The 67331-nt window shown below is 42.3% G+C and overlaps 1 protein-coding gene across 1 annotated transcript; it reads left to right on the forward strand.

The window, feature by feature from the left end:
• Nucleotides 1-4033: 4033 nt before the first annotated feature.
• On the forward strand, nt 4034-48781 carry LOC134202173 (serine/arginine repetitive matrix protein 2-like). The gene is given in 14 exon segments (XM_062677220.1): nt 4034-4611; nt 19399-19545; nt 22548-22636; nt 31676-31870; nt 31941-32110; nt 32292-32564; nt 32623-32853; nt 34042-34112; nt 34115-34168; nt 34171-34843; nt 40519-40656; nt 40712-40739; nt 40741-40837; nt 40899-48781. Coding segments are annotated over 13 exon segments (9201 nt in total). The 5' UTR covers nt 4034-4611; nt 19399-19517; the 3' UTR covers nt 48053-48781.
• Nucleotides 48782-67331: the final 18550 nt, after the last annotated feature.

Consider the following 67331-nt stretch of genomic DNA (forward strand, 5'->3'; position numbering starts at 1 on the left):
TTGCGCCATTTAGCTCCGCCTCGGTCGCGATCTCGAAAGACTTGGATAGTCCCCGACGGCGAATCTAAATTACTCCGACGAGAAGTTCCCCGAAAGCGGGAGCTCCTCTGGTGCTGGCGTTCCTATTAATTATCGACATCTATATTTACGACTTCCGCGGCGGAGTACTCATGGTCCGCTATCCATAAAGGTTGCCTGCTGCTGCTCTATTCGCCAATGTCGGCTATCATGGACGTATACGGTTCGAGGCCGCATCTCTCCGTCCTCGAATGCGCCCCACGCCGGCCAGGTCGTTTTGCACCTGGTCTGCCGACCTTGCTCGCTGTGCACCACGCCGTCTCGTACCTTCCGGATCGGAAACTCTCTTTGCAGGGTTGCTGTCGGGCATTCTTGCAACATGTCCTGCGCATCGTACCCATCTGGCTTTAGCTACCTTCTGGATACTGGGTTCGCCGTAGATCTGGGCGAGCTCGTGGTTCATTTTTCGACGCCATACACTGTTTTCTTGCACGCATCCAAAGATGGTCCTAAGATCCCGTCTCTCGAATACTCCAAGTGCTTGCAAATCCTCCTCGAGCATTGTCCATGTTTCGTGTTCGTAGAGAGCTACCGGTGTTATCAGCGTCTTGCACATGACACATTTGGTGCAGTGGCGAATCTTTTGATCGCAGTTTCTTCTGGAGCCCGTAGTAGGACCCTTCCACAGATGATGCGCCTTCGTATTTCACAACTAACATTGTTATCAGCCGTTAGCAAGGATCCAAGGTAGTCGAATTCCTCGACCACCTCGAAGGTATCCCCGTCTATCGTAACACGTGGTAACACTGCTTCCCATGCGGGCTCTGTCGCACTCGGTTCCGCCCACAAGCATATACTTTGTTTTCGATGCATTCACCACCAGTCCAACTTTTGTTGCTTCACGTTTCAGGCGGGTGTACAGTTCTGCCACCTTTGTAAATGTTCGGCCGACAATGTCCATATGTAATCCTCGAAACAAATAAATTGACTGGATCGAATCGAACCCCGGCTGTTACACCCGGCTCTCCGCAGGCACCTCCTAGCGCAATGTTGACCAACAGGCATGAAAGTCCATCACCTTGTCTTAGTCCCCGGCGCGATTCGAACGAACTGGATTGTTCGCCCGAAATCTTCACACAGTTTTGCTTTAATCAGTCTGGTAAGCTTCCCAGGGAAGCTGTTCTCGTCCATAATTTTCATAGCTCTACGCGGTCTATACTGTCGTATACCACCTTGAAATCAATGAACAGATGGTGCGTTGGGACGGCATTTGCCGTACAGTAAAGATCTGATCTGTTGTCGAGCGGCCGTCAACGAAGCCTCGGCTTGATAACTTCCCACGAGCTCATTCACTAACGGTGACAGACGTCGGACGATGATCTGGGATATCACTTTGTAGGCGGCATTAAGGATGGTGATCGCTGGAAAGTTCTCACACTCCAGCTTGTAGAATGGGCATATAACCCCATTCCTTCCACTCCTCTGGTAGCTGTTCGGTTTCCCAGATTCTAACTATCAGCTTGTGCAGGCAAGTGGCCAGCTTTTCCAGGCCCATCTTGATGAGCTCAGCTCCGATACCATCCTTACCAGCTGCTTTATTGGATGTAGAATCACATCCTTAACTTAAAATAAATTACCGAACAGTTCTGCTGTTGAGATTTCGGTAAAGCAGACCCCACACGACGGAAAAGTTTGACAAACTCTTGATTATTGAAGGAAAAGATTGATGATGTGAGTGCGAACTCAAAATATTGAAGTAAATATTGAAGGAAATCTAAAAAGTTTGATATTCTTTTTCCCTCATCTCCCCCCGCAGTTTGCCCACAGGAGTCGATGACGGTTGAGTGTGTGCGTTATACCGCTATTTGATTCGTTTAGTTCAAGAAAAAATTTAGTTTTTCTTCAGCTACGGCCATGCCGGCTAATCATTGAAAATATTGAAGAAAAGTTTGATAAAAAGTTTGACGAAAAAAGTATTGTCAATATATGCCTCGCGTGGGTTCTGCTTATGAGTTAAGTGTGCACGAATAAAAATATAAAAGTTAAATAGATTAAAATTTAAGCTATAACCATATTCGGTCTATCCACTCATTGCTAGGATTATTTTTGATTCAATCATTTGAGGATTAAAGTTGATTTAATCATTGCAAGGCTTTCCTAGCTATAATTGTTAGGCAACGGCATGTTGTTTACAACAAAATCAAATATGAAAAAATAACAAACAATGATAACGTCACGACGTTGAAATGGAATTTTGAAAAAAGACGGGATTTAAGCTACGACTAGAATGTAAAAGTCCAAGGGCAAAAAGTAAGTTCCTTTGAATGGAATTGTGATCAAGAGCGGGAGTAATTACGGTTCGTTTTTAGTAGCCTTTTTGCGAACGTGTTGAAACTTGAGTACTACTAGCTTGGGTTCCATATGGGGAAACAGGGGAAAACCGATTGAATTTGTTGGATTGCTAAGGGAAACGACACAAGTTTTTATGGGCTGAAGTTCCGAAAACGATGGTGATTCCTCCGAAAAAGACACCCCTGCATGCCGTCTTTGTGAGGGATATAGAGATGAGTGACGTTTAGCGCTCGCACACTAATGTGCAATTCGTGATGTGTAAAAACATGTTTGTTTTCCTTCTGCTCATAACCTCAAAAATGATAGGGTCATCACAATGATTTCAAAAGAGTAAAAAAATATATGGAAATATACTCATTTTTACCCAATCTTTGCTGAGTTGCACCATCTAGGAGTGTTTGTTTTCCTTTTATCGCCACTCACACATTTGGACGTGAGTATCTCAATGCCGTCTTTTTCGGCATAGGAAAATCTCGTTGAAAACTTGTGTCTTTCCCCTTGGGGAATTCGTCGGTTCGGCGCAACTCCGGAACAAGTGCGAAAAATATTCTTTTTTTCTGACGCGCGGCTCAATTTCTCATAGTCTTTTTGTTGACTTCACAAATCCGGACTTGAGTCGGGCAAGATGGCGTAGGTGATTCGTCCAATAAGCTGGAACAACCTGAAAAAAATGAAATGTTGCTGCGATTCGACCTACCTTGCTGAATGACAAAAGTGTAATGAATGTTTTTCTCAAGTCTCAAGAGTAATAATGCGAGCTTGTTAAGCATTTAAACATTTATTTTTCAGAAAATCATTACAATGCTTAAAAAGCAAGCGAAGCTAAATTTATTAATAATCCTTGTAACAATTAAATTTTGAAAAAGCTTCAGAAGGATTAAATAATGCTAGGTAATTAGCTTTTTCATTTTATCCGTGGTCTAGAAACGCTATAGTGGCGCTGTAGTCATTTAAATTATTTTGCCAAGTTATGCTTCAGCAAGCTTCAATTGGCCATATACATCATGTTGTAATGCATGTTTGGTTCGATCACCAACATCGATTGAGTGATTCAAATCGTTCCGAACTGTCAGTTTGAACATGAATCTGAAACAGTAGTTTTCCCAGCAGCTGTTCTAGATTTGTTTTTGTTCCAGATTATTTTGTTCCAGATTCAAACAAGAATAGTGGTCGAAATAGATATTAGAGGGGCGATTCAAATATGACGTCCACTACTTTTTGGATTTCATGACCCCACCTCCCTCTGTTACGCTTTTTTGTATACTTAGTACATGTACTATGTCTACATCTTGGACCCCCTCCCCTATAACCTGTGACATCATTGTTGAACGACCCCAGAATGAAACTGAATCACTACTGATTTCACTCTTAGGACCCAATTTTTAAAAAATGAAGGGATATAAGCTAAGCGTGTATTTCCTGTATTTCATGCCCCTCGTTAAAGCGTCGCTTCAGCATAAACTCATTTTGCAAGTCGACGCGTACGCTTACGTCAAGCATTTTGCCGCATGACAGCCAAAATAGTTTCAAAATAGTCAACATGCCACACACCACTAGGGATTTTCGTTCTTGTTTTTCTGGTGCCAGCACTCGCACTCGCATCCGAAGCGCTTCGCAAAGTAGTGTCCGTTCGAACGCGCCGAGGAGTAGTGTGAACAAACGAGAGCGACAACACAAGGAACCTCTTCGAGTAAGCAAGCTGCGAAAAAGAGGCAACCATTTTTCTCCATCGTCGTATCGGAAACGAGATTGTGCAGATTTTTCGTTTTCGATTATTATCGTCGCGGCGCGGTTCGGAATCTATAAAGTAGTGTCTATTTGTGGTAATTACGGTTCTGCGTAGAAATCATTAAAAACTAGCAGTGGAGAACGGTGGCGCGTGCGGTTTTTCACCATCCCAAAAGAAATATTTTCCCCGAGCTCTGGCCGGACGCAAGGCAGCTAAACGCGTTCCACTGGTCAACCAGCACCAACAGCAAGACAGGAGCACCCAACATAGCAGTAGCCCCACTTGGTGGAAGTAAAAAAACGGCAGTCGAAGTGGGCTTAGTGTTATTTTTTTCTTCTCTTGTACCAAATGTGGAAGTGTCTTCGGTGTGAAATCCAATCAGCGAAAAAGATAATTTAGTTCGAATTTCCCGCGCAGGATTACGAAAAGAATATTGACGCTGGAGGAACTCGAAAATACTGGCCACTTCCTAAGTGGGCCCGTTGTGGAGTTGTCTGGATCCAAATCATAAGGTGAATTTGATTTTTCTCATTCGTATAGGAAAGGAAATTGTTAGGTATTACGCTTTGGATTTCACTATGGTAATTGATGCCACAGTCCGGAAGTGAAGGAATTTTCCACTTCAGTTGAGTGGATCGATGTTGTTCCCGAGAAGAAATGCTCAAAATATTTCGGTGTTGTGCTTCCATTTTGACGTTTTATGCTGCTGACGATGTACGATGTTGATTGTATATCTAGTTGATCAAATCAAACGGGCAGCGCGAAGAGAAATCTTTCATGCATATGCATAAGCAGTTCCAGAGTTTGGAAGTATGGGGGCGAGTCTGTATGGATATCTATAAAGTGTGGGTCAGGCGTTTGATCGTTCAACACTTTCGTAGCTTAAAAACACTATTCTTAAGCAATCCATCGCTTATTACGCTATTTTTTATAAATATTTTGTAAAAAAAAAACGCTTGGAATATTTTTAAATGTCGATAGGAGTATTTAATATGTCTTTTTTATAGAATATGTGTATCTTTCGTAATTCGTAACAATTGCCCTTTCCTATTTTTTTTTATATTATGCCATTTGTAGAATGTATGAGACCAGGGGTTTGACACCTAGAAGCTGTCATTGACCATAGCCAAGGGACGAAGCAAAGATCGCAATATCTATGTGTGGAGCGAAACACACAGCGAGATATTTGTTTTCTTCCATTCGCGATTTCCTGACTGATAGAAATTGTTTGGAGAGAAGACGTTTTTTGTTCTTTTGCTTGATACGGTTCAACAGGATAAATCCCACCGAAAATAATTACCACACCATCGCTTTACTTAGTGCACCCTCTTTTCTTTTGAAAATATAACTTACAAGTCAGAAAGCCACTGCCGATGGAGGTGTAATTAAAACCCGAAAAACTGAGCAAAAGCGAGAGAGTTACAACTCCAGCGCTCTCAGCGCTCCAACATTACAGCGACATTATTGGTTGCATACACATCGATTCCGATAGAAAGAAAACAAGAAAAACATCACTTTAGAAACAACCCCACCTCTACTATAGCTTCAACTACTCGTCAGCAACGTGGAGCGATCATCGAAGAATTGGCGCTAATGTGTTTATGCTCGCACTTTGCTTATCGAGTTCTACGGGTTTCCTCTTCACAATGTTTAGGTTACTGAATACGTTGCATTCTCCTACAGTGGATCCATATTTTAGAACGTTATATAAACATTTTTCTTTGCAAATCCACCGTGAGATTTTGATTCTCATAATAACGTTGAACATTATGGTTTTGTTACGTTCTTGAAGAGAATAGAAACGTCCTTGATTTTCTAACTGTAATATATTTTAAACTATTTTTTCAGCGTTATGGAACAAATTTTAATAATCTACACTTACACATTTGGAAGTCATCATCATCGACTTCAGTTTATATTTTCATATACATCTTCCTTTAAAAAAAATGCGATGGAAACTAAGCAGGGGCCTACATAATACAGTGTTGATTCAATTTTGTCTACCCCTGATTTTATTACGTTTTCGACCAGATCGTTCTTTTATTTTCGTAAATAATACTGCAAACAACAATGATATTTTCCATGAAATAACTTTTACCACCTGTGATTTATTATGAATCATTTCTGAGTTCCTACTTTTACGAGTCATAAGCTTATTAAAATTTGTGAAATGAATTTGAAAATTGAAATTTAAAAAAAATCCTATTTTTTCACATTTCCGATTCTTATTCTTCAATGGCTCTACATTGCAACCGTCTTCTATTAGAATTTCCTCAGTTATTAATTAAAAGCTTTTCTATGCAAGCCTTTGCATGAGTATGTATCTTGTGTGGCAAGTACAATGGATACACTATGCCCAGGGTGTCGAGAAAGTTTCCCACGCAAAAACATCATAGACCAGACCGAGAATCGAACGTGTCATCTCCGGATTGGCAATCCTACGCCTTTGCTCGAAAGTCTACTGGAGACCCCTATATTTCATATTTTATCATCTCAAATTTCATCAGGGTTTGATAAAATCGGGATACTACTGTATTCCTTTATTACATTTATTTTGCTTACATCTAAACAGATAACACTAAATCAATCACAATATTTAAAAAATCGTATTTCACTACTCACATTGTTATCAGCCGTTAGCAAGGATCCAAGGTAGACGAATTCATCGACCACGTCAAAAGTATCCCCGTCTTACGTAATGTTTGGCCGACAATGTCCATGTCATCAGCGAAACAAACAAATTGACTGGATCTGTTGAAAATCGATCCCGACTGTTACACCCCGCTCTCCGCAAGATACGTTCAAGTACAACATTGAACAACATGTCTTATCACCTTGTCGTTGTCCGGCGAGATTCGAACGAACCTGAGTGTTCGCCAGAAATCTTCACACAATTTTGCACACCATCCATCGTTGCTTTGATCAGTCTCGTAAGCTTCCCGGGAAACCTGTTCTCGTCCAAATTGTCCATGTTTTATAGCTCTACGCGGTCTATTATGTACATATATCGTAAACCTCCTTGAAATCGATAAACAGATGGTGCGGCTTGATATTCACAATGTTTATGAAGGATTTGCCGTACAGTATAGATCTCAGATCTGGTACGCCATCAAGCGGCCGTTAACGAAGCCGGCTTGATAACTTCCCACGGACCTATTTAGTAATGGGAATATACGACGGAAGATTATCTGCGATATAACTTTGTAGGCAGAATTTAGGATGGTAATCGTTCTCGCCTTATCGATGGGGCATTTGACCTCTTCCTGCAACTCCTCCGGTAGCTGCTCTGTTTCCCTGGGTTCATTTTCGTGAGTTCAACTCCGACACCATCCATCCTTACCAGCTGCTTTATTGTTGGCATTTTTATTTTCTCTCAATGTGAGGGCTGGTTGGTTTTCATTGTCCGCTGAACTGATGCAGTCTTCTCCTCCGCTGCACAGCGGGACACATCGAGCAAAAAAACTGATGTCCGCCGTTTTAAGTCCACCGAAAATGTATTTCTGGATAGGAAACGTTTGAAAGGGTTTTCGTAGGCTGAAAAAACTGGAAGCGGTCTGTTCGGACTGACGGATATTAAACGAAACTGTTTTGGGAATATCAACATTTATAAGGATTATCAAAAGAGTGATACAAATTTTGACTTTTTGCCGCCCCCAATATCTCACATCACGCTGGCTATTTCCTCGGACCGCTAGAAAGCGTCGCGAAGAGCCACTGCCGGATGGAGTGGAGGTAGTGTACCGCTCGACTGATTCGATGCCCCACCCCTCAAGAAGTGGTTTTGTGTAAGTGCTTCTGCCTCGTTGTTCTGTGGCGACACGTTAGTGAGGGGAAGATAGTTGACGATATCTCAGTCTCTACGATTGCCTACGATTGTCTGCAAAATCTCGTCGCTCAGTCGCCTTTCATTGTTCACCGCTGTAAGCGCCTCTTTCAAGGAATGCACCAACCGTTCCCAGACGCCCCCCCAAATGAGGCGCAGCTGGAGGATTGAACGTCCACCTCGTCCTTGCATTCGTCTTCACAGTCATCTCTGATGCACTATACAGCCTCTACCACGTTCTTGTTAGCTCCTCACCAGGGACAGAAAAGTCATTTCAACTACACTCAAACAGCTAATATCCAACACACAACCAAGTTGCTAGTCCTTCCCGAATTTGAATGAGCGAATGAATAGGACGGCATGTGCACAAACAGCAGCAAGCGTCGACTCTCGGTGTCAGCGTTGTTTTGTGCGGTGTCAAAATGAATCTTCAGCTTGGCACATTGATATTCAATTTGAAATCCCAAAATATGAATATCATTTCATACTGCGGTGCATGGATTCAACATTTTGTAGTCAGATTCCTAAAATATATGCATCTGTTTAGTATATGAAGTAAAATAATCATAATTTATCGGTGCAAATCCACCGCAATTCAAAATATTCATTTTAGCCCCGGCAGATATTCATTTTTTACGCTCGATTATCAATCGGCTATTGAGGATCGAGCGGTAAATTTGGTATGGAAGTTTGACAGCATGCTGCGAGATGTTCGTGCCTGCAATGCCGAGCGTCTGATCAAAACAAACACGAATCAATGACGAAGCTGCCTACTGAGCATCGATGCAACTGATAGTAAAACGAAGATTTCCGTCCCTGCTCCTCACAGATTCGTCCCATTGTCGGAGAAGAACTCAATCGGCCAGCCTCGGTGATCGGTGTATCGCCATCAAACAGGACTGAGTATCACCATGCAGGTGAACCTATCCATCGTTTCTCTGTACGACGCCCTATAGTTACGTCAAATGGTCCCAGATAATCGACACCTACGTAGCTAAAATGGCCGAAGATTCGGCGTTTTTTTCTAGTAGGTTCGGAATCTGCAGCCAGACACCGACGGGCACACCGGCGAACAGGGCTTGCTACTGCCGACCCGCTAAAACCACCATGTTCACAGACCCTGAGTCTCCCCGCATTACTTCTGGGAGGGGTCCGTGCGACTACGCACGAAATTTCACATTTTCAAAACCCTCCCTCCCCCCTGGTAGACTTTCGTAGACTTTTCCGAAACCCCTCCCCCATCCCCTTGAAGTCTACGTAGACTTTTCTAAATTTTACAAAATATCATATGTAATTGGACAATCAAAATCGAAATCAAATTTAATCCTCTGTCCACAGCTCCTGAAACCAAATCTCAAAGTCAATTAATTCAATTTCTGTTGAATTCGACACCTCCTAGAGGTGTGCACCAACGCTGCCGACACTTTTGCATCGGCGCGCCACTGCTTAAATTCCGTCACGCATCTGATCTATAATTCTCTACGCCGGTTCAAATTTGTAGAAAACCGAGGAATTTTCAGAATTTCTAAAAATTTCGAGTTGAAATTCCGAGATAAGTTTTTCGTGGAATTTTTCGAAGAAGATTCCGATAATAATCTTTAAAGCTTCCCGGTAATATTTCAAAGAACTCTCCGTGCTTTTCCGATGATTTTCTTGAAAATTACATGCAATATCCCATTGAATAATCATTCATTGTAATCGCTAGAATTCCAAAACTATTCCCGTTAATATTCCGAGTAGTTCCGTGAAAATTTAAATGGACATTCCGAAATATTTCCCGTGGAATTTTAAAATGCTTTCCTACATTCCTGAGGAAATTGAAAAAAAAAATCATATAGACATTCCAAAGACTTTACGAATAATTTGCGGTGGAAATTATAGAGAATTTTCAGTTGTAATTTTGGTGAATTTCTCGTAAAAATTTCGAATAATTTGTCATGAAAATACAAAAGCTTTCTTACCAAAATTTTAAAACTTTTTGCGGAAACTCAAAGAGTTTTGGTGGAAAACTTAAATAATTTCTGGTGGAAATTTTCAATAGTTTCTTTACAAATTCCGAAGATTTTCTATTGATTATTCTAAAGAATTCGCATTAGCACTTCCTAAGAAATTGCCGTGAAATATACGAAGAATTTCCCATGGATATTTCGAAGAATTTCGCTTATCTATCCAAAGAATTCCTCGCGAAAATTCCGAAGAATTTCCGAAATTAAGAAAAAATTCGCAGGAACTTCCCAAAAAATCTCCAATGAAGGATTTCTCGCGGTAATTTCGGGGAATTCCCCGTTGAAGTGCGACATAATTTTTCGTGAAAATTCCAAAGAATCACTTGTAGTTTCTAAGGGAAGTTCCCGACGAAAATCAAAAGATATTCTAGTAGAATCTGTAATAAAATCCAAGTGGAAATCTCGAATTTTTTTTGAAATTTTTTATACAATACTTCGGAGAATTTTCCTGCTCAACACAGAAGAATTTCCTGGGGAAATCCATATAGCTTAGAGCCATAGTTCAGACTATTACATCAGTGAAATTCATTAGATTATTTCGATAAAATCTTGCAAAAAAAAATCTGGTAAAACCTTTAAAAAAATCAAACAATAGGAACCTTGCACATAGCTTCTTTATAAATTGTTTCCAAAAAAAAGTCTACGTAGACTTTTTGTATACCCCCCGTCCCCCTTCGTAGACTAACGTAGACTTTTTCGAAACCCCTCCCTCCCCCCTCAAGAGTCTACGTGGTTTATGGACAGCCCCATACTAGCTACCCACTAGCTTCAAATCACAACTAGCTACCCACTAGTTCCTCTAGCTCATAACTAGCTACCCACTAGTTCCTCTACTACTTAACTAACTATCCGCACCTCACCCTCGAGACTAGCTACCCACTAGTCGGCGCTATCCGACTGTTGCTCGGCGCGCCAATTGCGCTGCAAGATGCTGGCAATCTGAGTGGTAGCGGTCGAGACCCCGTTCCACTTTTCAAGCTCTTGACACATCCTCTGGATAAGATTATCAGGAGTAGTGTCCCTCCCGCACACCTCAAGCATTCCGTTCTAACATCGACGAAACGAGGACATACGAATAGTACGTGCTCGGCAGTTTCTGTCGACCCTGGCAGTCCGGGCAGACGGGAGAGTCCGTATGCCCAAACCTATGTAGATACCACCTAAAGCAGCCATGGCCTGACAGGAACTGTGTCAGATGGAAGTGGACTTCCCCTCCTATTAACCCATTTGATACGCTAGGTATCAGCCGATGGGTCCACCTACCCTTAGAAGAGTTATCCCAGTCCCGTTGCCACTTGATAGTCGAGCCCAAGTAACATTTTAAGTTTTATAACGCTCTTGAAGACCATAATTTACTCTTCAAGAGTGTTATAAAACCAGTATAGAACCAAAATGTTACTAGGGAGGTGACTCTAATGGCTTTATGGGCTCCTCTGGTTCCGCGCATATCGAAACTCTCCTCGTCTTCCCGTATGACTAGTCCAATGGGTAACATACACGCAATCACACGCTAGCCTGTGTACACTCTCCAGCTTCTGCAGGTTACGTTCGACGCTAAGCGCCGAGGCCCAAACTGGAGCGTCGTATCTAAGGATAGATACTGCAACCCCAGCTAATAACCTGCGTCTACTGGAGCGCAGCCCCGAGCTTTTGGACATCATCCTGGATAATGCCGCAATAGCTGTCGAAGCTCTCCTGCAGGCGTAATCTACGTGACTGCCGAAGTTCAGTCTATCGTCGATCAGCACCCCGAGGAGCTTCACCTCCCGCTTGGAAATGATCTCACAGTCGCCCACGCGAACCAGTGCCTCCTGTACCGACTTACGGTTGTTAACAACAACCCACTCCGTTTTGTGATGAGCTAGCCCCAGCTGCCTTGAGCTCATCCATTCCTCTACTATAGCGATCGCGTGGGCCGCCGTAAGTTCCACCTCCTCAATCGACTCTCCGTAAACCTCCAGCGTTATGTCGTCGGCGAAGCCAACGATCTTAACACCTGGGGGGAACTTCAGTCTTAAAACACTGTCGTACATAGTATTCCATAGCACCGGGCCCAGGATAGATCCCTGAGGGAGTCCTGCGGTGATAGAAGCACTACCCTCCCCTGCATCGGTCTCGTATAGAAGTACGCGATTCTGGAAATAGCTTTCTAAAATGTTGTACAGGCCCACCGGAATTCCCAACCGGAGTAACGAGAGCGCGATGGCGTCCCAGCTTGGGCTGTTGAATGCGTTCTTGACGTCGAGCGTCACAATCGCACAGAATCGAGTTCCCCTCCGCTTGCGTTGTATCGCTACTTCCGCAGTTTTCACAACCGAGTTGATAGCATCCACCGTGGACCTACCCTTACGAAACCCAAACTGATTGCTTGACAGGCCGTTCGTACCTTCGGTGTACGGGGTCAGCCTGTTGAGGATAATCCTCTCAAGCAACTTCCCTGTGGTGTCCAGTAGGCAGATTGGTCTGTACGCCGATGGATCACCTGGTGGTTTCGGGCTTCGGCAACAGCACCAGCTTCTGTCTTTTCCACCTATCGGGGAAACTGCGCTCGTCCAGGCATCTCTGCATGGCTGTCCTGAACACGTCCGGGTTAGCCATGATCGCTGCCTTCAGAGCGAGGTTTGGAACTCCGTCGGGCCCCGGAGCTTTGTTCGTATCAAGGGTTCGGGCCACCGCAAGCAACTCTTCGTTCGTCACCGCTGCCACTTCAGCCACTTTAGCACTCGCGTTCTGCGGTGCTGGGAGTGGCCAAGGGCTTGTGGCATGAGACGTAAAGAGAACCTCGATAATGCGATTCAACCTTTCCGGCGATCGTTCGGGAGGCGCCAGCCCCCCTCTGGTCTTCGCCATTACTATCCTGTAGGCATCGCCCATTGGCGTTCAGGCATAGGTTGTCGAAACACTTACTCTTACTGCTACTGATGGCCTTGTGATGATGATGATGATGATGATGATGGTCCCGCCACATACCCCTACAAAGGTTTGAGCTAGACGATTTATCTTTAAGATAATTGATTGAATGATATAATAACAATTTAATCAGATTTGCAAAAAACAAAACGATCTGATTACCATCACAGATATGAATTACATACCTCTCGCACAGGTTTCAAAAGTTCCACCAAGAATCGCGTTTCATGTTTATACAAGACCACTTAACGTTTATCACTCGTAAGCATCAATAAAATTAATAATCTAAGTCATCAACAAAACTAAAACTTGTGTTACCGCTACGTCGATACCAAAAGTTTCGTTATCAACCACGGGAACAAAACTCTACCAGATAGCCCATTACTAATCCGATGAATCATTCAAACAGTTGAAAATGCGCAAGTCTGTACATAAATTTTAAAATCATCCATATCTGCTTTGCGTGCGCGAGACTCAAACTTTGTAGACTACACAAAAAGGTCAAATTACAATTACGTCAATATATATAAAATCCATCATCATCATCGAGGCGAACAAAACAGTTTATCAGTGCCTCAATAAATAAAAAATACAATTGTCCAAACAAACAATCCGTAGGTCAAACTTCGTCAAGATACAAAATTTATTGAATTATAAAAGTCAACTGAGTAGCTGCTTAAAAGGCAGCTTTTACGTGTGAAACACAAAAGTCTCTTAAACTGTGATAATGTCGTTGCACGTTTGATATGTGTAGGCATCGAATTGAAATCATTGATACCTTTAAAAATCAAAGAATTTTGTGAAGCTCCATGCAAAAAGTAAGGTGTTCTTATATCTTCCGCGTTCCTAGTGGTATCACTTCCTCTTTCAATTCGATCACACAAATATCGAGGCAGCAACCCGTTTATTACTTTGAAAATAAACACCATTGTCAAATACACAATTCTTTGCTTCACCGAGAGCCACTGTAAAGCATCCAACAAAAAAGTTGAGGAAGTGAATCTGTTACATCTTAAAATCAAACGCATAATCTTATTCTGCAAACGCTGCAATCTCGATATTTGTGTCTGATTTGCTAAAAACAAAATGGAAGGACAAAAGTCCAAGTGAGGAGAGATGATTGATTTGTACAGCTGTATTTTTACTAGCAATATTTAATTCGTTTTTCAGTCGACAGAGGATTCCATACTTCTTGGCTATTTTCTTGATGACATTGTCAATATGTTGGTCAAATTTCAATTTATCATCAATAATCACGCCAAGATATTTAATTTCCCGTACGAGATCAAGTGTCTCGTCATCAATTTTCACAGAGACATTATCAATTGAACGATTTCGCGAAATAATCATGTACTTTATTTTACTAATATTCAATTTTAACTTAAAGAATGCAAATCTTCATTCAAGCGTTCAATCGCATCTTCTAAGTCTCTAGCTGCAATGAATAACACAGTATCGTCTGCAAATAAGATTATATCACAAAACGTAAAACCTGTCGCATGTCATTTATATACATAATAAACAAAAGGGCCCCAATACACTTCCCTGTGGCACTTAGGGTGTTCTCCACGGGACGAGATACAGAATCATTACAGCAGTCCGTTGAGTTCTGTCAGACAAATCTCTTTTAAACCAATTGTATGTAGAACCTGAAATTCCAAAGCGCTCCAAAGTTTTCAACAATAAGGGCCTAGAAATTGTCTCAAAAGCGCGTTTAAGATCCAAGAACACAGCAACAATCGTATCTTGGCGTCGAGTCAAGTACGAGACACTGAAGACGGCCTTACTTTTGAGGTCGAAATACGTATCTGTCAAGATACAATAAAGTGGTGGAATTCAATGGGATTGTATAAACTCGTCTTATGACAGGTGAAAACATTCCACTAAAAAGCTCAAAATAATTTTCTTATCAAGTTATTACTATTTAAATACATAAGTAGCTGGCCTTTCACAACAAGTTCTAAAATTTTCTCTACTGTGTGCAACATGTTGATGGGACGAAACTCTTCGGCTTTAATTGTTCCAGCAACTTTTTGAATTTGAATCACTAACGATTGCTTCCAAACTTGCGGCACGTGCCCAGTTTGCAATGATACATTTATCAGGTCCAGCAGGTTGTGTCCGATGACATGAAAGCAATCTTGTATAATTTTAACATTAACATTATCAATACCAGCCGTTTTTCCTAGATTAAAACAAATCGTTTCAAGTTCTTGAAATGTTATGGGGTGAAAACCTTCGAATCTCAATTTACTGTTAACTGGAAGGGCCAACTTCGCAGCTTTGAACGTCAAGCGGCGTTCATTCTTCAGTTGCTCAGAGCGAGCTCTCTGCGTCTTTCGACTAGCCTAGCCCTAAGGCAGGTTGACCGAAGGTCTGCGATTGCTGCACTCCACCAGTATGCTGGAGGTCTACCGTTTCTCGGTGGTGCCCTCCTCTGCATGCTGGCATCGCATGCACGTGGCAGGACAGCTTTCAGTGCGTCCCCTGTAAGACTGTTGGTGTTACCCTCCAGTCCCAGCGCCGCGGTGAAAACTGCGCTGTCGAAGCTTTGGGCCTTCCACCCACGGACCTGACGGGGATTCCCGTTGATCTTAGCTATGGCGACACCTTCAACAGGTGTGTGTACGACCTCTTGGACCGGAAACCGCCCTGTTGGCCAGATCGCCGTCATCTTGAAGTCGTCCGCGACCCAGTTTCCTTTATTGGCAGGAACACGGTATGGATCTGCAAGAATAGCGACGTCGGTATCTGACTCAGAGACCGACTGCTACAGCAGCTGCTGGGCAGTAGCACAGTGGTTAAGATTCAGCTGTGCTACCCACACGGCGATTTCTTATTGCAACCACCGAAGGGACAAGTAGGTCCACCCATAACATGATTACGGGCTTTGCTTCCTACTAGCGCAGATAAGGCACATTGGTGCTTTATCGCATGCCTGCGCAAAATGTCCTCCCTCTCCACAACGACGACACAGGTTACTTCAGTCCGGCCCCTTGTGACCAGATTCGAAGCACCTAAAACACTTTGCTACTGAAGGTGATTGGAACATGTTTACTGGACATACGGACCATTCAACCTTCAGTTTCCTGACCGCAAGGACCTTCTTGGCGTCCGCCATCGGCAACTTGAACTGCTACCTGCGTGCCAAAAGGCCCACCTCTAAGACGAATAGAAGACCACTCGACTTCTATATCGCACTTCAACTTTAACGACGAAATGAGGACCTCTGCCTCTGTCCCCAAGATTCCTTGCGGGGTGAGGACCCTCTTCCCTCCTCTTAGCTCTGCTAACGAGCTGCCAGGGATTTTCGGTCCGCTGAGCAGTCGTCGCAGATTGGCTATCATCACCCTTGGGTTTCGTAGCCTGGGCCGCACCGTTGCCCTTCCCTCGTGGTTTCGCCTGATTGGGTGCCCTCTCTCGATGATCGGGCGCTCTATCGGACTCGACCGTACCGCTGCACTGTCCGTAACAGTAAGGCGCCGCTTAACGTTACCATTCCGACCCTCTGACTGCTGCCGGGCGCGTTTGGAGCGCGCCGCAGTCCCTCCCTCGCCGACACTCGGGGTGGTGCCAATCACCTCTTGCGTCGAGACCTTCCCTCCAAGAAAGGAGAAGGGTTCTGCCGGAGTACGTGTCTCCGGTCTCCCCCTTCTCGCTTCCGACCTCCCTCATGATGAGCGTACCATGTTCGCGTTCTACCGCTTGAACCGACTGTCGAAGTTACCAGAAGTTTCTGTTTCAGATCCTTGCTGATACTGTTTCGACCGCTCGTGAACTCGATGATCTCATCGAGCTGCTTGGCGACTAACCGGATACCGGTTAGAGGCTCGCCTGGTGTGTTGACTGCCTGAGCATCGCCTACGGCACCCCTACCTCTAGAAACTGGAGTACTTGACATAGCTCATGGGTCCCCCTTGCAGCTGCCATCGAATCCTACTGAAGTAGTCGCCTCTGTGATCTCATGGTTGTCTATGCTTGCGAGCAAGCAGGGAGGCCATGCGTGGGTTGACACTCTCGTGTTCAGAGCCAGATCGGCGTTAGTCAGGGAGTTCATCTGAGCCTACTTCTGTCTGGTCACCAACCAGACAGCAGAATTGGACAGCGTGTCACAAGGCCCGCCACGGTTTTATGGGACGGAAGGCAGCCTTGCCATTAGCCCATCCGCCGTTTCGAGTCGGTTTTACCCGGCAGTGGCGGCAGAGGCAGTGGCGTTTCCCTAACCTCAATCTACCTGTGCACTGGACTTAAATTTAAGGAATTGGTGTGCGGAAATGCATAGAATAACTAGATGTTGATTAGTTTAAACGACTCTAATAATTTTATTTCCCATTTGGGCTGTCAAAATATCAGAATTTTCATTTTTTGGGTTAGTGCACAGGTAAAAAGTGAGGTTACGCGACGCCACTGACTAAGGGAGTAGAATGACTCGGCTGTCAGCCCTCGCAATACACAATATAACAATATACCAAAACACACAACCTTTAACGCGCCTCCCAGAACCGTAATTGAGACTCAACTGGCAGTCTAAGTCTCAATGCGCTAACCAGCGCTCCCTTCGGTGTAGTCCATTTAGCCGTCTAGCCCTTCAACTGCCGTTTATACGCTTCGTTTCCAGCAAGCACCGCGCGGAGGCGAACTACGCTGCCCGCCAAGATTCGGCATAATGCGTTGCACTGGTAGTGCAACATGCACTCAGTACCACCACAAGAAGCTCCACACATATGTACTCCGTCTCGCCCACATCCGCAAAATATGCAGCTGCACGTCACGGATTTCATCAGACCTCGCGGTGCCGAAGTAGCTGCGCGGTAGCTTAAACACTTGAACGTTCGCCAACATGCTTGACCATCGCGTCCACTTTTTGATAGATAGGTCATCCAGCGCATCATTCCACTGGAACATTGTTCTCCATAGATCTTGCACCAGCATTTTACCCAGGATGGTAACTGGAGCAAGGACTCCGGCTGGATTAAACTGTGTCATGACTATGATGAGTACCATTCGGTTGGTGGGACGTTTTTCTCCTCTGAAAACTTTGGAACATTCGAGCTTCGAAGCGGTCTCAAAACAGAAGATGTCTTCGATTGTATACACCGATACACCGAGCGTTGAACAGAAGAAACTTCTCCTTTGAGCATTTTGCTGACATCAGCATCTCTACACAGTGGGCCTCGTTGGTGTTGGGAAGCGGTTGATGTTCCCGGTTCACGTTATTATCAACGGCTGTCAATCGTTTGACAACCACATCATCGACCAAAGTCGCTGACGACCCTTCGCCCAGGAACGCGACGGTGTCGTATTGACGCTTGCCAAACTGGAGCGTTACCGGAATCATCCGGAAAACTAACGTGCAGTCAGATATCGCTTTGCACAATTGCAAAAATCTTTCCACGCGATGTAACAGAGGATGATGGTTTCCTTGACTACCTCGCATCACGCACCGGATCTTCGACGTGCAGCGACTACTAGGTACTATGTTTGTTTAGGCAGATTCCGCACAGTTTCTGCCTCTCCACTTCTCTAAGCCTCTCGGCGATATTCATTCGCCGGAACTAATCGCAACTAATCGCAAAAACTATTCGACTCCTGACTGCCTCCTTTGTAGACAGTCATGTAACCGCTTCAAGTTGTCCAAATTGGAAAATCCGCACGCCGCTGTCGTGTGCTCGAAGCTATTGATAAACAGCGGCAAGGTGCTAAGACACTGTTTTTCGAGCGGCTGCAGTTTCAAGATATTGCCAATATGACGCCCCGGCCCGTCATGATCATGACTGTTCCGCACGCTGACATACCGGCTCTGACTGACTGACGGTGGAAATTGAGTGTTTCAACTATCTGCAGGGTAAAGTTATTTATTACTGCTGTTGGTAGCGAGAACTAAATACGATGAATCCTTAACTAATTACCACAATTTATTGCCCCAGCTAAAACAATGGATTAAGCTAGGACTTTGTTTGGTAGATATTACACCGTAACACACTATGTCAAAGTCATCTACCGTATTACGGGAATACATCGAGGATAGTGGTGAGTAGAGTCAACAACACACCTCCTGAGAAATTCCCGGAGATATTAACCAGGATCTTCGAATGATTGTTTCCGAAACATGACTCATGTGAGCTCATCAAACGTTTAAAACAGACGAGAATTTAAAATAATTTAAAATTTTGAAAACCACCACATATATGATAACGATTACAACACTAGTAATAAAATGTGAATTTGAATTTTTATTATAAAACCAGTCATCAATAATTCTAGCAGTTATACATTGCTAATAGAGGAAATAGCCAAACGTCTAAAATGTAGAACATGTGTGCCTCACAATAGACGGGAATTTGAGTCGTTCAATATTTGGCAAATTACCCCTTAATTGTTTATCATGATTTCCATTTTTACATTTACCCTGAATGTGCCTGAATAATCTTTCCGATTCTACTAATAGCAATTTTCTATCTGGGAATGATTTTTTTCCAAGCCTTGATTCAGAATAGCTTGCTGTGCGCCAACCGGTCTCATGTGTGTTTGTTTTGGCCTTTCTTTTCTCGCCCAAGCAGCCGTTATCAACAATAACAAATCATATTCAACAACGCAGGAGGAAGAGAACACGTCACCGGGTGCTCTCTCAACCAACACGGGAAGTAGCATTATCTACCTCCGTTAGCGACTCGAGGGCATGTTTTCCACTTTCATCGGACTAATAGGTAAGTTGGACAATCTTTTCGATAATTTCAACTGTTTTTATGATCAGGTTCCAATCATTCTAAAGACATACTCGACCAACTACAGGTACCACATTTGTTTCTTTTTCGTGAAATCATTTATAATTATTGAACACAAAGGTTGAATTAGTTTCTACGGTCGTCTTTGAGCTTGCATAGGTTCCAAACCATTTTACAAATTCGTTCAACTTTTAGTTATCTTTTAACAGTTTCATGATTATTTTCTCTGTGGTTTAAAATAACCTTGCTTCGGAGTATGATAAGTTTTGACAGTTGGATAGTTCTCGCTTGTCGGGCGACGATCACCGTGTCCAGATTTCAGCACTATTGTGATATACCATTCAGTAACATGTTTGTCACTGAGATAACCTTGATAACAACTGATCTCAGCTATTACTAAAAAGGGCTTGTCAAGAACTTTTGATAAGTAAGTGTTTCTCTATCCCCGTCACAGGAAGCGACCAGTTGTGGATTAGATTGCTCCGATCTTTTGAAAAAGGTATCTACAGAGGCAGTGTCCAGTTATTGGACATCTGTAGGAGTTGTGATCCCTTTTGTCTAGACCTTGATAACTTTTTCACTGAGCGCAACCTTCAATTCTCATTTATTTCTACTCACCAGTTGGAATCTAAACTTTTTTCAGATGTAGGTATTTCTTCAGAATCTTTGCAATTTTGTTCTGGCCTTGAAGCAGTTCTTCTCTGGCTGGAAAAGAGATTTCCCTATAGCGTTTGTCCACGGCATGTGATTCAGTTGCAGCCATGAAACTGCTTTCAACGTTTCTATTGAGTTCGTGTGTTCCAGAATACCAGTAGATGTCTGGTGGTTGTCTTTCGCCCGGATTTCCCCTTGTGTCCTGTTAATCAGAAAAGAAATTTTCTCTAGTATCTTAAGATTAGTGATATTTTCACTTCGAATACCTTTTGTTCTTTTCAGAAATCTTTCACGATAACCGAAGCGTACTCTGCTAATTGGTCAGATGTAGTCTTACGTTTCTCTGAGAGATGATGGCGTGCAACCTCATCAGTGATGAACCTGCTCTCCTCTGAAGAAAGTTCTAAATCACCTTGGTTCCGAATACAGTTTGCAGTCGATTTTTTAAGATCTCTGAGATCTGAAAACTTCAACATTCTTCAAGTCGTTGCCCTATTCAAATTAGAAATCAAATGCATTAGATGAATGGATAAATTATAATACAATTGTACTCAATTATGTACTTGCATTCGTCGTCATAGGCTTGTCCAGTACCAGAAACGCGATGTTCTATCCCTGTTTCGATCTCGTTCTTCCTTCTGATACCGTCTGTTTTGGTTGTACAATCCGACAAAATGATGCCACTACAGTTTCCAACACGTTCCACCCCATTCGTCAGGAATACCATCAGAAATGTTGTCTCCAGTTTCAACATCACTTCCTGGGACTACTTAACCAGAATCAAATGTCAAATATTTGGGCGCTAGCGTTGGTCAGTTCTTCTATTTTTTCCGCAGCTTCTACGCCAGTTTCCGTAACTATTGAGCGAGAATTGCAAGCCGTTTGAATATTACAGAAATGGGCTGGTTCGGCCTGATAACTTTGCGACACAGTTTGTATTGGAGCAGTACCACTCATCACAGTTTCGGAAGTATGTTGGTCTGTTGTCGGATGGTCTCCGGCGAGGAAAATTATGTTAAAAAGATTCTGTGAAATGCAAACAAACAAAAATTTCAAATATGAATTATGAACATCTTACGTTTTGTTCGCGTCACTCAGAAATCCACGTCCATATAACATCCATTCAACGCTACTCCTGCTTGAGATTAGGCACCGCAAATCTGCTCTTTTGGCCAAGTGAGCAAAAGTAATATTTAATATTAAATTCGTTTTGCAAAATTATTTCCACATACGGGCAATGCTTCAGCCGGAACTTTGGGACTCGACAGCAACAAACTGTTCGTACGCCATTTTGCTTTGCTCTCGCTTGTTTTTTTTCACAACCTGTGAATTTCATAAACGCGTCGTATGAAAGGATTTCAAGGGTTTGAAATACTTGTTCATACGAATGAAGTTATGAAAATCGAATGTTTAGTTTCCTCAGTGTACTCGACGCTCATATTCAGATTATGATAATGCTCGTAATGATATGAAATGTAATATAGGTACATTATTCCCAATAAAATAGATTGAATAAAGTTCGATACTCTTAGCTTGTGTTTTGAATAGTATTATAGCCTACAAGCTTTATCACTTGATAAAGAGTATCTTGATGAAAAAGCTCACAAATTTTCATTTCAGCGAGTTATGAAGTTCACACTTTGAACAAGCAATAGGTTTTTATTATTACAGCCACTTTCGCTTCTAATCGACCAAAATTGAATATTAAATCTCGCTTAACTTTTCAAAAGGACCTAAGTAACATTTTTTCATGAATTAATTTGAATAGCGCAATCAATAGCTTTCATGTTGTTCTGTTGATTGCGCTATTCAAATTAATTCATGAAAAAAATGTTACTTAGGTCCTTTTGAAAAGTTAAGCGAGAACTATTCTTTTATCTTTAAGTTTCAACTGTAGCTTTTGTTTTATTTTGTTACTTTTTTGTTTAGGGAAAACTCCCGGAAAATCCTTATAAATTAAAGAAACAGCGTGCACCTACAAGACAACAACACCATCGTGTCTCGGACTAGACGGACAGGCAGAGAAAACGGAACAAGATTCCAGTGTTGACGGTGGAGGAAGTTTGCTTTTGAAAATTGATTTTCAGTTTCGGTTTCATCCTTCACCGTTTCAGTCCAAATAGGACCATCACTTTCTGCCATCCCACTCACTACCTACCACACCTCGGAGCAAATAGAGAGAGAGAGAAAGAGTACAGAAGGGAGAGACTTGCTAGATTCCCGATTGCTCCTCCATTCCCGACCATACTCAACATTACACTCCACAAAAAATAATCCTGAGTAGCCTGGAACTGATCACAGCAACGTGTTGTTATTCATGAATTTTATAGATATTCAATCATGGTGGGAGGTGCCCTGCATTGCACACTTCTGTTCGTTGTTTAGTGGCTCCTTTCATTTGCCGGATTTCGACATCGAGGTGAGTATTCGTTTTGTTATTTCTTCTATGTTTTATGTTTATATAGTTTGGGTGGCTTATGGCTTATAGTATAGTATAGTATCATAAAAAATAAACAGAAATATAACGAGTTTTGTAAAAGATTCTATTTCTACTATTGTCAAGTGTGTTTTTCAAATTTTGAAAATAGACCTTGAGAAATTAAGTTATGTATATACAAAATTCAGATACGTATTCAGGAAACGATAATTTATAGGCAGCAATCTGACATCTTGCAAATGAAAAACATACTTTTTATCACATTCAACCTAATATTCTAAATATGTACACTTCCACAGGCATTGTGTAGCCGTAGATCAATCATAGTTTACAATACAAATCGACGCGAGAACAGCGATCACCGAAACACATTTTATTTTATTTTCTCGGTAACGGACAAAATTAGGCAATGATTGAGAATTTATCAATATTTTTCATTGATGTCTGTAGAATTGCGTAAACAAGAAAAGATCGAACTTGTGAAATTGGAACAGCTTTTATTCGAACGTGCTTTTAGATGACCGGTTTGAATATAAACGAAAAAATCCATAGATATTAGTCGGGATAAACAACTGGTAGTCACCTTTAGTGACCAACGATTGCTTGATCCGCAACATCGCTTCTCAATCGGAAACTCCCCTCATGTTCCGAAGGAACTGGAATCGTCCAACGTTCAATGACTTGGCGAATTGGTCCGTTCGCTGCTCAGTGGTAGTAATTATTTCTAGTTTGATGGTTCCGCTAGCCACGTTATCCTTCGTGAAATGATGATTGGTACCGATGTGTTTGAATAGCTTTGATCCAGCATGGTTGGTATTTCCGATGCACCATCTATTATTTTGATATATTAGAACATATGATATGACTAGGGGGATAATATGAATCATGTAGGTAAATCTGTTTTCTTCGTTTTAAGATGTTTTTCGAAAGTTCTCGAAAACCTTAGTCACGATATACATATGGGAATCACAGCATGTCAGTATTCTAAACAAGTCTCAGGAAAAATTCATGGATACCTACGCAGCCTCGATTCGCACAAGAGCCCCATGTCGATTTTAATTTACTTTTAGAAAAAAAGCATCAATTGCCTTCCTTTTAAGAAAAGCTGATAAAATAGTAAACTTTGTTCTAGAAAGTTTAAAATCAAAACCCACATTTGTTGTCCCATTTTTATGTTTTTTCGCACAAAAGTCGCATTCCAGATTTTGATACTCCTTTAAAAAAATAAACATAATTATGGTATATTTAATAGTTTTATAGAAATGTATACAAATAAAAAAAATACTTCAGAAAGATTGCAGATTTTATTTATTATAATAACATTTTTTTATTTCTTCATATAAAATTTGTTTGAAAAATTAAACGGCAAATTGCTCAAGATGGAGAAAATTTACAAGGGACTGTTATGCGAATAGGAGCAGTCCGGACCTTGAGCACCCCGGGTGGTGTGAAGGACCGACATGAAATCCGTAGTGAATTCCTTACAGGTGAAAAGTTGGATTTGGCAATGAATGCCTCCAGAAAATAAACTTTTAAAATAATTCTATTGAACAATTTTTAAAGATTCTTCCCGGAAAAAATCATGATTAAGAACTTAGTGTAATTGATTGTTCTATTTATGAAACTTTTTATGAAACTTTGTTGATAAATATCATAACGAACTACAGCAAAAGTTTACAACAAATTCCTCCCAAGCAATCAGTTTCATTTGTGAGATAAAAGGATGTATGAGCAGAGGTGCCACACTTGCGTGCCATACACAGTATTAAAATAAGCACAAAAAACGACGACGGGTGGTGTAAAAAATCACGGTTTCCTGTAGAAGACGGTGTTTTGGATCTCCTGCGACTTCGTGTGGTTCCGTTGTATTCTGGCTTCAAAGTCCTGGGTTTTGAGTGCGCTGTTCTCCGGTCCAGTGGTTGTTTTTTGACAAATGAGGGGTCAAATTTAGGGTCTGCCTTAATGGATCCTGTTGGATCATTCAGTCCTTTCATGGAAAGCTTCGAAAGAAGGTCCGTTCGCGTCGGTAGAGGGCCTTGTTCCCGAAAATGAATCTTTGGTGGGTGTGGAGGGTTGTGTTTGTTTAGACTTGTTAATAGAGTCCAGCATCCTTCAAAAAGCAGAATATGGACATCTGGGGACATCTGTAGATGAAGTGCTCTACACTGTTCATGACTTGCTCCTGTTGCTGCTCCAAATCCGTGCCCAATTCTGGCCGAAGACACTTCTTATTCACTTTTTAACGTCGGCCAGCGGTACGGAGCGGGTGTAGACGAATCCGTCGGTGTAACGGATCTCATGGTTCCGGAGCCGTGTTCCTAACAGTTCTAGAACAGATCTTCCTCATTCGTCAGTGTTTTCTCCACTTCTGAACGGGGTGGCAATGGTGTGGTCGATCCTGGCAGGAAGCATTAAAGCCAGCTTCTCGCTCCGTGCCAGTGGACCCGAGCCACTGGGGGGAGACCGGTGCCGGCAACATTCCCGGTAAGCATCGTCGAGGAGAGGGATCCCTAATTCTCCTGAAGTGGCAGCCGCAAAAGAGGCGGCTTTGCGGCAGATGGTCATCAGAACCCGATGTCGGAAGGGAAGAATGCCGGCGTCAACGCATGCAGCTTCAGCAGGGGGTGGACGGATGCAGGCCTGATAACCAGATAACCAGACGTAGTTGTTGAAGACGGGCGAGAGAGTGTTGACGAGATTCCGGTAAATAGAACACGTTATGTTGGTGGCTCTGTTCTGCCCATGATTTCATAGTTGACATAACAACCATTGCACTTCTGCATGTATTTCGAATAATTTAAGGACAACTATTCGTATAATAATGTTTGACTCAGTAAATGAACATCAATTCCGCTTATTTCTTTAGTGATATCACCCAATTTCTTAAACCTCATCCAAAAACTAAGCGAGGGTGAAAAATATAGCACATAGTGGTGGAATGAACATATTTATTTCTTTAAATTTAACTAATGAATCTTCTGGATGCACGTAAATTAATCATTCTTTGTAGACGTTGTTTTGAACTCGATGCACAGATTCGGATAATTACGTTGAAATATGGAAGCACCATGCTGTTACTTAACTTTTATCCGCCAGAGATGGTTCAGTTAGGGATAAAAAAATTTCTCGAGAGAGAGAGAAAGGTAACGAGCCAAATGTTTTTTGCTTGTTACATATTTTTCAATTCAAAGTGAACAAACAAGCGAGAGACATCAATCACATTAATTATGGACTACCAACATAAACCAAAGGTGTTCGAATTCACGAATTCACACGATGCAGCTTGCATAGGGTCGCTCACGGCTAGTTCTGGACGGTCGAAAGTCGGCTTGTGGAAAAGACAGTAGAAATTTACTTTTAATTTTTCGTCAGAATTCACCGAGAGATAGGTAATATATGCTTGATAGTCAGAATAGTCCTAAGGATGATGGCCGCAAAGGCAAGCACATATTACGTCTTTTAGGTTTCCGCCGAGCGGCGAATAGCGAGCTTGAGTCGATGACCGCGTGATCAATTTGGAAAGGCGTTTCTTGCAGTGGATTATAGCGTCGGAACCCAATGACTCAGACTCGACGGTCGCATGAGTGGTCTGCCAGCTGCAGCGGCGATTAAGCTATGGTCGTGCCAGCCAATGCCCTCAAGGTTAGGTTAAGTCTCCTGTGGAGTTATAATACCTGAACCCGGATTCTTCCAGAGCTGCGGCAACACACACGAGCTGGGAACAGCTTTCATAGTGATGGGCGATATGCGAAGGCGCGTGATCGGGTGGTGGCCGATCAATGAAAGAATGTGCAGGTTGAGGATCAAAAGCCGGTTCTTCAACTTCAGCATAATCAACATCCATACCCCCACTCCGGAAGCACTGATGATGATAAGGACCCATTTCTACGCGCAGCTGGGACGTGAGTAAAAATCATCATAGGAGATTTGAACGCTCAGGTTGGCCAAGAGGAGGACCGACTATTGGGAAGTTCAGCGCCCACCGACTGACGAACGAAAACGGCCTACGACTAATTGATTTCGCCGCCTCCAAGAATATGGCCATTCGCAGCACCTACTTCCAACACAGCCTTCCGTATCGGTACACCTGGAGATCACCACTGCAGACAGCATCACAAACCGACCACGTTCTGATTGACGGACGGAACTTTTCGGACATTATCGACGTCAGGATTTATCGTGGCGCTAACATCGACTCTGACCACTATCTGGTGATGGTTAAACTGCGCCCAAAACTATCCGTCATCAACAATGTTCGGTACCGATGACCACCGCGGTACGGCCTAGAGCGACTGAAGCAACCTGATGTTGCCACTGATGTTGCCTGATGTTGCCATACGCGCAGCATCTCGAGACAGCGTTGCCGGAAGAGGGTAGGGGACCCTCTTGAGGAGCCTCTTGGAATACAATTAAAGCAGCCATTACCGACGCAGTGGAAAACAACGTCGGGTATGTCTGACGAACCCGACGGAACGATTGGTTCTGGAGGAGAAGGACGCAGCGCGGGCGTTCGCTGCAGCAAGCGACCCGGCAGAACGTGGAACGTTATAGACGGAAGCGGAGACAGCAGACCCGCCTTTTTCAGGAAAAGAAACGCCGTCTGGAAGAAGCGGAGTTCGAGGAGATGGAACAGCTGTGCCGTTCTCAACAAACACGCAAGTTCTATCAGAAGCTCAACGCATCTGATAGAACTTCCAACAAAGATGGAAGCATCTTGACGGACGAACGTGTGGTGATCGAAAGGTGGAAGCAGCACTATGAGGAACATTTGAATGACGCTGAGAGTACGGGCAAGTGAAAGTCAGGGCAGCGGAGGAGATGACTACGACAGTTCAGCGGACGATGGAAGCCAACCAGCCCCCACCTTGAGAGAAGTTAAGGATGCCATCCAACAGCTAAAGACCAATAAAGCAGATGGTAAGGATGGTATCGGAGCTGAGCTCATCAAAATGGGCCCGGAAAAGCTAGCCACTTGCCTGCACAAATTGATAGTCAGAATCTGGGAAACTGAACAGCTACCGGAGGAGTGGAAGGAAGGGGTTATATGCCCCATCTACAAGAAAGGCAACAAGCTGGAGTGTGAAAACTTCCGAGCGATCACCATCCTTAATGCCGCCTACAAAGTGATATCCCAGATCATCTTCCGTCGTCTGTCACCATTAGTGAATGAGTTCGTGGGAAGTTATTAAGCCGGTTTCGTTGACGGCCGCTCGACAACGGACCAGATCTTTACCGTACGGCAAATCCTCCAAAAATGCCGTGAATACCAGGTCCCCGGCTGACGAACGAAAACGGCCTACGACTAATTGATTTCGCCGCCTCCAAGAATATGGCCATTCGCAGCACCTACTTCCAACACAGCCTCCCGTATCGGTACACCTGGAGATCACCATTGCAGACAGAATCACAAATCGACCACGTTCTGATTGATGGACGGCACTTCTCCGACATTATCGACGTCAGGACATATCGTGGCGCTAACATCGACTCTGACCACTATCTGGTGATGGTTAAACTGCGCCCAAACTATCCGTCATCAACAATGTTCGGTACCGACGACCGCCGCGGTACGACCTAGAGCGACTGAAGCAACCTGATGTCGCCACTGCATACGCGCAGCATCTCGAGGCAGCGTTGCCGGAAGAGGGTGAGCTCGATGGGGCCCCTCTTGAGGACTGCTGGAATACAGTCAAAGCAGCCATTAACGACGCAGCGGAGAACGACGTCGGGTATATGGGTCGAAGTCGACGGAACGATTGGTTCGACGAAGAGTGCAGACAGATTCTGGAGGAGAAGGACGCAGCGCGGGCGGTCGCGCTGCAGCAAGGTACCCGGCAGAACGTGGAACGTTATAGACGGAATAGGAGACAGCAGACCCGCCTTTTTTAGGAGAAAAAATGCCGTCTGGAAGAAGCGGAGTGCGAGGAGATGGAATAGCTGTGCCGTTCTCAATAAACACGCAAGTTCTACCAGAAGCTCAACGCATCCCGCAAAGGCTTCGTGACGCGAGCCGAAATGTGCCGGGATAAGTATGGGAGCCGAGCATATTGACGGACGAATGTGTGGTGATCGAAAGGTGGAAGCAGCACTACGAGGAACATTTGAATGGCGCTGAGGGTACAGGCAGTGAAAGTCAAGGCACCGGAAGAGATGCCTACGTCAGTTCAGCGGACGATGGAAGCCAACCAGCCCGCACCTTGAGGGAAGTTAAGGATGCCATTCAACAGCTAAAGACCAACAAAGCCGCTGGTAAGGATGGTATCGGAGCTGAGCTCATCAAGATGGGCCCGGAAAAGCTGGCCACTTACCTGCACAAACTGATAGTCAGAATCTGGGAATCCGAACAGCTACCGGAGGAGTGGAAGGAAGGGGTTATATGCCCCATCTACAAGAAAGGCGACAAACTGGAGTGTGAGAACTTTCGAGCGATCACCATCCTTAATGCCGCCTACAGAGTGATATCCCAGATCATCTTCCGTCGTCTGTCACCATTAGTGAACGAGTTTGTGGGAAGTTATCAAGCCGGCTTCGTTGACGGCCGCTCGACAACGGACCAGATCTTTACTGTACGGCAAATCCTTCAAAAATGCCGTGAATACCAGGTCCCAACGCACCATCTGTTCGTTGATTTCAAGGCGGCATACGACAGTATAGACCGCGTAGAGCTATGGAAAATTATGGACGAGAACAGCTTCCCTGGGAAGCTTACCAGACTGATCAAAGCAACGGTGGATGGTGTGCAAAACTATGGGAAGATTTCGGGCGAACACTCCAGTTCGTTCGAATCGCGCCGGGGACTAAGACAAGGTGATGGACTTTCGTGCCTGTTGTTCAACATTGCGCTAGAAGGTGTTATGCGGAGAGCCGGGTGTAACAGCCGGGTTACGATTTTCAACAGATCCAGTCAATTTATTTGCTTCGCGGATGACATGGACATTGTCGGTCGAACATTTGCATTTACCCAAAGGTGGCAGAACTGTACACCCGCCTGAAACGTGAAGCAACAAAAGTTGGACTGGTGGTGAATGCGTCAAAGACAAAGTACATGCTTGTGGGCGGAACCGAGCGCGACAGGGCCCGCCTGGGAAGCAGTGTTACGATAGACGGGGATACCTTCGAGGTGGTCGAGGAATTCGTCTATCTCGGATCCTTACTAACGGCTGATAATAATGTTAGTCGTGAAATAGGAAGGCGCATCATCTGTGGAAGTCGGGCCTACTACGGGCTCCAGAAGAAACTGCGGTCAAAAAAGATTCGCCACCGCACCAAATGTGTAATGTCCTCTACGGACATGAAACATGGACAATGCTCGAGGAGGACTTGCAAGCACTCGGAGTATTCGAGAGACGGGTGCTTAGGACTATCTTTGGCGGTGTGCAAGAAGACGGTGTGTGGCGGCGAAGAATGAACCACGAGCTCTCGCTCAACTCTACGGCGAACCCAGTATCCAGAAGGTAGCTAAAGCCGGAACGGTACGATGGGCAGGACATGTTTCAAGAATGCCGGACAGCAACCTTGCAAAGATGGTGTTCGCTTCCGATCTGGTAGGTACGAGACGGCGTGGAGCGCAGCGAGCGAGATGGGCAGACCAGGTGCAGAGCGACTTGGCGAGCGTGGGGCGTATTCGAGGATGGAGAGATGCGGCCTCGAACCGTGTATTGTTAGCGATAAATGGTTCTTACTGTCGTCTGAGTTTTGATCCTGGTCCTTCCAGGTGTCCTGTCAGCATATACGAGTACGTACACATTCGCTGATAGAACAATAAAAACCCCGTCCACAGCGATGAGGAAGAGCGTTACCACTAGGACCGACCCTTGGTGAACGCACTGCCGTAATCGGAAAAAGTAACGTATATGCCATTTTCCAAAAAAAGTTTTAGCGAGTAGTACTCATCGAGTTCTTTAACAGAAAAATGGAAAACATGTATGTTGTGATTTGGCGCATACGTCACTTTTTCAGATTACGGCAGCGCAGGTTTCTTCGGGAAACTCGTCTGATGCTGTGTCGCAAATTAACACTTGAAAGGTTCGTCGGGTGAGGAAGTTTTTAACGAAAGCAAACATGTTGCCTGTGATACCCCACTCTTTGAGTTTGCTAAGGACCAAGGGTGTTTAGATCCTGTCAAAAGCCTTTGCAATATCAAGTGATACAAGGTCAACATGCATGCCTTATTCATACGCTTTTTGGAGCTCACTGCCCTTGTTGGCAAAATATGTGCTGGTGCAATGACCTGGTCTAAAATCGTGTTGACGGTAAACGAACCTTCCTTCGGCTTCTAATTTCTTGCTGAGTCGCCGGTTAAACATTCTCTCGGTTTTGAACGCCCAAGAGGTTAGGGGAGATTGATCTAAACTTAGATGTATCTCGGCTTGTAACGCGGCCCAACGGGATGGGCACAACAAAACTTTTCCTTTAGTCGTCCGGGAAGGTGCGGTTTTCGCAAAGATCGTTGAAGATTTTGAGAAAATGGTCCTTAGCGACCGGAGGGATCTTTTTTAGCATGGAATACCCCGATTTATCCTGTTGCACTTAGAAAGTGCGTGGGCCAACTTACCTGCTGAAAAAGGCTGGTTTAATAGGCATTTTTACTGTATTTGGAATTTTATCATGAACTTTTAGTGGAGTTCTTCAGAGTATACTTGAAGGATATTTGAAGGAACGTTGAGAAATGTGACAATCCATACAAAAATTTCAAATGCTTCAAACAAAAAGTGTGACATAGGGGGCGGGGGGTGAAATGCCTGATTTTTGCGTTACGTCATTAATGTTTCTTAATGGTTTTCTGATCTGATATGATAATTTTTTAGTGTTAATCCCTATAATCGGGAATTTAATTCTGAATCGACATCCTGTATATGTAAAGTTACAAAGTAGAAGATATTGAACGGGCATGGGATTAAACCCACAATCTTCTGCGTATGAGGCATAAGTGGTAGCCATATGACACCCAAGCTAATTTTAATTTACTAAAATTTACTAAAAAGTTGTCCTATATTTATTCATCCTTCTGTTGTTCGACAGGATTTGGAGGAAGCTCTTCTGACCGATGTCGACACCGAGAGCGAGGTTGATCTAAAAGTCTACAGCGCTCGCCTGTTGCCGGATCTCATTGTTGCTCTGCTGAAGGGTTGTGACACGCTCAGCCAGATCGTATCACACATCAGCCCGAGTAACTATCAGATGTTCCTGAGGCGATTATTTCGTCAGAAATGTCAGGTAATCAAGAGATAACTCGGAATCGAAATATGAAGTAAGTACTAAATTTAAAAAAAAAATCTGTTCACAGGAATATAACATCGACAATCCGTTCAACGAGGATACTGATTTTGAAAAGCTACCGCTTCGCACCAAGATCCTTATTTTAAAGTACCTGTGTGACTTTCGCTTGGACTCTGCCGACGTTTTCAATAGATTTGCCAACCTCGAAGCCGACAGTTTGCGAGTCGAGCCATTAGGGTAAGTGTGTAGAAGTACAATTTTTATCAATATACAAGGGAACTGTTCCGTTTTCCATCTCACTGAACATATTATCGAGAAACATAGAAATATTCTTTGAACATGGGAACTATGAGATGAAGTGCCAAACAGTTCACTTAGGTCGTGACTCTTGTATTATTTTCGTCTTATTTTTATACAGCTTCGACAGTAAAGGATCTGCTTACTGGTACTTCTTCGGCACAAGACTCTACCGGGAAGATTACGACGTTCCAACTGGTAAGGGTAGCAAATCAGCAAAGCGGTCTGTTTGGCAAGTCATTTGCTTTACTGAAGACGACTGGAGGAATCTGGCTGGCAAGTTCAAGCGCTCAAAACACGAAAACGAGCGCGCATTGCTACATCAGTTGGAAGAGAATTTTCTTCCGAACATACCAAAAATCTTCCGCGATAAAGAGCGCGAGAGAAGGAATAAGTATGTTCATTATCCAATGTTGAATATAGACAATCAATAACATCCTTTTCCATTGTAGGCTTCTAGAGCGACGTACCTCATCCCGTATCAAGGTCTACGAAGAACGTCGCCTAGCCGATCATTTTCGCCAGAAAGAGGTCGAAGAAGCTCAGAAAGCACTACTCAAAGAACAGCGCAAGCTCCAAGGAAAGTGCGATCCAGAACCAGAGGACTTCCGACCCCAAAAAGAAATATTAGCCGATCAAAAGGCTAGGCTAGCTGAAGACAGAGCTAAACGCGCCGAACGACGGTTAGGAACCAGAGATATTAAGCTATTATAAAGCCAAACACATCAAACCAAAAAAAAAACACGCAAGAGAAGAGCAAAACAACACCAAAATATAATAACATCTACAGCGTCAGCCAATCAATCACTAGACCACCATTGATCTCTCTAAGCGCAAAATTTGTCTTCAAAAGTCTAGTTCATATGAGAGCTGTCCCGTGATTGAATAGATGTTATTTTGTATCCTCTTCTATCGTTAGTTGCTGTATGTATGCATGATGTTAAAATCATCATTTCATTTTTATTTCTTTCCTTTAGTTAAGTGACTAAATTTCCTCAACTATTTTATTTTCATTCGTTCATTTCATTTTCATTTTTGCTTTTTTGAAGTTCAACATACTGCTTATAAGGGGAAACTCACATGGCATAAGGCAACGAATATTTGGTAAAAGAATTAAATTGTTACTATGTAAATAAAAAAATAGGATAACAAGGCATTGACAACTTTAACCAGCAGGATAAACCTATCATGAAACAATTGATTGTCCCCAACTGCAACAGATGTAGTTGCTTTTCAATGTAGTTTTTTTATAAAATCTGTTAGAATTTAGACAGAAGCACAGCCATCTGTTGACATGATTTTAAATTTTGCTTCTGGATAATATAATCGCGGTTTAAAAAATTTGTTCAAGATAATATTGTGCTCTACAGATATTGACCAGAACATAATTGCTAGAGGCTAGTCCCTTTGTGTTACTTGTTGTTCGCATTCTTTTATTTATATCATATTCTTAAAATTATGCCAAATAAACATTTGGCACTACGACTACAACCGTTTTTGTATTCATTATTTGGTTTAAAATGCTGAGCGCGTAAACAAAACAATTGCGATTTGACACGAATTTTATATTAGTACATTTTAAAAAGATACAAATATCGCGATTCGGAATAAATTCAACATTTTTTTAAATTCATGCAATCAAAATTGATCGATATTTTTTTCTATAGGTAGTTAGTATTGAACGTCGAAAACAAAACAACTATTTTTAATATTCTAGAGTAATTAAAAGCTTCTTGAACATAATGCTCCAGTATATTCCTCAGCTATGACAACGGTGCTATGCCACGTGGGTAACTCCTTGCTTATATACCGTCAGCAAACCAAATATTCTAATATCAAGTTTCCCATCGTCTTCTCTCCATCTATTCTAGGTCACGTTCGAATTCGGTATCAAGTATAGTATCCACCTATGCCAGCTCGCCAGAACCTCTCACGAGTGATTTTATTTTCAGCCAAAAGAAAGCGAATGTCTAACTTTTAGAAAACACTCGTCTGGTGGGCGAAACATTCCGCAACCGTTATTGTTAGTAATCCACCCGCTTCCCCTTCCTCGGAGCTAGGCTCCGAACCGAGTTCAAGTGCGGACATTGAAGTGCACCCGGGTGCTTCCAAGCAAGATCCCGACGAAGTGTTAGAGGAAGATAACGAAGAAAACATCGACGACGAAGAAGATCTCGAAGAGGACAGTGCAAGTGTGATCGTCGTCGATCAAGTGAACATTACAAACTTTACTGAAGTTGGGTCAAGTATTAGTGTTGCCAGTGGGACGACCACAACCAGCAGTGGGATCAGCAGTCGTGAGCAGCGTGAAAAGACACCATCGCCAACCCCCACGCCTTCGCCTCCATCAGCATCACAGCCAGAGGAAGAGTGCCCTCTGCCGACGGCCAGTGAACCAGTGAAGCGAAAGTCCAAATTGAGTGCAGAGATTGAAGGACTGTTACAATACAATCGAAACATGGCCCCAACTACGACCAAACTGCCCGGGCGGCAAACCAACAATTCGCTGTCATCGGTCACAGGACCGGTAATCCTGCCGTTCACCGAAACTCCACCACCGAAAACGTCGAGTAACAGCTCGAGTAGCAAGAGTGGGGAATCGACTGCCGTTGCTGGCAGCGGTGGAACTACCAGTACCAGTGGAAGGAAAAAGAAGAGCAAAGCTTCAGAAGTGTGAGTTTTATTTGGAAAATATTTAATCATCATTTGCTTGGAGAATGCGTGGCTTATTTAGTAATGTTATACTCATATTAACAATGCAAAGTAGGCGTAGCTGTTTAATGCTGTAAATGCTAATACAATTATGTGTCCCATTTGATTTTAAAAAGTTCAATGATTAGTTTCTTGTCTTAATAACAAAATAAAGAAATCATCATACAGTCGACTCACCATAAATCGTTGATATTCTCGTTCACTTCCATCTTCAAACATTTTTTCTCTCTTCATAACCATTAAAACGTGATCTGATAGTCAATTGTTGTTAGTTTTTATTCTCGTATGTCATTTTTTTTTAACGGAAATCTGCAAACAGACACCCGAGGAGTTTAACTCATGTAGTGTGAAGATGGGTGTTATAAAAAAGCTCACCGACCCACTAAAACCAAAACCTTTTCGTCAGTCCGTACCGCCCGCAATTATTTAATACTTCAAAGGGGGAAGGCTATTGAGAACACTAACACGTTTGCTAACGAACAAGGCGTTTTAAAACCCATAGACTTTAAAGGTGGCAACCTCACCACCCGTCGATCGCATCCCATGACAGTATCCTAACGGTCTGTACCAGTAACTCACTTAGGAGACGAGCAACCCGGCAATAACAATCGCTCATGGACCGCAATTACCTCTGTACTTACATACTGAGGTCCCCGCACCCCACCCGCGACATGTCCCTACTGTAGCTGCTGATTTTGTTCAAAACGCCACCATCGCTGCAGCTTCGACATAGTCTGAGCTGCTGTGTTCACCGCATTCCAAATATCCTCGCCCCGGCACGTTCTCTCGATGACGTTGTCCGGGGTCAAATCCAGGCCGCTGACAAGCACCATGTCGTTTCGCTCAATATCGAATCGCGGGCATGCAAACATCACATGTTCCGCCGACTTCACCTCGCCTATGCATTCCGGGCACTCCGCAGATGCAGAAGCTTTTGATGATGTTGCTGTTAATCCAGTGACAAAATAGGTTGCACTTGGAACCTCGAATTTTGGAGGATTTCCAGGAAGTACTAGCGAAGAACGAATCGCATAGGAAGTACTGTGACTGTCCAACTGAGGGAACTTAAAGGCGAATCGCCGGCGGAGTAAGCTGGCAAGCAACTTGAAAACTGGGTTTCGGTGGTTGGCAAGGGGTTTCCTGCTCGGGAACTTCTGGCGATGTAAATCCAGTGACAAAATAGTTCTGACTTAGAATCTGGATTGGTGCGCGATTTCCAAAAAGTTCTAGCGACAAGGGCTGTGATTGTCCTCCTATCAATACCTGAGAGTTAATTGACGGTGGGCTAAGTCGGGAAGCAGCTTGACCACATCTGTCCGATGATGGGTTCATAATTCCTTCCTCCGCGGCTGCAGGTAATGTAGCTTTAACGAAATATTTTCCAGTGTCGATAGGCACTAGCGGTACGGGCTGAGAAATTTGTTTTTCTGTGTCAGGGCGAGGTTGTCAAATAGGTGCGTTTTACGGTTGTATAGCCTTTTTATATTATTGTTAGCCATTCCCAGGTTACCTTCGGCAGATGAAGTCGGCAGAAAGTTCATTCTGTCTGATCTACGTGATTTTCCAGGTGGCATTGAAGTGTGGGTTCTTCTCCCGGAACTCTGGAAGATTAATTTCTGAGATTTTGAAATTCTGGGATCTCTGCCACCAGCGAATAATTATTCATTTGTTGCAAATAATTAATCAGTTCCGATCATTTATAGTTTCAGATATTATTGGGAATTCATCCTCCAAGGAGTTCAGGTCTTTGTCCCCCTGCAGACTGTCATTTTTCTTTAATTTTAAAAAATCTCTCTAGTACACTAAAAAAATTCTGCTCCATGGACTCTGGGAAACTGATTTTCCAATCGTTCTTCCATCTCGAGGAATTCTGAGGATTTCCTTCCTCAGGAGGTCTGAGAACTTACCCATTCAAGAATTATGGGGAATAATTCCACCAAAAAAAAACTTAAGAACTGCAGCACGAAGCCCCATCCACCCCCCATCCCCGAAACGTTTTCCTTTTTCAAAAACTCACGTGAAATCTACCCCAGATATTTTGGAGAAATTCTCCTTCAGGAATTGTAGGAACTCGTTATACATTAATTGTGGAATACTTGCCAGCTACTCTACAACGACTTTTTGCAGCATACTTTTGAGGCACAAATTAACACAAAAACTGAAGATTGATATGTCCTGTTTAATTGTATTGATGTGTTTCTTATGTATTCTGATTGCTGTATTATGAGCATATTTTATCCATGTTTGTACATAGAATAATTAGATTTTGCATACATTTTTATCCTTATAGTCATTGAGACATAAGTAATTAAAAAGAAATAAGAAGGAGACATAAGAAATAAAGATAGATAAATAAATAAACATTTATCCTACAAGAATTCCTTCTACAGAAATTCTCCTAAAACATATTTAGGAATTTTGTCCCATCAAAGGTCAGGGCAATTTCTCACACACGAATTTTGTGGAATCCCTCTTCCAGACATTAAGATGAATTCTCCTTAACGAATTTGGAGGAATTTATCCTCTGAGGATCCTGGCGAATTATTCACCTCATCCTAAAAATTCTAGATTATTATCTCTCTATAACTCTGGGGAATTGCTTCCTCACGAAATATGAGGAAATCTTCACCTATGAATTATAGGAAATTTCTTTTCATTGTATTCTTGGGAATTCTTTCGATAGGACTTCTAAAAAGTTCCTTCCACTAGAATTTCAGTAAAATTGTAAGGGAATGGTGGTTTATTCCATCAGTTTCTTAATTCACTCCAAGAATTCCTTATCTATGAGTTTTAGAGATTCCTTTTTCCAGAAGCTCTGTGGAATGAATAATACGTGTCCTAGAATTTCTGTATGGGAAACTACTGGAAAATTCCCATGTAAAATTTTTGAAGGATTTTCAGACCTTTAGGAATATTCTCATCTGATCGTTTTTGTTGGCATTGCATCCCCCATTTGGAAATTGCCGTATCACAGCTTGGTGCTCATCAAGCATTTCTACAGTTTTTATCTGCGAGGTTTCTTAGAAGATTAACTATTTTTGCATTCCTATGTCAACACTAGCTCGATGATGCTCATAGGTATAAGGAAGAACAAAAAAACTTTCACTGTCCCACGAAATGGATCCAGTCACCTTCTATGGCCTCGCTTTGTGGCTGGAACTAGGAATAAAGAACCCTTCCGGACGAACTGTTGAAGAATTCCTGGAGAGAAAGTAAAGAAATTCCTAACGAAATTCCTAACGGATGCATTTTCTCATTGTACTCTTAAAGGATTATTTAACAGCGTACAATATAAATTATGCTCATTGCTATTAATGCACGAGACGAGAGAACAACCGCGGCGTGGCGCCGCCTAAGCTGTTGCCGCCGTTGGAAAATAGCGTTCACGCCGCCGCCGGTTCAAAGTGGATCGGCGCACATGTCTACCTTTAAAACACGTGCTGGCCCAGAATAAAGAGGGTCGCACATAGGATACGTTGCGTTACGTTTGGCACATTTCCCATGGAAAAACTATCAAACGCAAACGAATCGCCTCTCCTTTTAAAGCACGCATTTGCCCAAACTAATGTGAAAGAGTAAATGACACCTTCTTTCAAAGCATCCGCTTCTCCAGAATAATGCTTCCTTCTTTAAAAGACAATGACACACGCGAAAAAGAAAATGTTACCTTCTTTTATGAAGCGTACACACAAAAGATATTTTAGTTACTAGATAAAGATTGTCGCTTCGGTTCCCTTTGTTCTGCTGTACGAAAAATGTGTGGTACTAAACTGTCATATCGTATGTATTTTTCCTTCATTGACATTTAGATCCCCTATCCTCGCCAGCAAAATATGTTCCAGACAGCGACGACAGCGACAATCTTTATCTAGTAACTAAAATATCTTTTGTACACACGGTCAAGCAGTTTAACCAACATTGACTCCACCTCTCGTTTATTCAAACATTCATCAAGTTTTACCAACAGCGGCACGAACAATCAATTTATTCGACCAACAATATCACACACGAACGACCGAAGTGCCAACTTGAGCACCAACCATCAAGTAAATATATGGGGGTTTGTGCAACTTCAGTACAAATGCTCAAAAATGTTCGGCGAACCATGACTCCGCCCCCGACAACACAAACCAAAATCAAACCGTTTTAATTTTTTCCGTGCCGGTGACAAGCGCGGTGTCATCATAATCAATAGACATAGCCCGCTGTCATCATTGAAACGCAGTATGAAAAAAAAAAATTATAGCCCTGGACATTCTGACTACGATCTGGCGATAGGCTAAACAATAGGATGTCAGTAGCTTGATTTTTTCCAACCGAGCCGCCAACTGTCAAATAATTGCTCGAACAACTTCACACACGTTCAAACAGGTTCAAACAAAGCAGCAAGCGTTTTATTGAGGTGGAGTCAATGTTCGTCAAACTGCTTGACTGGTGTGTACGCTGTATTAAACAACGCGGTAGCTCGGAATAAGACGAGTGAGTAAATGACTCATACTTTAAACAATTTGTATATGTCATTTTTGACTGATTAGTTTCTATTTTCAACTTAATTATTGAAACGCGATCTAATGAAGTATAAAAGTGAGCAAGAAAGTGAGCACATGTTTTTTTTAAATTTTTTGACAAATTCGGGGCAATGGTCAGTCGGGGTAATGATAATCCGAAGTAGTGACCATTCGGGGTAATGGGTTATTCGGGGCAATAGTTTTTCGGGGTACTGGCGTTCGGGTTAGTGACATTCGGGGCAGTGTCATAGAAAAACAAATCAAGCATGCTCGTATGTTTTTGGATAGTTCCAAATCTAGGGAACCTTCGTTACCACGATCGTTTTGTTTTGCAGTCGCGGATTTCATTTTGTTAGTCGCGAATTTCGCGGAATGGAATTTGCTCAGTTTGTAACAGCCCTGCTGCATTCCTCGTAAATGTGAATATAATGCTCACTCTAGTCATAATCAACGGTGGCTGTCATGCCCCATATGGGGATCTTGCCCCACTTTCCCCTAATGCACAATTTAGATAGGTGAATGTCATGGTTGAGGATGCTATGCGATTTAAGAAAGAATGAAAACCGTGTAGAGCAACCGCGAAACAACGTGAAATTTTACACCTCGAAATGGTTTGATGCAAAGTCTTATGCGATCTTATGAAAATGTTGCCATTCAGATATGTACCACTTAACATTTTGATATTAAATGCATGCATGTTATTTTCGTAGTTAAAGTTTACCGAATGTAGTTCATTTCAAATATTTGAATTAGGACTAAATGACCCCCCTTTTTCTCCCTGTCGTTACCTTGTACATAACAAAACCAACCTACACGCGTGACGGAATGCACAAATCCATTGAATTGATGGAATAAACCTGCACGATTGTGTTCTAACCGACCTTTCAAACAAATGTGTGCTCTATGATCACCTCAACCTGGAAAATGGTATTCATCCCTGACGGCGGACCATGGTATTCATCACAATTCACCAATGTCTTATAAATATCATCGCACCATAAAACTCCGGGGTCATCAACGGACGTGAAAATGGAACCGACACACCTTTTGTTGCACCAAATTATATCAAAATAGAACAAGTTTTTTCACTACCACGACCACCTCCACTTTAATTTCGTTGTCGTTTAGTTTTACGGAAACCGAAGAGGTCCTGCAGATCGGTATGCATAAAGTTTTGGAATACATCAAAAACCATGATGACGCTTGGCCATTCGTGGATCCGGTCGACGAGGACATCGCACCGCGCTATTATTCGATCATTAGGAGGTAGGTTTTCAAATTGCTCTTCTATAAGTATAACGCAAATTGGAAAATATTACAGACCGATGGATCTGCAAAAGATGGAAGAAGAAGCTGGACAACGGGGAGTATCTAACATTCAGTGACTTCCGCAATGATTTTAAGCTGATAGTAAACAACTGTCGGCTTTATAACGGCCAAGCAAATGGTAAGTGAAAGTAAATTTCAGGCAAATATTCCTTCAATTCTAACCGATTATGCTTTGACAGAATATACCGAAATGGTGAATAACTTGCAGTTGGCATTCGAAAAAGCGAAGAAGAAGTACTTCGATTCAAATTCCTCGGACGAAGAGCAAACCCTCGAATATCCGATCTTCAAGGAGAAACCATTCGGAAATAGTGGCGGGAAAACCATTAGTGACTCTCCCGGGAGCAGCGGTACCAGTGTTGTTAACAATAGTAAACATACGAATGAAAACAAAAGCGATAGCAGCAGCAAAAAAAGTAACAACGTTAAAAACAGTAGCATCAGCAGCAGCAGCGTTGTAAAGGATGCTAAAAATGATAAAAAAGAAGGAAAAGTAAAAAGTTCTCACAAAAAAGGGAAGCATGAAGCCGACGATTGCAGCGATAAGAGCAAAACTCTTAGCAGTGGTACCAGCAGTAATGTCAAAAAGGGAAAACTGAATGCCGAAGATGAATCCAAAAGTAACAAAAGTGGTATTACGAAGGGGCACAAACGAAAACGCAAGGAGAAAGATAAAATAGGTAAAGGAAGAAGTAAGAAGTTCAAACCGAACAGTGGTGAGGATGAAGAGAGCCCTGAAGAGGAGGATGCAGATGAAGAAGCAGATGTTAAAAGTGTGAAAGATTATTCGGAATTTGAAGAAGAAATGCGATCTCCGTCGCCCATCGTGCACGAAAGTAAGAAGAAAAGCAATTCAAAGGGGAAGAAAAAAGAAGAAAGAGCAAAGGATCAAAAGAAAAGTTCAAAGTCTAAAAAAGAAGATAAGAAGTTGACGAAGCATGAGGTTGGTAAGAAAGTGCACCGAAAGTCGCCAATTCGATCTCGATCTGTGTCCAGGTCTAGATCAGCTTCACCAATATCGAGATCTTCTAGTCCAGTACCAACTTCGACGGCGAAGAAAATAAAAGAATCCACAAAACAGAAACGTTCCAAAAAAGGACGGAAAGAAGAAAAATCCGTTGAACGAGCGTCCGTGGAACAGAAGTCTTCCAAACAATTAGATACTTCTATGAGCTCTGGAACGCCTTCCCCGGTCAAGGCTCGTGGTAGAAAAAAGGCGGTCGATAAGAAAAATGATTCTTTGAGTGAAGAAGAAGCTTCCGCGGATCCTCCAATGCACGAGGAAGATGACAAGGAAACAGATCTCAGTAATTTTGCTGATATTGACGAAATACGGATTAAGAATGATAGTCGGGAGTATGCTTCTGATAGTACTGATGATCTCCAAGCGGCTGATGAAGGAAAAAAGAGCAAAAAGCATAAGAAAAATAACCAGAAGGCAACTAAAGGAAAAACAAAAATTAAAAACGAGGAAAAATCTAAAAAGAATAAATCAAAAGCCAAGAACGGCAAGAGCAAAAAATCCAAAAGTAAGAGCTTGGAAAACGCATCATTGGTTTCATCCAGCAATGAAGAGGAAGCCATTGTAGAAGATCTGAGAGAAAACAAAAATAAAAAGCCTGTGGAAAAGGAAATTAAAAGTGCCTCAATAAAACAACCAAAAGATTTTTCCAAATACACAACACTACCCAGAACTAGGAGCTCGTCCAGAAGCTTTTCTCGATCACCGAGCCCTTTGCCTTCTATCAGAGATGCATATTCATCGATGTCGGATCATTCTATGGAATTTGACCAAGAACTTTGTAATACTGGGGAGGAAGAACCGGCTCCAACTAGGCCTTTAACACCGGACATACGAGACAAATATGACTTGATCAAAGAACGACGGCGTAATCAACAAAAAGCAACACCTCAAAGTAACACTCCGGCACCCTTGATTCCCGAAAAACCAACAAAACAGAAAGTTAACCCTCAGGAAGCAAGTCGAAAGAAGCAAAAGTCTAATCAAACTAATGCCAGCTCAAGTGCCTCATCAATCTCTAGCAAGCAGCCGAAGGTTACAGAGGAGAAAGAAAAACCTACCAAAACCAAAGAAACAGGTAAAAGCAAAACAAAGCCCGAGCGAAGTAGTGAATGTAAACGCAATTCTCCACTGCCGGAGGACGTCAAAGATTGGACCCCGCTGGAACCATCTCCCATAGTAGAAAAAACTCGACCTTCCTACATGGATGAGAAAGCAGAAAACCGCGAATCGGAAAGGAAGATGGATCCAAGTGATGAATACGACTTCATTGATGATTCCCCCGCTGAAATGTCTACACCGAAGGTGTCAACGCCGGTAAACTCGTTGCCAGACAAAATACCAAAGCCTCCAAAAAGCAAGACAGATCCAATCAAAAAACAAACACAGAAAGCAAATAAAACCAATCAGAACAACACGTTGGTGAAGCCGAACCCAAGCACAGCTAGCAAACAACCGAAAACATCCGGTGCAAATATGGAGGCTTTGGAGTTGGAAACCGAGCAAACGCTAAAGGACATCAACAAATGGCTAGAAAACACGCCGAGATTTTCGGAATACAGCTCTGCGAGTAACTCTCCTTCTCGCTATATAATGGACGATCTTGACTCTGTGACAGCTAAGATCGATGCTGCAGATTTCCGGAAACCCATACCGCTTTCCCAGCTCCCTGAAGAGGAACAAAACAATGCGCCCATGATACCTATAGCCCAGTCAGTAGCTTCTCCATCTTTGAGTACGCTACCAACTGCAATTCCAATGTTACCCACGTCTCCAAAACCGGTGATTCCGCCTGCTCTTCCAGTACCAAAGGAACCAGCTAAACCGAAGTATCCCAAGGAGCTGCCATATGACCCAAACCCTATTAAGGAATCTATCAATAATGTCAACATATCTACTGCTTCTCATCCCGTTGTGAAACCTTATCCCATGCAACAACCAGTGGTTAGTACAGCGGCCGTTCCCGTTGCATCTACAACAACAGCGGCGGAGCGTCCTCATCTTGGCCCACCACCGATAATCCCGCCACACTCGCAGAAAAAGGAACCCAAAGAACCCAAGAGGAAGACTTTGAAGGAAAAGCTAAGTCAATTGGGTTCTCGTAAGAGAGAGACTGTGCATCGAACAATCGATCGGCTACAGCCGGGAAAGTCTAAAGGAAATTTGTTAACGTCCATTCAGAATCTCAACAAACCGGAAGAGTTGTTCCCATTGGGTGGAGCGACTAATAAACTTAAAGAGGTCAAGAATTCATTGATCGTTAAGACCGATGAGTCGAAACCAAAACTAAGCTTGGGCACCGTTTTGGATACTGAAGGGTTTGGTTTGGGACAACAGCATAACTTTGCGGATGAAAAAAAGGAGAACGTATCAGACGTGGTGGAACATAAGGTTGATAAGAAAGATAGTGAAAGCGAGAAATCATTAAGCAGCTCCAAGGATGACAATGTTAATGCTGATAAACTTCTTATAGCTGATGATATCAAAGCGGCCAAAGCAGAGCTAGCCAAGATTGACCCAACTAAGGTAGTGGAATCGCCGGAGAAGTTAGTCAAAGCTGCGTCAAAATCGGAAAAACCGTCGGCGACACCGAATTTGAGTGCGTGGTTGAAAGCATTCGGGGGACCGAAAAGAGCCAAAAAATCAGAAGAAGGAGACGAAAGCGTTAGCAAGAATTCTCCATCTGAAAGTGGGAAGGGTAATGAAAATACCTCTCCATCTGAGGCAGGGTTGAATGTGCCGATGGTACCAAGTTTAGAAAGCCCAAGCTATCCGTCGTTGCCTGCTCCTAGGCAGAGAAAGGCTTCTACGGGCAGTACTGTGTCGGAGCGATCTTCGTTTAGTCAGGATCCAGATAGTCCACGAATTGGAATTGATGAACGGATCGGAGTGTATCCGGCGCCTTATCCCAGTCCAATGGGGGCATCACCTATTATGACTTCACCGAAAATAGACGAAACACAGAAAAGCCCTTACCCGCTTAATGGTGCTATCAAAGTTGGATTTTATCAAGATACTACTACGAAGAGTAGTCCAGAGAAAAGCTGTAGTCCAAGAGATTTACCGTCACCGTACCCACAATACTCTCAGCATTTGTATAGCTCCAATACGGGAATGGCGGGAAACAATTTGTATGGCAACTACTCATATGGCGGCAATGCCAACCCCAGTACCAGTAACACAAATGTAGATAACTTCAAAAATTTTGATCAGTACAAACAACCTGCTTCCCAGGAGTCGGATTACAATTCATCAATGAGTCCCAGTACAAATCCAAATTCTCCTTATCATAACCAGCAATCATCGCCTTACCAACAACAACCTAATTCGCCGTACCAACAGCAACAACCAAATCAAAACTACAGCCAACAACAGCAGCAGCAGCCAATCGCATCTCCGGCATCAACTGGACCATTGTCTCCTTATAGCACAAATCCAATAGCACCTCAATCTTCAGTACAACAGAGCCCGGCTCAATCCGTCAGTGGCCACTCGCCTTTCAACCCATCGCCGACTTCGCCTTATCAGACACCTCAACACCAGTCGCAAAGCCAACCAGTACAGGTTCAAAAACCCAGTCAACAGCCACAACAACCCCCACAAACGCAGCAGCAACAGCAGCACACATCGAAACCAAATACTCCCATCCACCAAAGCCCAAATTCGCCTTTCTCACAGTCGAACCACAGCTCGCCGTATTCACAACAGGATCCAAATTCTCCGTACTCCCAGGGACAGCTGTCGCCCTTCCAACCTATGTCTCCGAAACCGCCTCAATCAAGTCTTCCGGCTATTCCCCAAGGAACTACTAACAACAGCTTGAAGCTAGCCCCTCCAATTATTACTCCTCAACAAGCAGCTGCAGCAGCAGGCGTTACTCTTCCTGAATCGCCCGTAAATAGTCTTTCCCAACAGCCCCAACAAATGTCACCACAACAGCAGCAAGTGCAAACTACAGGATCTCAGCTGCCCATTCAGCAGCAACAAACACAACTTCCACAACAACTGAATACTCAAGCGTCATGGAATCAACCGCACCATCAGCCGAACTACAACCAGTACGCAGCCCCATCCGACAGCTCTATTGGGATGAATTCGAATGTCCCTGCCCCAGCTCATATGCATCACCAACAACAACAAGTACAACCTCAACAACAGCAACAACAAAAACCCCAGCCAGCACATCACAATGTTCAGCAGCATATGCAACCGCCACTACACAACCAACAGCAGCAGCAGCAACAGCACCATCAAACACCTTCATCCTGTCAGCAGCAAAATCAACAGCCACTGCAAACTTCTGCTCTCAACAATCTTACCCCTGCTCACTCTCAAGCCAGTCAGCAGCAACAGCAGCATCATAGTCATCTTAGTAATCTACTCAGTAACAATCCCTACACATCCACCTATGGAAGGCAAGCTTACGACCAAACTGGTCAAAATACCCACGTGGGACAAAATGTTGGTAAGAACTCGACAACCAAAGTACCTGACCTAATCAACTTGGGCTACAACAGCGGAAGTGGCAATAACGAAAGTAACGCAAACAGTAACAAGAATCAGTCTCAGCAGCAACAACAGCAAGACATTCCGATGAATATGGGAAACAAACCTCCCATTGCGGATGCGACCAAGGAGAAAGAGCTTACGAAGCAGCAACAGATGTTTGAGCTAATGGGTGCCATGGGCTATGCGAATCCGATGGATATTTCAATTTCAAAATCGAAAGCTTTTGACATGTTTAATCGCGCAGCTACAATGACTTTTCCCCGTGGATTTCCTGGAAGCAGTAGCGATAGTGGCCCGGCAAGTGGGAGCCAAGCACAGCAGCAAGATCTTACCAAGATGGGATACGGTACGAGCGCAGTTGGATACGATCAGATGCAAACTAATGTCAATAAGGCCCATGATATGAGCGGGACGAATGCTTATAATATGCAGCAACAACAACAGCAGCAGCACCATCAATCGTCGCATACTCATCAACAGCAACCGAAAAGTAATCAAACTGATGTGCTAGCTGTTGGTAATAACAGGGCAAACGTACCCGCATCTTATGATCAAAGGTCAGTCAGTAATGTTCCACAACAGCAGCAGCAGGCAAACATGGATCTCAGTTCCGGAGGATACAAGTCATTCAGTGGATCTGCGTCTACGTCGCTGATGGATCCGGCGTTACGAAACCTGGCGTCTCTTTCATCGTTGTACCAATCCGATGGTGCATCCGGCTTCTATGACAAGAACATCCCTCCTGCAGCTCACATGTTTGGAAAAAATCTGCCAAATCATCCTCCAGGGGCTTCTGCAGCGTCAGTTTCTACGACGTCTACTTTACAACAGATGTTCAATTCGTCAATGGCCACCACGATGGCCTACAATGCTGCGACACGTGACCAATCAAGTGCGTATGGGTCAAACTATCATCAAAGGAACGATATGCTTAATCAAGCACAAAAAGTACCATTGAATATCCCCACAGTGGCAAATGCATCTACTCCAGTGGAACCAGCAAAACCAAAACGAAGTCGGAAAAAGAAAGATACGCAGGAGGTTATGCAACAACAAATGCAGCAACAGCAAGTTCACCAGCACCAACAACCACAGCCCAATGCGGCTCATCAAGGATTCCAGGCATACCCTGGTCTAAAATCTCAATCATCCAATTCGGCTAGCAGTCAATCCAATACGACGCCCAATGTTCCTGGTAATGTTGGCACCAACGTCACAGGGAATTCCGAACCATCTGCTATTTCGCTAAAGACAGCGAACGTTGTCCCGGGCAGTGCCTTCAACTTTGGCACCGGACCGGCAGGACTTAACCTACCTTCCAGTTTTCATGGCGAAAATTCGCCATATCTAGACGAATTCCGCAACAATCCCAATCCGTATTCTTACCTTGCATCTAGTCACCGAGGAGCTGCCTCTTCAGGAACAGCGTCGGCGGATGGATCCGATAAGACTCTCAATCCTTCCGCGTCCACTGCCTCAGCAGTAGCCGCTGTTGCGGCAGCTGCTGCTGTTGCTCATCAGCCACCCCCAGCAGCCTCACCATACCACCAGTTTCTTTCCCACCCTTCTTCTCGTGCACCATATCAGTTTATGAATCAGCTAGATCCCCTGCATCAACAGTACCTACGACAAGAGGAGCTTCGAGCCCAAATGATGCTGAACCAAAGTCTAGGGTTGGGTGCACCGAGCGCCCATGGACCTCCTCCGGTGGCTTATGGCCAACCGGGCGCCTACCATCATCCTCTTGGCATGCACAAACCCTACGATGCCATGAACTCGATGAATCGATCACCGTGGCTATAACAGCAGCAGGATGTCGCCGGCCATCAGACGGACACGAACCGACCGAAGGCGGGTGACGCAACGGGAATTTCGGAACGGCAATCCACCATCGTTAATTGCAGTAACGCCGGTGGTACCAATAGTGACAACACTACTAGCGTGATTTCTTCCGGTAACGCAGCGAACGAATCGGTGGCCTGGAGCGCTCGCAGGAATCAAAACAATTTCCAGTAGAAGCGAACGGTTTCGGATATTTCTATCGTTTTTACTCTTCAAAGTGGACATATTTGTGAATATCGATATGTTATGTTGTATTGACAACAGTGATTTTAATTTTAGAAAAGTTTTGTTTTATTGAATTTAGATATATTTCCGATGTTGCCAAGAAAATTGTAATTAGAAGATGGCAAGTGGAAGTCAGTTTTTTTTTCTATTCGTATTCAGATAAAATTGCTGGAACACAGAGACCACACTAGTGAATACTGTATATAATGTACTACCTATTTTAAAGTAATTTGTAGTACCTCCTTTCTAAAGATGTGCTATGAAGTAGTTTTAGCATGTATCTTTTTGATAGAAAATCCTTTCGTGATTAGTGTACTGAAATTAGTTTGTGTAGTTTCATCATCTATATTTTATAAAAAGCAGTCAATTATGTGTGCAATATCAAGAACTGATTCAAAGCCGAGTGTGGTGTGCATTTCTCATTTGTATATTTGTTCATGTTAAATACTACGCAGTTGCGTAGAAGTTGTTGGGGGCTAGCTTTTTATTCTTTTGCTTTTCGATCATCTGTGTTGCACAGATTCTACTTCCTTTACAATTGTGTCCCATCAGTACGAAGTAGCTGTATACCTACTTGGAATAAAGAATATATGTTTGGCTACATTATTTTCAAAAGAATTTTCAGCGATTTTATCTTAATTCTAAATTTGCTTCTTCCTACGTCATTCTTTGTATTTGCTTTTGTAGAAATAAGCTGATGCTCTGAAATTACGATTTAAGAGCACTGCGACATCCATAAACATGTTGTAAGCCAAATTTATGCCAAAATTGTTTCATTTTTTTTTACTTGAAGCAATGCAATATCCAATATTTATGGAACCGTATGTTTTATTCGTGTTTTTTTTTTTAATTTTAATTGATACTTCCAATACTTTGAGAAATGCTTTACCAATCCGACGTCGAAGCTTATCGAGTGCTTCGAAATAGAATCTTGAACTTGAACAAAATCATTCATTCGGATGAGAACCGGTCACAGCAGACTGCTACTGTTATTTATTCAAATATGTTGGTTTCCACTCAATGTGCCCGAAAGAAAACCACTAAGTGGTTATTTGAAAGTTAATGCGATTACTGGTGAATTATCTTTAGAGCTACGTACGTACATTCAGGCGTTAATTAGGGCTAAAGTAGTGCTGAGTAAAAACCAAACCGCAAAAAATGTCTAAGCCAAGCACAATGCTTGAACCTCAGTTTAGCTTAAAATGCACTCTCAGCACTGTAATAAAATGTCTATATTTGTTAAATGTTGTATTTGAGTCGTTTTCGTTTTTTTTTTTCTCTCTTAACCAATCACAGATCAACTAGCGATTATCCAGTGTGTCTGTGAAGGTAATTGGTAAAATAAAAGATTCACATTAAATGTTACTACTTGTGTGCACTAGGTTAACTGCTTAAATTGTTTAGTTTTCAGCTATGTCTGATGGTAATGAGATTAAACCAATGAATATCAAATAAACGGTTTCGATCAAATGAATATTTTCACTATTTTCGGAACAATTTTAGAAAACTAAAACGCTTTTCCTTTTAGTCAAAATCTATGCCCGTACACCACCAATTATTCAAGTTGGGTGAGACCATTTCCTGTACAAGGAAAAGGGTAACGCATAATTGACATGGAATACGAATGCTTTTCCATTCTGACAGGACGTGTAAATTGACGCATCTTTTTGTGCACTTTCTCATTTTAGAAGTACAAGACAGTGAAGCTATTATCAACCTTATCAACACAAATCATGGAAGAAACATTTTCACTAGTTTCATACGCTGGAATTTTGACATAAGCTGTGATAAGAATCTATTTGTTGAAAAAAGAGAAACCACACAAAAGAGCTCACTTCTGCACATACCGCCGGAATGATGAATTGTTCGAAATACATTACTATGCAATTTTCTTGACCTGAAAACAATACAGGCCAACTCTTATGCCTTAGTTATGAAAAAGTTGATTGAAAATATCTTATAGTCGATGCAGGACGAAATATCATACCTGAATAGATGCATAAGCATTAGAATTCCAGATTGAAACCCACGGTTATTTTTTAACCTATATAACATCAACATATGCGTTACTAAATCTTAAAAAAAATCTATTTTCTTGGTAATCGACTGCACCGTACCCTCGTATGAATTAGGATTAATAATTAAACAGAATCAAAATACTGATAAGTTTGTAAATACATTGATTCTTTTGGTATGACTTGAAACATTATACATTACGGTCAGAGGTAACAAAAGAAACAAAAAAAGCTAAGGAAAACATAAACGATTCTTATATTGAAAAGGATTGTTTTCATGTTAGTTTTATGAGATAATATTGTACAATGTCTTAAGATTATTGGAAAATAGGAAATATTAGACTTGTAAGCTAGGTAATATGACAGGTGACAAACATACGGAAATGTTTACTGTGTATTAATTCAGAAGGTTCAATGAGTCAACCCAAAAAATGAAAAAAAAACAAGATTTGTTTTACTTCTTTGGATAAAGTTAAGAATGTTGATTAATACTATAAAATAGAGTCGTAAATAAATTAAACCATATATACAATAATCGGTTTAGTTTTATACATTATACTATGAAGCATGTACTGTAAAGGTAACGCAGATAAAGTATATTACTATTGACAAGTAACCTTACAAATGCATGAAAAAAAAACTGCAAAGTGTGGAAGTAGTAGAAAAATATACAAAAATAAACTGTGAACGAAACAAGTGTAATATGCAAAAAATATATTTAAAACATATGTACTGAATTGCATTTTGATTTCTATTCGAAACATTCTCAGCTTTTAGGGGGGACCACCTTTGAAGATCATGTGTACATGAAACCCCCACTGTAGAACTTTCAACAAAGCGTGCTTGCAAGTCCTCTTCGAACATTGTCCATGTTTCATGTCCGTAGAAGACTACCCTTATCGGCGTTTTGTACATGACACATTTGGTGCGGTGGTGAATCGCAGTTTCTTTTGGAGCCCGTAGTAGGCCCCGCTTCCACAGATTATGCGGCCTCGTATTTCACGATCAAGATTATTATCAGCCGTTAGCAAAGATCCATGATAGACGTATTCCCGTCTATCGTAACACTGCTTCCCAGGCGGGTCCTGTCGCGCTCGGTTCCGCCCACAAGCATTAGGGTGGCTCAAATTAGTATGGGAAAAACTTTTTTCAATTGTTTTGATGGGCCGCCCTCTTATTCGGTTCTATTTGGTGCCCTGATGCTCTAGACCAGCGGTTCTCAACCTGGGGTACATGTACCCCTGGGGGTACCTTCGCTGGCCCTAGGGGGTACCTCGGACAAAAATGCGTAATGGCGGACGTATTACAATTCCAATCAAAACTCATTGATATAGTTTTGATAATTGTGTATTTTTATTTAAAAAATTTATATTGTACATAATATGCAATGCGATCAATAAATCCCAATTGAATTCTGCCTTCCACAACCAGCTGAATATATTAAGAGCTGCGGAACAAAAGATCGAACGAGCAAAATGTCGAATGAACAAAATGAGTTTTTTGCCTTTCTCGTACAACTAAGTTGTACCGAAAGGCTATCATTTCACTCCAAATTCGAACTTTTGATAGAAGTACCGGAGACCCATAGTGTTATATACCATTCGACTCAGCTCGATGAGCTGAACAAATGTCTGTCTGTCCGTGTGTGCGTGTGTGTGTGTGTATGTGTGTGCGTGTGTGTGTGCACAAAATGCCATAAAAACATTAGCCAAATTTTCACATAGAAACTCTTAACCGATTTTCTTGCAACAAGTTGCATCCGACAGAGACTAAAACGTTGTTGATCACTATTGAATTTCATAATAATTGCAAATTGCAAAAAATAGATAATATTAAAATAGTGATGAGACATAGTCACATAGAACAATAATGTGTTATGAAAAATGCCTTGCATCTTTGAATATTTTATCCGTGGCTCCCCATTAAGAGTTTCATCGCACTGTAAATATGCTCGTGTTGAACGCATTTAGGCGTAAGTATGCTCTTCGTTCAGTTTCATAGTACTATGAAATTGTCCGAAAGTCAAAATTCGAACATAGGAAATTCGAGAAACTTTTGGCAGCGCCATCTGTCGTCTACTAGTGTAAATTTTCTATCATAACATTACACGGTGTAACTGTTTTGCCTTTCTTGTACATCATCGAGGTGTAAGCGTAAAGGTTACATTTATTACCTTATTGCGCGAGAAAGGCGCCATCACCGTTAGGTGGATTAATCTGGGTTTTTCACTAATACTCGGTTGCCTCGTTGCAAGAGGAAAGCCTTCTTCCAAGCAGCTTGAAAGCCTTGTTAGAAGAGGCTCGGAAGCCTCCTGGGCACGTCAGAAGCCTCCTTTCAAGTGATTAGCTTGCCTCGTTTCAAGAAGCTCGGAAGCCTATTTTCAAGAAGAGGCCATTTAAAAGGCCTAAAGCCTCCTTTCAAGAGGCTCAAAGCCTCCCGTTCAAGAAGCTCAAAGACTTCTTTCTAGAGGCTCAAAAGCCTCCTTTCTAGAGGCTCAAAGGCTCCCTTCAAGAGCCTCTCGAAGTCTCCTTTCAATATCTTTTCAAGAGACTCAGGAAGCCTCTTTTGAAGCGGCTCAGAAGTCTACTTTCAAGAAGCTCAGAAGTCTTCTTTCAATAGGCTCAAAAACCTCCTTTCAGGCTCAGAAGCCTCCTTCCAAGAGGCTCGGAAGGCTCCTTTCAAGAGGCTCGGAAGCCTTATTTCAAGAGGCTCAAAAGCATCCTTTCAAAGGGTTCAAAAGCCTCCTTCTAAGAGGCTCGGAAGCGTCCTTTCAAGAGGCTCGGAAGCCTCCTTTCAAGAGGCTCAAAAACCTTTCAAGAGACTCAAAAGCATCCTTTCAAAAGGCCTAAAACCTCCCTCTAAGGGGCTCTGGAGTGTCCTTTCAAGAGGCTCCAGAAGCTTTCTTTCAAGAGGCTCAGAAGCCTTACAAGAGGCTTGGAAGCCTCCTTTCAAGTGGCTCAAAATCCTCCTTTCTAGAGGCACAAAACCTCCCTTTCAAGAGGCCTGGAAGCCTCCTTTCAATATCTTTCAAGAGGCTCTTTTCAAGAGGCTCAGAAGCCTCCTTTCAAGAGGCTCAAAAGCCTCCTTCCAAGAGAGGCTCCTAAAAGGAAGAAGACTCCTTTCAACATCCTTTAAGAGGCTGGAAACCATCTTCCAAAAGGCTCTGGAAGCCTTCTTCCAAAGGCATGAAGCCTTCTTCCAAAAGGCCTCGGAAGCCTTCTTCCAAAAGGCCTCAGGAAGCCTGCTTCTAAAAGGCTCAGAAGCCTTCTTCCAAAAGGCTCAGAGCCTTCTTTCAAGAGGCTCGGAAGCCTCCTTCTTTCAAGAGGCTCGGAAGGCTCTTTTCGAGAGGCTCATAAGCCTTCTTTCAAGAGGTTCAAAGCCCCCATCCAAGAGGCTCAGAATACTTCTTTCAAGAGGATCAGAAGCCTACTTTCAAGCGGTTCGAAAACCTTCTTTCAAGAGGCTTTGAAGCGTCGTTTTAAGCTGCAAAGGAAGCCTCCTTTTAGTGGCTCAAAAACCGCCTTCAAGAGGCTCGGAAGCCTCTCTACAAGAGGCTCAGAAGCCTCTAATGAAGAGGCGCGGAAGTTTACTTCAAAGGGATTCAAAAGCTTAAAGGAGCTTCCCTTCAAAGGGCTCGGTATTAGTCTTTCAAAAGGATTGGAAGCCTAATTTTGAGAGGGGGTACCTCAATTAATGCAAAAGTTCCAAGGGGTACCTCTCAAGAAAAAGGTTGAGAACCGCTGCTCTAGACAAAATTTCAGCCGAATTGGTCAACTTTTTCTGTGGTGCTAAACTCGTTCGAAGTTTGTATGGAAAAATGAATGCAGAAACATCCAAAAACATTGAATTAGTTGAACGGCACAACTTACGATGAAGAACTATGATACTCATTCAGATCTTGAGGAATTTAATACAGAATGTTATGCAGAAACCGCGAGAAGATTAGAGTTTGCCCGGCTAAGTTATTAGCATTCCTCTGAAGTGGGATTTGAGCCAATTTCGTTTCTTTTACCTTTGAAAAGAAATAAATTCACCCCTACAACACTCCAGTAGATTGTTAATATCTTTGCCTAACAAACTCTAATCTACTCGCGGTTTTCAGCATAACATTCTGTATTTAATTCTACAAGAACTGAATGAGTATCATGGTTCTTAATCGTAAATTGTGTCGTCCAACAAAATGTCTACTCATCTGCAGAAACAAAATTCCTGATTTTTCCAGGTTTTTTCCAGGTGTTTTACATTTATTTTCAGGTAAAAACAAACTTGCCATATATAGATTTTAATCAAAATAATCGATTCAAAATAGTAAATATTGCAAAAAAAAACAATTAAAAAAAAAATTTTGGTTGCCTCACAAAAACAATGTTGTAAATTACTTAAGAAATTCTTCCAGGAATTCCTTCGCAAGTTCACCCAGAAATTATTTCAGTCATTCAATCAAAACTTCCTTTAGGAATCGCATAGGAAATTTCTCCAGGATTCCTTTGAAAATTTCTCCATCGATTCCATCGGAAAATCCCCCGGAAATGATTACAAAAAATCCTTCAAAGAGGGAACTTTAAGAATTGCTTCAGAATTTCCCTTAGAACTTCTTCAGGATTTCATTCGAAAATTTCTTTGCAAAAACTTTAGAAAACATCTCAAGGAATGGTTCCGGAAATTGCTTCAGAGATGCATTTGGTGATTCCTTTACGATTTTTTTTAAATTCCTTCTTTGGAAATTCGGTTAAAAATTCTTTCGGAAATTTCTTTGAATTTTATTTCAGCTATTTTTTTAAAGAAACTTAAGAAACCCTCTTAAGAAATTGATCCGGAAAATGTTAGAGAATTACTTCAGGAATTCCTTCAGAACTTCTTGCGAAAACTCCTTTTGGAAATGTGTTGATGCAAAAATATTAGATTGTGGGGTCCATGACGTTAGGCGTACCTTTTTATGTCGTGGGCTGTTTTTTAGGCATTTTATGCTTAACATCCTTTATGCCTAACGTACTTATGCCTAACTTCCTTATACCTGACACGGAGTATACCTGAGATTACTATTGTCAGATTTTCTGGATATGATACACTGCACGGCGGTTGTAATGTTCCCAGATGGATACTTGCACAAAACTTCACGCGGCGAATGACTGTCGAAAGGTACGGTCGCGCCAAACTATACGCTGCAATGCTTTTCACCTTGCTTTTCACCCATAAGAATCAAGTAAACTGGGTGCAGAAAGCGCGGCGGTACTTTTCATGAAGGGTTCACCGCATGCAATTTTGAGAAAATCAGGCAGCCAAGGTGCCAGTACTATAAGTGTCAAACGGCCTATTCAGATAACGCCATTTATGATCATAAACATCATGATAAACAACAACCTGATGCCATCCCCATACATTCAATTCTCTTTGACGTAAACTACGTCTAAGGGGAAGACTCTGATACAGGGTGACAAATGAAAATTTCCAAATCCGAGACCGTCACGAAATCATGTAAGATTTTGAACGTTAATAGCGCATTCATCTTTCGATGGATTTTTGAGATTTATATATCAATCGACTCGGAAACTCTCCACCAATTTTCCAGTTATATTGAAACATTTCATTATCAACGTTAAAGTAGGGTATTGGACCATTTTGGCAGCACCTCTTTTTCCCGTTCGCAACGTGAGTCTCATTCGGCCGTCGTTCAGTGTAGTTGGTTTTTGGGCTCTTCTTTTTGTGCGGTGCTTCGCACCAGTTTGCCACAAAAAGTAGGGCCAGAGCAGTGACCGCAGTCGGCGATATACATACAAGCGCATATTTGTGCAAAGATAGGATGATCGATTGTTAGCAACGGCAATGCAATGTCATAATGCGATAATCGCAATGCAAATGAACAAACATGTTCGATTCAAAGATAACTTAGGAAAATGGTAAGCCATTTTATGATAAACTGCAAATTGTGAATTATATGTTTATTATTAAATATGCGCCAAAATCAAAAGATTTCAATTTTAATTCAGGAAGTTTGAATGCACTTCAGATACTCTGTGGGTACAATCATGCGGGGCTTATTGTATACGGCTATAGCTTCGGAACGCATACTTTATTGAAACGGGCTATAGGTTACAATAGAACTATTACCACCGATGAACCGATGGAAAATAATTCAAATTTGCTGCCCACGACGCCATGATGAAAAATAATCGAACACTACCGCCTCCCCCATAATGGCTCGCGAAGTTTTCGTAGCTCAGCCACCAACCTATACGTGTATTAACATTGCAGCGGGGTTGTGTCTTAGCTCATTTGGCAGGAGCGATCACCCGCAAAAGCGAATGACCGTTTAAAGTGTGGGACAATCAGAGAGCGCCAGTGACACGTCAGTTCGTCGGTGCTATTACTTTCTTGCTCCCGGATCTAAGATTCTTGCAATCATATTAATAATATGGTTGCACGAATATGTTATCCAGAATGCCACTGCCAGATAGTGGGAGTTAGATTGTAATAAAATAGCACAAATACCCTATTCCCGTCCGCAGCGTTTACTACTCTGGCGCATCTCAACCGAATGGCTTGGTTTTTGGTACCGTTCTGACTTTTAGCGCCCTAAAACTAAAACTGCCATTGGTTTTCCGCACTGAGGATCAAGATAACAAACAAATTCAAACTCCTGTGGAGAAAATTACACGAATAAAGTTAAAATGGGCTTTTAAAAGCTAAAGTTCGGAATATGAGTCATGTTCGGAATTTGAGTCAAAACGGTACATGGCTAGTATTTGTTGATTTCTAGTTGGCGCAACCGGGTTTTATCGACTCGCGCTTCTTTGTCGGACTCAACAATACGACTATCCCTTCTCTGCCAACTATTCCTGGTCACTCCAAATAACAGAAGGCTGAGATTCTGCCAAAGGTCCAAGGCTCGTATTCTTCCACCAGTGATGGCTCGATGCTCTGACTACCATTGGACAGAGGTACCTGTTTGTCCGTAGCCAGAGCAGATATTCTTCTGTCTGTCGTAAAATCGCTAAATCGTGGTACACGCACTCACCAGTATACACCCCCAGCAACAAACATATTGCACATCGATCACAGTAACTTATATATGCCCGAATTCTCTCACAATATGGTTACTTCAACAAGATTGGCTCAACGTGTGCTGCTTGGGATATAATAACCATGTAACGCTAGTGAGTTATTTTTATTTCAGAATAGTATTATTTAATAAACATACTCCACTATATCCACCTATATATTACTACAAATAAACTAGAATAGTGGGCGAAAATTTGGAATGAAACTGAATCCCTACTAATTTTACTCTAAGTCGAATGCAACAGTTGGAATTGCGAAAAGCATTATTACCACTTGGGGTTTTAAAGTTAAAATTTTAAGTTATTGTACCGTCGTCGGGGATACAACGGGTCAAATGGGGGTGAGAATGGGTCACTGTTTCAACTACATAAAATGCTTGTAGAATAGATTTAATGTATCTGAGAACAATAAAACTGAATTATAAGTGACCTTTTTGAACGATTTTGTTATCCGACCTCCAGACTGTCGGTGAGGGCTCGGACGTCACCCCTGACTACGGTATCCAACATTTTTTATATTTTAAGTTATGGTAATTTTGTTCTAAACCAGTGACATAAGTAATCGAATGAATTATCTTAAAATATGACTACATTCCTCAATGCACCAGACTGTTCTACGTAGTTTACGTTGGGCGGTCGTGTCTTGTACATAACCCTTCAGATTTTTCCACTTTAACACTATATTTATTACGATAAATAATCTAATCGTAATCTGATTAGGTTATTAAGATTATTGAAGCATATTTTGGCAGAATAATTTTAATGGTAACAGCGTCACTAGCGTTCTATTACTTATGGCTTTACTGTAAAAATCTTCGGAAAATGCTTCGGGTATTCTTTTGAAATTCCTTGGGATTTTTTAGGAACTCATGCAGAAGTATCTTGGGGAAAATTTTAGAAAAAAACCTGGAGGAGTTTTCCCGGATATTTTGTTTTTTAGAATTATTTGGATTTCGATATTCCTTCGGCTATTCTTTCAAGAATTCCTTTAGCAAAAAATCTTCACAAATCACTTAAACTTTTTTTTTAAATTCCTTCAGGTGATTTCTTTGAAAAATCCTTCGGATATTCCTTGGAAAACTGATCCCATCCTTCGGAAGTTCCTCCAGGAATTGCTTTGAAAAATCCTAACTAATTTAGTATTTTTTTTAGAATTTCCGAGAAAATACTCAAAAGAATTTACAAAGCAATCCATAATTGATTTCCCGAATAAATTCCTGGATTTCACCAAGAATAGCTTCGGAAATTCTCAAGGATTTTTTTTGAAGATGGCAGAACGTTTTTTGGGGAACAACAATCCATTATTGTTTACTACATTTTTAATAGATTTTATTGGTATATTTATGCAAATATTTGCAAGGATTTTTTCATCTTTTGAGAGAATTTCACTCATGATCACCGGGTATTGAAATTTCCCTGATTATGTCAGGAATTCCCTGATAATTCCAGGTCTTTCCGGGTGGGGAGAAATTCCCTGATATTTCCAGGTTTTCCAGGTTTTTCCAGGTAGTAGACACCCTGTCCAACTGCAAATCACTGTTTTTGGTGGTTAGACCCGATCAAGAATGCATAACAAAATTATAACAAGGGGAGTTATTTATTTCAGAAAAATAATGTAACAAAATGTGTTATAAAATTGGCTGGTTAGTTGTTAAAATAACAAAAATTATATCAAAATTCCCTCTAGCCGTAACATAATTATATCAGAGGTTGTTACCTTCATTTCAACATTATAACAACCGTTGATATGATTATGAGGTACTAAAATCTACTTTCATAGTAATTGCCTACATCACGTATAAAAATGTGGTACGCTACAACGCCGGATTTCCATCCATAATGTAGGCAATTAACTTTGTACTAGCTATTAACATCGAACATTGATTCAAGTTATACTGGAGGTGACTACCTCCGCTTTTTCCAATATCAAAAAATATAGGCAATTATTTTGTGTAAATATACATAACTAATGTTGATATAATTTTCATATGAAATAAAACTGGTCGAAGACACATTTTTATCGAATTATCTGATTATAACACACGTTGTTTTAAATAACAACCATTGATAGAATTGAGTTATAATTTTGTTATGTATTCCTGATCGGGTCTGCATACATTTTTCCATATAAACTTCAAACGAGTTTAGCACCGCCCAAACGTAGACCGATTTGGCTGAAATTTTGTCTAGAGCATCAGGGCATCAAATAGAACCAAATAAGAGGGCGGCCCATCAAAAAATTTGAAAAAGTGTTTTTTTTTTGAGCCACCTTAACAAGCATGTACATTGTCTTCGATGCATTCACCACTTTTGTTGCTTCACGATTCAGGCGGGTGTATAGTTTTGTCACCTTTGCCAACGTTCGGCCGTAATGTCCATGTCATCCGCGAAACAAATAAATTGACTGGATTTGTAGAAAATCGTACCCCGGCAGTTACACCCGGCTCCCCGCATGATACCTTCTAGCGCAATGTTGAACAACGGGCACGAAAGGCCATCACCTTGTCTTAGTCCCGGCGCGATTCGAACGAACTGGAGTGTTCGCTCGAAATCTTCACACAGTTTTGCACACCATCCACCGTTACTTCGATCATTCTGGTAAGCTTCCCAGGGAAGCTGTTCTCGTCCATAATTTTCCATTGCTCTAAGCGGTCTATAGTGTTGTATGCCGCCTTCAAATCAATGAACAGATGGTGCGTTGGGACCTGGTATTCACGGCATTTTTGAAGGATTTGCCGTACAGTACAGATCTGGTCCATGCGGCTGTCAACGAAGCCGGCTTGATAACTTCCCAAGAACTCATTCACTAATGGTGTCAGACGACGGAAGACGATCTGGGATATCACTTTGTAGGCGGGATTGAGGATGATGAACGCTCGAAAGTTCTCACACTCCAGCATGTCGCCTTTCTTGTAGATGGGGCATATAACCCCTTCCTTCCACTCCTCCGGTAGCTGTTCAGTTCCCAGATTCTGATGGTCAATTCGAAAGTTTCATCGTAGAGCGGCGGATTTTTTTTAGAATAATTTATTGTCCTCCAGGAATTCCTCAGAAAGTTACTCCAGGATTTCCTCAGGAAGTTCCTCCAGGATTTCCTCCGGAAGTTCCTCCAGGAATTCCTCCGGAAGTTTATCCAGGAATTTCTCCAGAAGTTCCTGCAGAAATTCCTCCTTAAGCTTCTTCAGATATTCCTTCTGAAGTTTCTCTAGAAATTTCTCCGGAAGGTCCTCCAAGAATTCCTTCGGAAGTTCCTCTAGAAATTTCTTCACAAGTTCCTTCAGGAATTCCTCCGGAAGTTCCTCTAAAATTTCCTTCAGGACTTCTTCCGAAGGAATTTCTGGAAGAATTCCTGGAGATACTTACGAAGGAATTTCTGGAGGAGTTCTTTGCTGAAAACTTTATAAGGTTTACTCTCCTGTTTGTTCCATTTGCCACTACGAACACATTATTTAACGATAGACAGCTCGTAATCCTCTACTGAAGCCTTTTTGAGCTCACAGGTATCAATTGCGGCTGATTCCATAATAGCCAGAAGGAGAAATTTACTGTCATTGTCAAAATCTTTTGTGACACAATTAGTGAAAAGACGGGAAAATGGATCAGCAATATTATTCTATTAGCGCCTTTTCGATACCGTACAGCAAAAGTGAATGACTTTCAATGCGCGCGCACGGTCGAGAATTAGGTGAGAATATCATTTCTAACGGTTTGTGGTCTGTCTCCACTCTCCAGTTCGAATTTTCTTCCTAACAGGTACGTCGAAAATCTTTCTACTGCCCAAACCAAAGCAAGCGCCTCTTTTTCGGTTTGGCAGTACCTTATTTCCGTTGGACTGAGGCTTTTACTAGCGTAGCAGATTACACGAGGATTGGAGTCGTCACGTTCATTTACAAATTGCACCAGAACCGCACCGAGTCCCACGGGTGATGCATCCGCAATTACTCTGGTACGAAGACTATTATCGAAATAGTGAAGTGTTGTTATATCCGTAATCATGAACTGCAATTTCCGAAAAGCTACTTCGTGCTCGTTTTGCCACGTAAATACTGTCGCTAGATCTGGAAGAAATTTTCGGACGTAGGTGACCAATCCTAGAAAACTTCTAAGCTCCTGTGAGGACTGAGGAGCTCGAAACGATTTTAACGCTAATTTGTCATCAGTTGGGCGTATTCCTTTCTCCGACAAATGATGACCGAGGACCTCCACCTCCTGGACTCGGAAAACGCATTTGTTGTGATTGAGAAGAATGTGTTTGCTTTGGAACGTTTGCAACACCTTTGCTAATGCCTGGTCATGCTCTTCGAGAGTTTCCCCAAAGACGAGGCAGTCAGTTGACCACATTTGGACAACTGGACAAGATTTGTTCCAGAACCTTCTGGAACATTTCCGGGGCGCACGAGATTCCAAACATGAGTCGCTTATACCGGAAAAGCCCTTTGTGGGTTATGAACTCCACTTGATGGAATGCCTCCTTCATGTCCAGTCTACTGAAGAATTTTGCTTTTTTCAATTGCGGAAGGAAATCCTCGAATGTAGGCATAAAGTGTGTTTCCCGTTTTATCGCCAAATTTGCTCTCCTCATGTCTACACATAAACGGAGATCGCCGTTGTCCTTAACGATGGTTACCAATGGGGAAACCCATTGGCTGTATTCTTCTACCCGTTCAATGATATCTGCAGTCAATAGAGATTCCAATTTCTCTTCGATCTTATCCAAAAGTGCTAACGGTGGACGACGAGCGTGCTGGCTGACAGGTACAACTGCAGCGTCGATGGGAATTCTTAGTTTTACTTTCGGGAACGGATGTTTTCGCTCTGTGTGTACTCGGTTTACGTATGGTGATGTTGCACTCGGAAGCCCCAACTTGAGTACTCCCATTTCTTTAGCGGTTGTTCTGCCTAGAAGTGCCTGTGAGCCACCCTCAATGACATAAAATGTAGCTACGGTTCTTATCTGATTTTCTCCATCGTCTATTTCAATAGGACTTTCAAAAACGTGTTTCACAATTAACGGATTGGAACATATACCATATGCTCTAAAGCAGCGGTTCTCAACCTTTTTCTTGAGAGGTACCCTTGGAACTTTTGCATTAATTGAGGTACCCCCTCTCAAAATTAGGCTTCCAATCCTTTTGAAAGACTAATGCCGAGCCCTTTGAAGGGAAGCTCCTTTAAGCTTTTGAATGTCTTTGAAGTAAACTTCCGCGCCTCTTCATTAGAGGCTTCTGAGCCTCTTGTAGAGAGGCTTCCGAGCCTCTTGAAGGCGGTTTTTGAGCCACTAAAAAGGAGGCTTACTTTGCAGCTTAAAACGACGCTACAAAGCCTCTTGAAGGAAGGCTTCCGAACCGCTTGAAAGTAGGCTTGATCCTCTTGAAAGAAGTATTCTGAGCCTCTTGGATGGGGCTTCTGAACCTCTTGAAAGAAGGCTTACGAGCCTCTCGAAAGAGCCTTCCAGAGCCTCTTGAAAGAAGGAAGCTTCTGAGCCTCTTGAAAGAAGGCTTCCGAGCCTTTTGAAAGAAGGCTTCCGAGCCTTTTAGAAGCAGGCTTCCGAGCCTTTTGGAAGAAGGCTTCCGAGCCTTTTGGAAGAAGGCTTCCGCGCCTTTGGAAGAAGGCTTCCGAGCCTTTTGGAAGATGGTTTCCCAGCCTCTTAAAAGGATGTTGAAAGGAGTCTTCTTCCTTTTTAGGAGCCTCTTGGAAGGAGGCTTTTGAGCCTCTTGAAAGGAGGCTTCTGAGCCTCTTGAAAGGATATTGAAAGGAGGCTTCCGAGCCTCTTGAAAGGAGGTTTTTGAGCCTCTAGAAAAGGAGGATTTTGAGCCACTTGAAAGGAGGCTTCCAAGCCTCTTGAAAGGCTTCAGAGCCTCTTGAAAGAAAGCTTCCGAGCCTCTTGAAAGGACACTTTAGAGCCCCTTAGAGCGAGGCTTTTGGGCCTTTTGAAAGGATGCTTTTGAGTCTCTTGAAAGGGATTTTTGAGCCTCTTGAAAGAAGGCTTTTGAACCCTTTGAAAGGATGCTTTTGAGCCTCTTGAAATAAGGCTTCCAAGCCTCTTAAAAAGAGCCTTCCGAGCCTCTTGGAAGGAGGCTTCTGAGCCTGAAAGGAGGTTTTTAAGCCTATTGAAAGAAGACTTCTGAGCTTCTTGAAAGTAGACTTCTGAGCCGCTTCAAAAGAGGCTTCCGAGTCTCTTGAAAAGATATTGAAAGGAGACTTCCGAGCCTCTTGAAAGGAGCCTTTTGAGCCTCTAAAAAAAGGAGGCTTTTGAGCCTCTAGAAAAGAAGTCTTTTGAGCTTCTTGAACGGGAGGCTTCCGAGCCTCTTGAAAGGAGGCTTTTAGGCCTTTTTAAATGGCCTCTTCTTGAAAATAGGCTTCCGAGCTTCTTTAAACGATGCAAGCTAATCACTTGAAAGTAGGCTGCTGACGTGCCCAGCAAGCTTCCTGAGCCTCTTCTAACAAGGCTTTCAAGCTGCTTGGAAGAAGGCTTTCCTCTTGCAACGAGGCAAACCGAGTATTAGTGAAAAAACTCATTTTGTTCATTCGACGTTTTGCTCGTTCGTTCTTTTGTTCCGCAGCGCTTTATACATTGTGCTGGTTGTGGAAGGCAGAATTCAATTGGGATTTATTGATCGCATTGCATATTATGTACAATATAATTTTTTTTAAATAAAAATACACAATTATCAAAACTATATCAATGAGTTTTGATTGGAATTGTAATACGTCCGCCATTACGCATTTTTGTCCGAGGTACCCCCTAGGGCCAGCGAAGGTACCCCCAGAGGTACATGTACCCCAGGTTGAGAACCGCTGCTCTAAAGCATAAAACCAGATGCGCAAGTTTTGTATCTCTGCACCTTGTACTCTCATCTTCTCCCATGTCACATTGTCTAAGATATTTTTCTGGCTTCCAGAATCGATTAGGGTTTGAATGAGTACTCCCCCTACTTTAACCCATAGAAACTCATCCCCGTCACCAACGGTGAAAATGAAACTGTAGGGTTTACCTTCAACTTCGGAGTTCTGAATCGATCGAACCTGCTGAAATTTAATGCGCTTTCAATTGTAGTCATTATCTCCACGTATTCCACGTTTTGCGTTAACGCGAGATGTTCGGCAACATTCAGCGAAATGACCAGGCTTAAGACAGTTGCGACAATTCTTCGTTCTGGCGGGGCAATTTTGGTCTTTTCTGCTGTGGCCTCTTCGACCACCCCGCGAGCAGCTATATTTATTCTCCCACGTCTTCTTCTTATTGGCATTACATCCCCGCACTGGGACAGAGCCGCCTCGCAGCTTAGTGTTCATTAAGCACTTCCACAGTTATTAACTGCGAGGTTTCTAAGCCAGGTTACCATTTTTGCATTCGTATATCATGAAGCTAACACGATGATACTTTTATGCCCAGGGAAGTCGAGACAATTTCCAATCCGAAAATTGCCTAGACCGGCACCGGGAATCGAACCCAGCCACCCTCAGCATGGTCTTGCTTTGTAGCCGCGCGTCTCACCGCACGGCTAAGGAGGGCCCCTTTTTCTTTTTCTCCCACGTAGAATCCATAATTCTGTTGACACTACTAGGAGTCGAGGGGCCAACGGGGTTGAGCATAATCTGGTTCGCCTGATGTTTGATGGTGCTGTGGGAGTTCACAATCTTGATAACATCTTCCAGTACAAGTTTCTCTTTTTGTAACAATTTCTCTCGAAGATCCGGCGGAGCGAGCTGAATGACTTTATCAATTACACAGATCTCGTATGCGTCTTGTTTGGACGTACCGAAGTGGCATTTTTTCCCGGTTTCTATGGCCCGCAGCAAAAATTTTTCCAGCGGCTCGTCTTCCTTCAACGTGAGCGACCAGAACAGGAATCATTGGTACGCCTCATGCTGTTTCGGCGCGAAGTACTCGTCGAGTTTTTCGATTGCCACCTTGAATGGGTCAACCCCCATCCTTTCATCCACGTCTGCGCCGGGAATACTACTGAAAACATCTTGGACGTCTGGGCCGGCTCTTGCTAGGAAGATGTTCTTCAGCCGCGTTTTGTTTGTAACATTGTTCGCTAGGCTCAAATACTTTTATAGCGAGTCCATTCGTGTCTTACCTGGCTAGGTGGCATCAACTTGAATTTGAAGTGTTCAATATACCATTTGTCCATAGTTGTCAACTTCACCTCGCAGGTGTCCGTTTTCGGCTTGATTAGTGCACGTTGCTTATTCGACCGTCTTCTTCTGAAACCAAAAAAATATTATTCTTATGCTGCTTAATTTATCACAAACAAATAAGTTCTACAATTTACTAAAGTTTGTTCGTTTTTGTTTTATTTATTTCTCTTTTTTTTCTTTTTTTTTTTTTGCTGAAGTTCAGTCTTCAGGACGTTTGTGTTTTCTTTATTTCATACCATGTCTATTTTTTTTTTCAGTCTTTCGGACCTGTGTAATTCCACTCTATTGAACCTGTGTGCTTTCAGTCTCTTGGACCTGAGTAGTTTCAGTCTCTTAGACCTGACTTTTTTCCAGTCTCCAGGACTTTTACCATTTCATCATTAGCAGTCTCTTGGACCGTCTTACGCAGTATTAAACATTATGCGTGCGTTTTTTTCTCGTATCATAACCTCACGTTCAATCAACTCATGAAGGCGGCGTTTTTTTTTTCTTAGAAACATAACCTCAATGAAATTTAGGGAAAAACAGCAGCCAATTTATGAATCTGATTCAGAAACGAATGATTGAGAATCTTACCTAATAAATCCTCATCCACTGTCGCCACTTGTGGTATCCTAGTATATTCCGGTAGAATTTATGGGATTTATATTTGTAATTAAACAATATTAACTATTTCTTATACGTTTATTCTATCCGTCTTACACACCGTCTCCGGCGTTAGACACTCTACTTCTGTTCATCGGTTATGTATGTTCAGTCGTCCCCGAGAGTAGTACTACGGTACCACAAGAATAATTTATTGTCCTCCAGGAATTCCTCAGAAAGTTACTCTAGGATTTCCTCAGGAAGTTCCTCCAGGATTTCTTCCGGAAGTTCCTCCAGGAATTCCTCCGGAAGTTCCTCCAGGAATTCCTCTGAAGTTCCTCCAGGAATTCCTCCGGAATTTTATCCAGGAATTTCTCCAGAAGTACCTCGTCGCCTCGATGATGATGATGGATTTCATTTTATTGACGTAGTTTAGTTCTGAACCTTTCTTTGTGTAGTCTACAAAAGTTTGAGTATCTCGCGCGGATTACAGATATGAATGATTTTGAATTTAATGAAAACTTGGATAATTCATACTGTTGAATAAAGCTTTTGAATTAGTAGTAAACCATCTGGTAGATTATTTTGTACTCGCGGATGTCCCGAAACTTTTGTTATCGACGGAGCGGTTACACAGGTTTTGGCGTTTGGTTGTCGAACCTAATTATTCATATTGAGAGATACATGTGAGTTTTAGAGTGCGATCCTGGTTTGTGATTTAGAACGCGATTTGGCGGAGCTTTTGAAATCTAAAGCGAGAGGTTTCACAGGTTTAGCCTTTGATAGCTGCATGTATCACTACTGATGATTACGAAAATTCAGGGTGTAATTCTATAGTTCATTTTACCAATTTATTTTTTGCTGTACAGCATGGAATTTTATTTTGGATTTTATATCTGTATATACAATCGGATCGTTTGTTTGCATAACCGATTACATTGATCTTATTTAATTATCTTAAAGATAACTCGTCCAGCTCAAACCTTTGTAGGGGTATGTGGTGGGACCATCATCATCATCATCATCACCACCTGCAGAAATTCCTCCTTAAGCTTCTTCAGATATTCCTTCTGAAGTTTCTCTAGAAATTTCTCCGGAAGTTCCTCCAAGAATTCCTTCGGAAGTTCCTCTAGAAATTTCTTCACAAGTTCCTTCAGGAATTCCTCCGGAAGTTCCTCTAAAATTTCCTTCAGGACTTCTTCCGAAGGA

Source organism: Armigeres subalbatus, unplaced genomic scaffold (genome assembly GCF_024139115.2).
Source record: "Armigeres subalbatus isolate Guangzhou_Male unplaced genomic scaffold, GZ_Asu_2 Contig1074, whole genome shotgun sequence".
In the NCBI taxonomy this organism is placed as follows: domain Eukaryota; kingdom Metazoa; phylum Arthropoda; class Insecta; order Diptera; family Culicidae; genus Armigeres; species Armigeres subalbatus.